The 72,089-nt window shown below is 43.5% G+C and overlaps 1 protein-coding gene across 1 annotated transcript; it reads left to right on the top strand.

The window, feature by feature from the left end:
• Window positions 1-21,164: 21,164 nt before the first annotated feature.
• On the top strand, window positions 21,165-54,784 carry LOC126458538 (uncharacterized). The gene is made up of 4 exons (XM_050095652.1): window positions 21,165-21,320; window positions 42,974-43,123; window positions 52,567-52,731; window positions 54,601-54,784. Exons 1-4 carry the CDS (start codon window positions 21,249-21,251, stop codon window positions 54,748-54,750), a joined length of 537 nt encoding a protein of 178 aa, XP_049951609.1. The 5' UTR covers window positions 21,165-21,248; the 3' UTR covers window positions 54,751-54,784.
• Window positions 54,785-72,089: the final 17,305 nt, after the last annotated feature.

Here is a 72,089-nt window from a genome sequence, read left to right as displayed (position 1 = left end):
TTTCGAAAAATGCTGTTCTGAACAGTAGGTAAGACGTACAGGTAACAGCGATCTTTTGCATCACCTGCGCTACTGTTCCTGACGTGTGCACAAATGAAGTCAAGTTTGTGAGCCACGCTCCAATGGTTTGCAAGCCTACTTGGAACTGATCGATGAATGTGCGTGCATACAAGCTACCGCCTTCTTCCTCAAAATGTTGAAATTTTCTAACTGTTAAGAAATGGTCTGTATCATATCTACTCATAAATCCGGTTTGTGGCTGATTCGTGGACTCAAATAATTTGCAACTGCTTGTGTCATCTTGCTTAATCTCTGGTAATCTGCTGCCTGTCTGCATATGCTCAGTTTCCTGCCCCATAATTGCATCATATCGTAACATTAGCGAACAAAAGTGTTGCTCGTTTGTCTCTCCTCTCGTCATTTGCGGTACTTTACCTGTGCTACTGTTATATTGTGTCATTGGATTTACTGGTTCAGTCGCCTGTCTTTCTGTTGGTATCGGCTGACTGTATGTGTCCTGTTTTTCTAGATACTGTGCCGGGTTCTGTGGTATGTCGTGTATTACTTTAATCGGGGTTTTCTGTTTCGATTTCTGCGCGAGTGTTACGTCTGGCCTTGGTTCTACTTGAACTTTCTTAGACGGCGTGTGTTCGTATACTGAATTAATGCTTGACGTATCAGTTGTTTCGCTACAAGTGTAATCGGTCTCGATCTTTTCTTCGATAGTTTGTACCAACTCTGTTCGAAGCTTTTCGAACTGATCTTTGTTTTGAAGTTCTATCTTATTGATCCACTGATCATATTTTTTCAGTGCGACCTTTGCGACCTTGCTTTGAATTGCTTGTTTTTCCGAAATTTGTATTGCTGTTCGAGTGGCTTTTTTCGTAAAACTTTCCACCTCTTTGTCAACGTTTATGATGTCCAATTGGGCCTTGTCCTCGTCAGTGCGTAATTTGGTACTGACTTTGTGTTACTGCGAGGTGCTGGGGCTAGCAGTGTATTTAACACTAAATTCATATGCTCTAAGCCCCCCCTATTCTAACTCCGACTTTTGCTGTTGCACATGGATTAAGAAGAAACGCGAACTGACTGTAATCGACCCTGCAAGTGGAGTAGAAAAGAGTTTGGCACCTGCAATAATTTAATTTGATAGACATTAATTAAATAAAGGAAAGTTTCAGTAACATAGTGAGAAATGAAAGGGTTGCTCTACCGATTAACAGAATGAAAGTTCTGTCACAAATAATAATTTGATTTATTATGATTAAACTCAAAATCATAAACAAAACACATGAAACATTTACAATACATCAAATTGGATCAAATTGGATACTCAAATAAATGCTGTGAAGGTGAAGTTGCCCATAAACTAGATTGTGACATTTATGACGAAGTGGTATGTGGAGCCAGTTCCTTGCAACTCAGATCTTAAGAGAAACACACAGCCAACCCAACATTAATTGCTGCTACAGTAGTGAGAAGTCAGAAAATGAACACCCAAGACAGAACAAAGTTAGAAAAGACGAACAGGCGCGCTCTGCTGAGCCGTGATTATCACCTAGCAAAAATCCCTAAGTTGCCGGTGCTGCGGACATACATTACCAAACTGTCTTCTTAACTGCAAGATCGTGTTGATCTGGCGTACCGGAGGCGATGGCTGGTTGCTTCGACGTCTCGTCGTGGTGATGATAATGTCGCAACTATAACCCGAAACAAATTGTCCTGGTCTGGTTGTTCCAGACTAAAGACTTCCTAGCAATACAAATGGCCCTCTGAGGGAGACGAAGAACACCCACCACACAATCACTGACAGTACAGTGATAGATTTTAACAAGCGAAGTCACATAGTAACTCCAATACAGTCAACTTTAGCCAAAACTGCTCAACACAGACAACATAGGCCGCTTGTATGCACAATGCTCAATTGCCAACTGTACTCAGAAAGTTACGTTGAAGTCGAAACTTCAGCAACTTCGTCAAACAGTTTCAATTAAATAAATGTATATTAGGCAGCCAACGGAAGGCAGGCTGTCCAGAGCAGCGAGAGCTCAGACTTGTAACCTACTCCGACCGAAAAGCGAGAGCCCACCCTCTCAAGAGCACCCGTACAAGCCGAACACAGAACATTCCCGCCCCCACGACAGTGGCCGTGGTTAAACGTTACAATCAGCAACTCGAAAACCGGCGGAAAACTCCACTCTTTTGCCAAAGCACTACTAGTCCACCAATGGAGATTCTTGGCGCCAATTTCTGCGCCGATTTTGCTACGTCACGAAGCTATGCCCTGAGCAAGCCAATCACAGTTACGATTTTGCAGAAAACACGGGAATTTGCCCGCCAAGACTGCCTGGGAACACAAGTCATTCCCACGCCTCGCTGGTGGCCCGCCAGAAAGTGCTTTCACTAAGTCTCTGTGAAGTAATGGAATCTCTAGCCCAGCCGCTCCTTCTGGCCCCTTTCGGCGTGTCGCTCCCGCTCTTATGACAATGTCGGCGTCTGGAAAGCATCCACTTGACTCCCTCACACCCGTCGGCTTAACCCTTTCAAGCTCAGCAGCCCTCGTCTGTCACCGGACCACCCGGGTGATGAGAGACGCTGCGTGGGAAGTCCGCGTGTGAAGGAATAATTAAGAGAAACACACAGCCAACCCAACATTAATTGCTGCTACAGTAGTGAGAAGTCAGACAATGAACACCCAAGACAGAACAAAGTTAGAAAAAGACGAACAGGCGTGCTCTGCTGAGCTCTGATTATCACCTAGGAAAATCCCTATCTGCCGGTGCTGCGGACATACATTACCAAACTGTCTTCCTAACTGCCAGAACACGATCTGGCGTACCAGAGGCGATGGATGGTTGCTTCGACGTCCCGTCGTGGTGATGATAATGTCATGAGTATAGCCCGAAACAAATTATCTTGGTCTGGTTGTTCCAGACTAAAGACTTCCTAGCAATACAAATGCACCTCTGAGGGAGACGAAGAAGGCTCCCCACACAGTCACTGATGGTACAGTGATTGATTTTAAGAAGCGAAGCCACACAGTAACTCCGATACAGTTACCTTTAGCCAAAACTGCTCAAGACAGACAACATAGGCTGCTTGTACGCAGAATGCTCGATTGCCAACTGTACTCGGAAAGTTACGTTGAAGTCGAAACTTCAGCAACTTCGTCAAACAGTTACAATTAAATAAAAGTATATTAGACAACCAACGGAAGACAGACTGTCCAGAGCAGCGAGAGCTCAGTCTTGTAACCTACTCCGACCGAAAGGCGAGAGCCGACTACCACAAGAGCACCCGTACAAACCGAACACCGAACATTCCCGCCCCACGAGAGTGGCCGTGGTCAAACGTTCCAATCAGCAACTCGAAAACCGGCGGAAAATTCCACTCTATTGCCGAAGCACTACCATTCCACCAATGGAGATTCTTGGCAGAAAACGCGGGAATTTGCCTGCCAAGACTGCCTGGGGACACAAGTCATTCCCACGTCTCGCTGGTAGCCCGCCAGAAAGTGTTTTCGCTACGTTTCTGCGAAGTAACGGAATCTCTAGCCCAGCTGCTCCTTCAGGCTCCTGCGGGCGTGTCTCCACCGCTCTACTGACAATGTCGGCGTCTGGAAAGCATTCACTCGACTCCCTCACACCCGTCAGCTTAACCCTTTCAAGGTCAGCAGAGCCCGCCTGTCACCAGACCACCCGGGTGACGAGAGACGCTGCGTGGGAAGTCCGCGTGTGAAGGAATAGCAACTTTTCACGGCATGCAGTTAGAGAGGAAAATCGAATTACTCAGAGTAAGATAGAAATATGAGAGGGGGCTTCTGCCACCTCTCATTACTACCTGAATTCTTTCTCTAGATTCTTTCGCATCTTTGTTTATTGTGTGATCTGACAATCAACTCTAGCGATCCCTTCTTCCATCTGGATTTTAACCTGTTGAATCTGTGTCTTTATCTCTTGTTTCAAGTTCTGATTATCCTGTTTCAATTGCTGATGCTGTTTCGTCATCTGTGTATTAATATCCTGATTCTGTTTCGTCATACTATCGTTCATTTATTGTAAAATCTCCATGATCGCGTCCTGTCCTGTAACACTGCCTTCTGCTGAATGTGTGTTCTCGTTCTGTTGTTTTCTGCTTGGTCAGTTCCGTCTTTTACTGGGTTATGCTGTGGCGTTTCTGTCTGATGACAGCAACAATACATGCTGTCTTCCTGTCTTCCTGTGTTGTTCTTTGTGTTGAGGACTAGTTGCGTATGTCAATGAACCATTACGTGACGCAAACAACTCCGCACACTGCCCTCTCTGTTGTGTATGTCTTGTGTTTGCAGGTACAGTTGCGTCTGTTACGGAACTCCACAAGATTCTGTGCCTGTTGCTGAGGTATATTGAAAATGTGTTCGAGAGGTTCGACGTATACTGAATGTTCCCCCTCTTCCTCACTGTCTACTTATCTTTGGACGTCAACTAACTGCCTATTCATTGACTGTATTGACGTGTAATCTGTCTCTGAATTTGCGCCAAACAAACGCGTTTCTTTAGCTCGTTTCGCTGCTAATCTTTACCATTTCCTGTGTGGGCTGTCTATTTCTGGCTCAGAATGTGACCTACATGGGATTTCGTATTCTGGAAATTCGATGTTCTCGTCCCTTCGATTCCCACCTGTCTGTCTCAATCTATCCCAATTTAACTGAGCCTACTGATTCTGCAGCTCACGGACTGTCCTATTCTCTGATTCACCGTCTGTCCTATTCTAAGGTTCACTGTCTGTTCTCAACTAGCTAGTTTATTTGCTGTTTATCTGATCGATTTTCCAGCATCTTGTCTTCCTGCTGTTTATCACGCAACCTTCCGGCTTTTGCTCTAGTTAACATGTAAGTTCTTTCAACACACCACAACCCTATACACAAAACTCTATGACCACTTACCTGTTGGTTGAACCAACAACAACAACAGCAATGTCGTGACTTCTCAGCTGTTCTGTCTGCTCTGCTATGGCCTCCAGTCTCCACCTGTGCGCTTGCAAAGGGAAAAAAAATGTTACTTCTTAATTCTAACTTATTTGATACTGTGTCACTCGGCGTCTCTGCATCACTCAGCATCTGTGTCTTTCACCTGAAACTCCTATGCCCTAACAACTACTTAAAAATCGTAAAAATACAAAATATTCCAACACAAGACCTTATCCCTACAATACTACTTTCCTCGCTACTTGTATCTATTCTAATCCATAATCTTTGCAAATACCTCTTTAATATATGAAAGAAAGTTTTTTTCAAAGTGATAATGCTGCGACCTGCCATACCTAACTATCATATATCACCTATTCTGACACTTTTCTATCTTGTTAACGTACCTATTGTACCTATCCTGGCAGTCTTACCTATTCTAGCAGGGTCGCCAATTTCTGTGAGTGTGTGGGTTTTATTCTGTCAAGTTGCGCAATGGATTGATCCAACAAGTACCACTTGGCTCTTGCGAGAAACAATTTCCACCTCACACTACTACAGAAGTCAGACACTTCTAATGTACCAACAAGAACTGCTTGAGAAACATTCAGCAGAAAGACACAAAAATTTTATATATTCTTAAATAACTACTGGAATACTTGGTTATGGGAGTATTGCTAGTAACTGTAAGAAAAATATTAAACGAACGAAAAATATTATTTATTGCAAATGAGAAATCAAGTGAAACTTTTTCTTATAAATTAATAAATTTCTGGGTTCTTTTTGGAACAGTAGATTGTCTCTTATGGATAGGAATGCTATTATTTTACAAAGTATGGAAAGGTTGTTTCCTCCCTTTTCTTTAAGAATGTTATTTACACAGCAGAATGGCTGAGAGCCATTCCTACACAACTTGAATAACGTTTCTAGGTGCGATCAAGGCTGCCGCGTGAGAAATGTAATGGAGTGTACTGTTATGGAGGACAGATGGGGCTCGCATATGCTGTAGTGCACAATACCGTGAGCTGCGACGACTGCTGCTGTTGACAAATAACACAACTATCTCTTTCTATCTGAATTGACCTTCACCAATCAAACTCCCCCTACACCTTGATGAAGTCGAGGACTCCTATCCACCCCTAGTCTAACTATTGGTGTGGTACACTAGTCAGATAACCAGTGCACCGCGATGCCACTCAATAATCGCTCGTAGGTGTTTAACTAGTACCCTGTCCGTGTTCACACCGCACAATAAGTGTGGCGGTCAACACAGTGAACAACGCTTAATTGCGAGCGATGTTGTATAGAGTGTCACTCCGTTTCGCTAACGACAGAGGCGCTCTCCAAGAGCGACAACAGAACGGCCCCTTTTTCTGGAAAAGTTGCAAGGGTATATATTATCATTCGCTGTCTTCCCTCACTCCTCTGACTCTTTGCGTCAGAAATATTCCGCCAATCAGCGTTGCTCTTTTAAACTGGAGAATGATGTTTCGTTTAAGTCGACCAATGTGGAAATCTGTAGCATCTCCATTAAGGGTGCACTATCCTCATGTGAGAACTCCGTAACTACACAGTCAGTCCGTGAAAAAATGCATCTTCTGGGCGCTCCCACCAATGTAGCAGAATTTGCTTTTAAGTCGAACACGGGGGTCGCTATCCCTTCGCTCTGGCAAAAGCTGTCTTCTCTTTTGGAGGTCGCTTCGGCTGAAGTAGGTGTGTTGTTGACCCACCTCTCTGAAGGGTCGGTCTTCCCAGCGGGCTGGTTTCCTCTTTAGAACGAAAATTCCTGTGGCTGTCATGTTGTGTGTGCCAGCCTCGACTTTTTCAACCTCGGTGCATACTTGCAGTTTACTTATTAGATTTGCATATCGCTTGCATGAATTCATACAAAACTGACTCTACCTTATCGAGTTTGGGTTCGAATGAAGCTGCTTGATGTGCAGAATACGATTGTGAGGACGGAATATGTAAGAAATGAAGGTCAGGATACCACGCCACCTTACATACGTCACAAGCGGCTTGTTATAAAATTGCATGCTTGAAGGATATCGTCTTAGTTATGCAATTGGATTCGTGATTTGATGGCGTTGCGTCAGGTCACGTTACCGAGTTAACCAAACGGCCTACACTGTTTGTAACTTGCCAAGTTCAGCAACTCTGTAACCCATTTTGATTGTTTGTAAATTTTTTAACTAAGATGTTGTCAGTAACTTTTGGTGACATCAGTAAATTTGAAGGACGATTAAAGCCCTTTAGGTTACTTGTTAAATAAATTAAAACCAAATATTTGAAGTTAAATTTTCGTGCTTTTGAAGTTTGCTTCCTGTCAGTTTTTTAATTGGTTTTGCTAACCAAATTTAAATTGAATTTGCGGCTTTTGTTACAAGTTTATTTCTTTTACTGCTAATTGGCTGTATCTTAACTTTAACTTTTAATAGGAGTGACGCCAGAACATTTTAAATGCTGAAATCAGAGCGTGTCAATGCCGTTAGTTGTGTCGGATTGTTTCATGTTTATAAATAAATATTAATTCTGTGCATTCTCGAACTGAGCTCAGTGCTTTCACCCCAGCAGTCCTTTGCCCTGCAAACCGTATTTCGACCGTAGCAATATATCTTTCTTAAGTGAAAAGAGGACGCCTAACTATATATACTTCATTTTTTTATGTACATAGACTGAAGTGACGAGTGAAAATTTATACCAAGCCCAGGACTCGAACTCAGGTCTCCTGCTTACTAGGTAGGTGTGTTAGCCACTAAGCCACCTTGTTACAGCTGTTCAGATTGCTTCGTGGATTACCCTGGCACGCCTCCCTCCTCGGTCCAAAGTCCCCCTTACACCTGAACAGAATTGCCGAGGCTCTCCATGTTCTGGAATAGCACCTCAGCATCGAATGTAAATAGGAGATCCATCCTAAAAAGAAGACTAGGTCGGCAGTGAAAATTTGGATCGAAGGGGGAGGTGTGCCAGGATAATCCAGCAGTTGTGTGAACCGCTTGGCAACGTGGCTTAATGGCTAACGCACCTGCCAAGTAAGCAGGAGACCCAGGTTCGATTCCCGGCCTTGGTACAAATTTGCGCTCGCCCCTTCAGTCTATATGCATAAAATCATATCTGCATGAGATCAGTAAAGTCTCTGAAACTGTGTAGTTTCAATTCTCTAAATATCTGCTCCTGGGTTTAAAACTGGATTCCTCATTTACGTCCGATGCTGAGGTGCGATTCCAGAACTTTGGAGAGCATCGGCAATTCTGTTCGTGTGTAAGGGGGAATTTAAAGTAGAATTGGGTGGCAGTGAGAATTCGGATCGAGGAGAGAGGCGTGTGAGGCTAATCCGTGAAGTTTTGTGAACTGCTGTGCCAAGGTGGCTTAGTGTTTGCCGGCACGGTAGCTCAACGTGTTCCGTCAGAGGGTTAGCTGCCCTCGGTCATAAAAAACTGAGTTAATGTATCAACCATGAACTTCAAGAAGTGTCATAGGACGTCCGCCCTGAACAAATACAACGATCAATTTCGAACAAAATGAAATTTAAAAAAAGTGGTTCAACCACCTACATACTCAGCAGGAGACCTGGGTTCGATTCTTGGTCTTGTTACAAATTTTTACTCGCCACTTCAGTCAATATTCATAAAATCATATACACACATCAAAAAATTTTTTTGCATCTTTTCGGTTCCCAGATCCCCTGAGGATAGACGTTGACAGTGGATATTGTATCACAGATACAGTCCCTTTGACTGTTCAGATATGTCACTAAACCCGCCCAAAGATGTAAACAACCATGCATGAGCAGCACCTGTTAGACGGAGGGGGTCCGACAGCCGATCAGTTCCAGTCATTCCACCAGGAAAGACGTACATGGCTGGTGTTGTCTGCAGTTTAACCATGCGTAGACGGTCAATACCGCGTTTCGATCTCGCGTCCGCATTGTTACTTTGTGCCTGGAAGGGCTCTCAAGATGTGAATGTCGAGGCGTCTCGGATTGAACCAAAGCGATGCTGTTCGGACATGGAGGAGATGCAGAGAGACAGGAATTGTCGAAGACATGCCTCGCACAGGCCGCTCAACTGCTACTACTGCAGTGGATGTCCGCTACCTATGGATTACGGCTCGGAGGAACCCTGAAAGCAACGCCACCATGTTGAATAATGCTTTTCGTGCAGCCACAGAACGTCATGTTACGACTCAGACTGTGCGCAATAGGCTGCAAGATGCGCAACTCCACTCCCGACGTCCATGGCGAGGTCCATCTTTGCAACCACGAAACCATGCAGCGCGTTACAGATGGGCCCAACAACATGCTAAATGGACCGGTCAGGACTGGCAGCACGTTCTCTTCACCGATGAATGTCGCATATGCTTTCAATCAGGCAATCGTCGAAGACATGTTTGGAGGCAATCTGGTCAGGCTGAACGCCTTAGAAACACTGTCCAGCGAGTGCAGCAAGGTGGACGTTCCCTGCCGTTTTGGGGTGGCATTATGTGGGGTCGACGTACGCCGCTGGTGGTCATGGAAGACGCCGTAACGACTGTACGATACGTGAATGTCATGCTCTGATCGATAGTGCAACCATATCTGCAGCATATTTGCGAGGCATTCGTATACATGGATGACAACTCGCGCCCCTGTCGTGCACATCTTGTGAATGACCTCCTTCAGGATAACGACATCGCTCGACTAGAGTGGCCAGCACGTTCTCCAGATAAGAACCCTATTAAAAATGCCTGAGATTGATTGAAAAGTGCTATTTATGAACGACGTGACCCACCAACCACTCTGAAGGATCTATGCCGAATCGCCGTTGAGGAGTGGGTCAATCTGGACCAATATTGCCTTGATGAACTTGGGGATAGTATGCCACGACGAATAAAGGCATACATCAATGCAAGAGGACGTGCAACTGGGTATTAGAGTACCGATGTGTACAGCAATTTCGATGACTAGTTCTGAAGGCCTCGCTGTATGGTGGTACAACATGCAATGTGTGGTTTTCATGAGCAATAAAAAGAGCGGAAATGATGTTTATGTTGATCTCTATTCCAGTTTTCTGTACAGTTTCCGGAACTCTCTGAACCGAGGTGATGGAAAACGTTTTTTGGTGTGTGTTTGCAAGAGACCAGTAAAATCTCTGAAATGGTGTCATTTCATACCTTCATTTTCATTTTGTTGATGTTCGTCTTATAACATATTTTCAAGATGGTGTCCTTCCACTGGACTGGTGTTCCAAATCCTTGGCTGCCTCTGACAGAATTACGCAGATGTGGCAAAAGTCATCGTGTTCCTCCCAACATGTGTCGGACTGTCTTTTGCCCGACTAAATGCAGCAACCCGACTTGGAATGGAATCAACAAGTCGATGGAAGTCCCCTGCAGAAACACTGAGCCATGCTGCCTCTACAGCCGTCCATAATTGCGGAAGTGTGGATAGTGGAGGATTTTGTGTACGAACTGACCTCTCGATTACAATCCATAAGTGTTCGATGGGATTAACGTCGGGTGATTTGAGTGGCCAAATCATTCGCTCGAATTGTTCAGAATGTTCTTCAAACCAATCGCGGACAGTTGTGGCCCGTGACATGAAACACTGTCATTCATAAAAATTTTATCTTTGTTTAAGACCATGAAGTCCATGATTGGCTGCAAATCATTTCGAAGGGACTGAAAAAATAACCTTTACAGTCATTGATCGGTTGAGCTGGAACAGAGGACCGAGTCCATTCCATGTAATCACAGCTGACACCGTTATGGAGACACTAACAGCTTGCACGCTGCCTTGTTGACAACTTCGGTCCATGGCTTAATGGGGTCTGCGCCACGCTCGAACCCTACCATCAGCACTTAACAACTGAAATTTGGCCTCATCTGACCAGGTGAGGGTTTTCCAGTTGTCTAGGCTCCGACCGATATTGTCACGAGCCCAGGAGAGGCGCTGCAGGCGACGTCGTGCTGTTAGCAGAGGCAGTCGCGTCGGTCGTCGTAGCCCGTTAGCAACAAATTTTGCCTCATCAAATTTTGCCTCACTGCTCCAACGGATACGTTTGTCGCATGTCCCACATAGATTTCTGCGGCTATTTCACGCAGTGTTGTTTATGCGTTAGCTCCTACAACACTACGCCAATCTTCGCTGCTCTCGGCGGTCAAGTGAAGGCCGTCGGCCACTGCGTTGCCCATTGTGACAGGTAATGCCTGAAATCTGGTATCCTCGGCACACTCTTGACACTGTGGATCTCGGAATATTGAATTCCCTAACGATTTCTGAAATGGAATATTCTATTCGTCTATCTCCAATTACCATTCCGCGTTCAAAGTCTGTCAATTCCTGTAGTGCGTCCGAAGCCTATTCCCATGGATCACTTGAGTACAAATGACAGTTTCGCCAACGTACTGCCCTTTTATATCTCGTGTACGCGATACTACAGCCATCTGTATATGTGCATGTCGCTATTCCACGGCTTTTGTCACCTCGGTGTATCTGCGGAAGAAGTGACAACGTCGCTACTCAACAGTGTCGGCGCAAGTATTTCGCGGATCGACGACGGTGGCTCGGTGAAAACTGAGTGAAAGAACCCCGTAAGAGGAACATAGTAAAGTGATCTACGGGAAGGAGAGCGCTCGAACCCACGAAGGTACGACCACTGCAGTATACTCAGTACTCTGCTGGCACAGACGACTAACGGCTTAGCACAGAGCAGCACTCGGCATGAAGTGCAAGGGGAGGCCGCGGCTGTTTAACTCCACATCAGCAATGTCCAGTTCCGCTTTCTGCTGCTCGTAAATAAAAACTTCCGTAAGCGGGTGTGCTCATACGACGCGGCACGTGCGGCCTCCATGGCAGGTTTCTCAATTACTCCGCTGCTGTACTCATGCCAGCTCATCTGCCTCCACCGTGATTTACGCTGACTAGTACTAAGATGACCAAATAGCGCAAGTCGTCAACTACTTTTAGTGCATCTTTACGCAATCTAATACTGTCAGCATCATCTTATTTAACCTGGCTAACTTCTGTTACCTTCATTTTCGTTTTGTTGATGTTCGTATTATAACCTATTTTCAAGGTGCTATCCATTTTACTGAACTGATCTTCCAAGTCCTTTGATGCCTCTGACAGAATTACACTACTGGCCCATAAAATTGCTACACCACTAAGATGACATGCTACAGACGCGAAATTTAACCGACAGGAAGAAGATGGTGTGATATGCAAATGATTAGCTTTTCAGAGCATTCACACAAGGCTGGCGCCGGTGGCGACACCTACAACGTGCTGACATGAGGAAAGTTTCTAACCGATTTCTCATACACAAACAGCAGTTGACCGGCGTTGCCTGGTGAAATGTTGTTGTCATGCCTCGTGTAAGGAGGAGAAATGCGTACCGTCACGTTTCCGACTTTGATAAAGATCGAATTGTAGCCTATCGCGATTGCGGTTTATCGTATCGCGTCATTGCTGCTCGCGTTGGTCGAGATCCAATGACTGTTAGCAGAATATGGAATCGATAGGTTCAGGAGCGTAATACGGAACGCCGTGCTGGATCCCAACGGCCTCGTTTCACTAGCAGTCGAGATGACAGGCATCTTAACCGCATGGCTGTAACGGATCGTGCAGCCACGTCTCGATGCCTGAGTCAACAGATGGGGACGTTTGCAAGACAACAACCATCTGCACGAACAGTTCGACGACGTTTGCAGCAGCATGGGCCATCAGTTCGGAGACCATGGCTGCGTTTACCCTTGACGTTGCATCACAGACAGGAGCGCATGCGATGGTGTACTCAACAACGAACCTGGGTGCACGAATGGCAAAACGTCATTTTTTCCGATGAATCCAGGTTCTGTTTACAGCATCATAATGGTCGCAACCGTGTTAGGCACATCGCGGTGAACGCACATTGGAAGCGTGTATTCGTCATCGCCATACTGGCGTATCATCCGGTGTGATGGTATAGGGGTGCCATTGGTTACACGTCTCGGTCACCTCTTGTTCGCATTGACGGCACTTTGAACAGTGGACGCTACATTTCAGATGTGTTACGACCCGTGGCTCTACCCTTCATTCGATCCCTGCGAAACCCTACATTTCAGCAGGATAATGCACGACCGCATGTTGCAGGTCCCGTACGGGCCTTTCTGGATACAGAAAATGTTCGACTGCTGCCCTAGCCAGCACATTCTCCAGATCTCTCACCAATTGAAAACGCCTGGTCAATGGTGGGCGAGCAACTGGTTCGTCACAATACGCCAGTCACTACTCTTGATGAACTGTGGTATCGTGTTGAAGGTGGATGGGCAGCTGTACCTGTACACGCCATCCGAGCGCTGTTTGACTTAATGCCCAGGCGTATCAAGGCTGTTATTACGGCCAGAGGTGGTTGTTGTGGGTACTGATTTCTCAGGATCTATGCACCCAAATTGCGTGAAAATGTAATCACATGTCAGTATAATATATTTGTCCAATGAATACCCATTTATCATTTGCATTCCTTCTTGGTTTAGCAATTTTAATGGCCAGTAGTGTATATTACAACGTCATCGTCAAAGCTCATAGCTGCTTATTTCTTCTCCCCGTATTTTAATTTCCTTTCCAATTTCTCCTTTGTTTCCTTTACCGCCTAAGTAGATTAAATAAAACCGGAGAGAGGTAACACCCTGTTTCATTCCCTTCTCCATTACGGTTCGTGAACCTCAGCTCTTACAGCTTCACTCTGGTTTTTGATAAGCTGAGATAACTTTTCGCTCTTTCTGCATTTCGGAGAAAAGTCGCAGCACCAAGAAACAAGTAACGTAGAACAATGAAATTTCAGAAATACATTTGTCTAGTAACATATTTAGGTGATTAATATTGCAAGATCACGCGTAAACATAAGCACGAGAAAAGCTGTTGCAAATGTGAAATGCTAGATCATTAATAACTGCTGTTGCTGCCAAAATGTTGAATTCAAGCATGCAAACGTGCACACATTATGTCGTACAGGCACCGGATGTCAGTTTGTGTGATGGAGGTCTATGCCTGTTGCACTTGGTAGGTCAATACGGGGATGGTTAATGCTGGTTGTGGATGACGCTGGAGTTATTGTCCGATGATGTCAAATACACTCCTGGAAATTGAAATAAGAACACCGTGAATTCATTGTCCCAGGAAGGGGAAACTTTATTGACACATTCCTGGGGTCAGATACATCACATGATCACACTGACAGAACCACAGGCACATAGACACAGGCAACAGAGCATGCACAATGTCGGCACTAGTACAGTGTATATCCACCTTTCGCAGCAATGCAGGCTGCTATTCTCCCATGGAGACGATCGTAGAGATGCTGGATGTAGTCCTGTGGAACGGCTTGCCATGCCATTTCCACCTGGCGCCTCAGTTGGACCAGCGTTCGTGCTGGACGTGCAGACCGCGTGAGATGACGCTTCATCCAGTCCCAAACATGCTCAATGGGGGACAGATCCGGAGATCTTGCTGGCCAGGGTAGTTGACGTACACCTTCTAGAGCACGTTGGGTGGCACGGGATACATGCGGATGTGCATTGACCTGTTGGAACAGCAAGTTCCCTTGCCGGTCTAGGAATGGTAGAACGATGGGTTCGATGACGGTTTGGATGTACCGTGCACTATTCAGTGTCCCCTCGACGATCACCAGTGGTGTACGGCCAGTGTAGGAGATCGCTCCCCACACCATGATGCCGGGTGTTGGCCCTGTGTGCCTCGGTCGTATGCAGTCCTGATTGTGGCGCTCACCTGCACGGCGCCAAACACGCATACGACCATCATTGGCACCAAGGCAGAAGCGACTCTCATCGCTGAAGACGACACGTCTCCATTCGTCCCTCCATTCACGCCTGTCGCGACACCACTGGAGGCGGGCTGCACGATGTTGGGGCGTGAGCGGAAGACGGCCTAACGGTGTGCGGGACCGTAGCCCAGCTTCATGGAGACGGTTGCGAATGGTCCTCGCCGATACCCCAGGAGCAACAGTGTCCCTAATTTGGTGGGAAGTGGCGGTGCGGTCCTCTACGGCACTGCGTAGGATCCTACGGTCTTGGCGTGCATCGGTGCGTCGCTGCGGTCCGGTCCCAGGTCGACGGGCACGTGCACCTTCCGCCGACCACTGGCGACAACATCGATGTACTGTGGAGACCTCACGCCCCACGTGTTGAGCAATTCGGCGGTACGTCCACCCGGCCTCCCGCATGCCCACTATACGCCCTCGCTCAAAGTCCGTCAGCTGCACATACGGTTCACGTCCACGCTGTCGCGGCATGCTACCAGTGTTAAAGACACCAGTGGAGCTCCGTATGCCACGGCAAACTGGCTGACACTGACGGCGGCGGTGCACAAATGTTGCGCAGGTAGCGCCATTCGACGGCCAACACCGCGGTTCCCGATGTGTCCGCTGTGCCGTGCGTGTGATCATTGCTTGTACAGCCCTCTCGCAGTGTCCGGAGCAAGTATGGTGGGTCTGACACACCGGTGTCAATGTGTTCTTTTTTCCATTTCCAGGAGTGTACGTACTCGACTGGAGACATACCTGGTGATCAAGCAGGATAAGGCAATATGAAAACACTCTGTAGAGCAAGTTTGGTTACGCCAGTGGTATGTGGGCGAGCGTTATTCTGTTGGAAAATATCACCTCGAATGCTGTTCATGAATGACAGCAAAACAGGTCGAACCACCACACCCACGTACAAATTTGCATTCATGGTGCGTGGGATAACCTGCTGTCATACGAAGTCGCACCTCAGACCACAACCCCACGTCTAGGTCTATTTTGTCCTGGCCGTACAGAGGGTGATTGCAGGTACTCACCTGGGCACCTTCTAACCAACACAGGGCCATCAATTGCGACAAAGCAGAACCGGTTTTCAACAGAAATCACAACAGACCTCCACTCTAACCTCCAATGAACTCTCGCCTGACATCACTGATGTTGCAAATTACGGTAGTTTGTGTTCAGTAAAATGCATGCTACAGGGCGTATGGCTCGGAGCTGTCTAAGTAACCGATTTGTAATAGTTAGTTGTGTCAGTATGGTGTCAACCGCTGCTCGAATTGCTGCTAGAGACGCAGTACGATGCGCCATAGCCATATGCCGAACACGGTTGTCTGCCGTCTCGGTAGTACCACGTGGCCGTCTGGAGCCCGGCCTTCTTGCCACCGTACCCTCCCGTGACCACAGCTGCCAGTAGTTATGCACAGTGCTACATTCCTGCCAAGTCTTTCACAATGTCGCGGAAGGAACTTCCAGGCTCTCTTAGGCCTACTGCATGATCTCGTTCAAACTAATGAGCTGTTGATAATGCGTCGTCCTTGTCTTAAAGACATTCTTCACTAATATCAATTCACGACGTTCCGTCTCAAAGGTAACTAACACTCACGACCATTACAATGCGTACTGAGTGCCAACCTCATTTGCATCCTCTTAATGGCGCCACTAGCGCCATTCTAACCCGAATGAAGCCAAAGTTCAATAGACGTCATCTTTCGAATGTAGAAACAAGCCTGCCAACTCTGGTTTGTCTCGAACACCATCATGGTGGTGTGATTTTTTTCCGTCAGTGTAATTTATCTGTGATGCCTTCAGAATATCAGTGAATGTCTTCCATCAACATTGCCAACGCTTTCTATAAATCTAGAAATGCGGTAAATGTTCGTTTACTTTTCTACTGTCTATATTCTAAGACAAGTCGTCGGCTATGCATGTGCCTCTGTTTCTCTGGAACCCGGAAAGACCTTCCCAGAGATACATTTCTATCAGTTTTTACATACCTTTGTAAATCATTTGTGTCAGTATTTTGCAACCTTGACTTATGAAGCTGATCGTTCTGTAATATCCACACCGGTCAGCACCTGTCTTCTTTTCAGTAACAATTTCCATTCTTCTTCAAGTCTGAGAGTGTTTTCCTGCCTCGTATGTCGTACCTGCCAGGAGCCGTAGTTCTGCCGTGGCTGGCTCTCCCGAGGATCTCAATAATTCTTAGGGTAGTGGGTTTTTATTGTTCCCATTATCGCCAATAGCGGTTTTCACCATTTCCATCCCGTGTTTTTGTATAATCATCCATAAAAACACAAGGATAATATTTTCTAAATCCTACTAAACGGGGCAGAACCCTAATTAGACTATCAACTTGGAAAATACCTAGCGGGTTTCAGGAAAGGGAGACCCTGCCCAGAGAAAATCCTAAACCTCAAAAATCTCATGTCCTATCAAAAGCAAGAGCAAAATCATATGTTATTACTTTAATTGACTTTCAGAAATCATACGACTCAATAGACCGGGAATCTCTCATCTCTGTACTAAAAGAATTAAACCTAGACCGCAAAATCACAAACCTAACTAGAGAAAACATTACAGGCACATACTCCAAAGTCAGGTTCATGGGCGAACGATCCGACACTTTTGAGATGAGAACTGGTGTACGGCAAGGAGATGGTCTCTCCCCACTGGTATTTAACTGCCCCCCCCCCCTCCCCAAGAAAACAGTAATCAGAGAGCGGAATACGAAGGTCCATAGTGAAATCCGACTGCTAACAAGAAACAAAGGCATCAGAGTCAACCGTCTAAGCCGCGCGGGATTTGCCGAGCGGTCTGGGGCACTGCAGTCATGGACTGTGCGGCTGGTCCCGGCGGAGGTTGGAGTCCTCCCTCGGGCATGGGTGTGTGTGTTTGTCCTTAGGATAATTTAGGTTAAGTAGTGTGTAAGCTTAGGGACTGATGACCTTAGCAGTTAAGTCCCATAAGATTTCACACACATTTGAACATTTTTTTTTTCAACCGTCTAGCTTTTACAGATGATGTGGCCCTACTAGCTGAGACCTGGGAAGAAGCCAAAGGATAGACCGTCGAACTACAAAATCAAGCTGAACAAATAGGTCTCATAACTCCTTTTAGAAGACCAAGATAATCGGAAACATAAAAAACGCACCACAACATACTGAAGTGGGACACCAAAAAATAGAGATTGTCAAAGAAAGTAAAAAAAATGAAAATATCTTGGAGAATAGACCAGGTGGAATGCCCTCGAGAAACGAAATCTAGAAAAAGTAAAGTTTAACTGGCGTTCCAGCTCACTAAAGCGCTTATAACAAAAAATCCCTCTCGTAGAATGCATGCATGGGGGCTTATTTAAATATAGAATGCAAATAACTTTTTTTTTAGTAGCTGTCTGTCCGATTACGAAGTCTCGTAAACGGTTGGCCCTGACTAGTTTTAGTACGCAATCTGACTGCATAGAATAACAACAAAGAATGAAAGAAAATTTCCGTTAACACAATTAATTAATTAAGTCCCCAGCAACTATAAAACCTACGAAACCAAAACACAAGTGTAATTGTTCTGTGTGTGGAAGTGTGATTCAACGTACACATCTGGCACGGTTCTTCTTCAATAAGACAAGAAATTTTGAATACCATTTATACTGAAGTAATTAAAAAAAATAGAAATACTATAATTGCGTAAGGAAACCAGAATTACACTCTAATACAAGAACACAAGCCAGATGCTTTGTTGACTGAACCTGTAATGACGCATTATTTAAGACATTGAAATAATAAAAAGAAAAGGGAATTTTTTTTTACCTTCATATATATTGACGAAAAGCACTCTGATCATTAAAATATCTCCATTCGAACAACATCTGCTGTCTAGCCCATCAAACCTGCATAAAACATGGAACAAGCACTCCCTACTACAACATCTCAACACCGACTCACTACTACTACTCCACAAGCACTGACTACTGCCACATCTCGACAAGCACTGCCAGTGGAGGCGGCGGAATAAAACTCTTTGGCGCAATCTCTGGCGCTGTGGCTCAGTGTAGCCACCTTTCATGCAAAAATAAGAGATTACAGTACAGTAATCGCACCGGAAGCACTGCACACGGCTGAAACATTGTCCATCACCAACAACGGCCAGTTGAAGGCTGGAGGACAAAGGAAGGAAGATATTGGCACCAAGTTCCACACTTACTAATTCACGTCAAAAATGAAACCCTTTAGCAAACTACTGAAATACTCTTAAACATTCTGATAAAAAACGATTGATTTTTATGGACACATCCTCAGAATGAACCAAAATAAATTAACAAAAAAATGACAACTTCCGCAACAAAGAAACAAAATCTTAATAGAACTCCAAATCACAGAAAATATACTCATATATAAAACCGGAAAAAACCAAAGACAAGAAAGAGAAGTTCCAACCCAAAATGAAAATCAAACGAACAATCCAAATTTCTGAAGAAGAAATGAAAGCCAAACCAGTAAGAATAAAACAATACAGGGCTAATAGAAAGCCAAAGAACATTAAAAATTCATTGATTTAACGTACCCCCCTATCGGATGACACGAATGAAGAAAAATGAAAGCACAGTGATCCACATTACCTGAAACAATGCAGAACGGAAAGGAGGAGGATCTGCCTCACCACTGCAGTATATCTCACAAACGCCCATTAAAGTGTGACACTAAGGTAGGTTTAGAAATAATGTGTAGGTATTAATAACAACGAGATGGTAACAAGTAACTATTTTTAGGATTTCTAACGTACCTTCCGTTCTGATCTCGTTGCTTGCCGTATGGTAGCTTTCTTCCTTTTGTCTTGTCCTAATGCGGGACGCGATATTAATCGGAAAAGTTATTTAACTGTACCACACTGTTAATGTTGAATGATGTGTGAGTTCCAGCACTTTTCCGGAAATCAGTAGTGGTGTTCAGTGACTGCGAATGAAACATACACATTAACACATATATCTGTTGTTTCGTCTACCGCTTTCCGTATGTAGTGGTTACTTATGTAACATCGTACACTTTTCACAGTCTCCTATTAACAAAAATCAAAACAGTTTTTCCTAAACGTCAATTCATCAGGAATCTGCTACCCCCTGTGCTTTCGTTGAAACACATGATATTTATACGCTGAAGTTTGCACCATCGAATGTTCGCAGCAACCATAAGCGGAGCACTTCTTAAAAAGAATTAAGTCGAGGACTTCAAAGTATTTTTCATCAGCTTCAATAATATCTGCGTCTTAGCCCATTGTCCTGCTTTGTTCTTTGTGTGTGCATCACTAAATATATGTTGATGATGTCGGATTTCATAAGCACCCGATCTACTTTCTGTACGCTCGACATAGAACAATTTCTCCGTCAGCAGTGAAAGAAGCATCATCAGTAGTAACCAAGAATCCCAATTAACTGAAAATTTTGATGCAGCCGGGGACATCATGAACATGAACAGATGTTAACTGTTAAGAAGTACTATGTGATCAACTTTTCTTTGCGCACACACTACGTAGTTCTGAATCAATAGAAGTAGCTGGTAGTCGAAAAACTTCAGACTGCTAGTCTTACGTTGGTCCCACTGTCAACCTATATCATGGTTTCCCAAACTCCGTGAACAGGTGCTCCGCAAAAACTGTGAATAACACGGCGTCTGTTTTTGTCGACATTTTGACGATACTAGTTACTTTTTAAAATTTTACTACGATTTATTTGTTATTAGTTATGGTTCAAAATGGACATAATCACTGAATAAAACAAGTTTCTCTCAATTTAAAAAAATTATTAAGTTTCAAAATAACCAAGGTGTTCCACCAAAGTACCAGGACTTTCCAACTGTTCCTTCAGAAGAAAAGTTTGGGAACCCCTGATCTACACAGCACATGAATCTCCTTGCTGCAACGTTATTGTTATATTACCTGTTGTTCCTCTTGACACTGAAATTCCGATTTTTAGAAAATAAAGAAAAAGCATTTGCTTCATAATCTAGCTCAAAGTGTAGCTAAGCTCATTTTATTGCACTAGAACGTGATTTTTACAGATAATTCACTTCGTGCGTCCAACTTTTTTGTTACGTCGGATTCCGATATTTATCTAAGGGATCGGCCTACTGAGGGTTTGGGGAAATACGAAGGACAGTAAAAAGCAGCATTAGGTAATATTACGTATCATGAAGTTAAACTATGCAAAAACATGTAACTTCTTTGAAATGAGTAACAATTTGTAATGAAATGAAACACATCGATGTTGCAATGTAATTCGTGAAAATCTACACTTCTCACGTACGTAGGAGCGACGGGGAAAAACGTATGATTACATAATAACCCGGGTTCTAATCATTAACAGCAGAAGGCACACGGAAATACGTGACTGCTATCTAGGTGTGTTTCCTGTCAGCACTGCGTTGCTGTAGAAACGGTTTCCGGCAAGCAGGTCATCACGCAAACTGCTCTGGCGAGGACGATATAATGCTGTAGCGACTGGCGGCATAGCTGTTCGACAGGTGGCGACCGATGAGATGGGAGCACAGTATGGGAGCTTGACGGTTCTTGGTGCAGTCGCGCTGTGCGCGGCCCTTGGAGTAGTGACTGTGAGTACCTCACCAGCCGCGTATGTGGGTAGATTGTAAAGGCGTACGAATTTCTGCGACGAAACTAGACTTTTGGTTAAACCGCACCATTAGTCTTATCACGATTCTCGTACAGCTTTCATTGAAAGACTGAAATTGACTGCGTGTTATTCTTAATTATTAGATCCAAGATAGAGGGAAACGGGTTTTTTGAGGTTATTTAAAATTTATGTGAGTGGCTCGAAAACTGCGCAGAGGAGAATAGAGTTCATGTGGGTTGTTGTTGTTGTGGTCTTCAGTCCTGAGACTGGTTTGATGCAGCTCTCCATGCTACTCTGTCCTGTGCAAGCTGCTTCATCTCCCAGTACGTACTGCAACCTACATCCTTCTGAATCTGTTTAGTGTATTCATCACTTGGTCTCCCTCTACGATTTTTACCCTCCACGCTGCCCTCCAATACTAAATTGGTGATTCTTTGATGCCTCAGAACATGCTCTACAAACCCGATCCCTTCTTCTAGTCAAGTTGTGCCACAAACTCCTATTCTCCCGAATTCTGTTCAATACCTCCTCATTAGTTATGTGATCTACCCATCTAATCTTCGGCATTCTTCTGTAGCACCACGTTTCCAAACCTTCTATACTCTTCTTGTCCAGACTATTTATCGTCCATGTTTCACATCCCTACATGGCTACAATACTTTCAGAAACAACTTCCTGACATTTAAATCTATACTCGATGTTAACAAATTTCTCTCCTTCAGAAACGCTTTCCTTGCCATTGCCAGTCTACATTTTATATCCGCTCTACTTCGACCATCAACAGTTATTTTGCTCCCCAAATAGCAAAACTCCTTTTACTACTTTGAAGTGTCTCATTTCCTAATCTGATTCCCTCAGCATCACCCGAGTTAACTCGACTACATTGCGTTATCCTCGTTTTGCTTTTGTTGATGTTCATCTTATATCCTCTTTTCAAGACACTGTCCATTGCGTTCAACTGCTCTTCCAAGTCCTTTGCTGTCTCTGACAGAATTACAATGTCATCGGCGAACCTTAAAATTTTTATTTCTTCTCCATGGATTTTAATACCTATTCCGAATTTTTCTTTTGTTTCCTTTACTGCTTGCTCAATATACAGATTGAATAACCCTGTCTCACTCCCTTCCCAACCACTGCTTCCCTTTCATGTCCGTCGACTCTTTTAACTGCCATCTGGTTTCTGTACAAGTTGTAAATAGCCTTTCGCTCCCTGTATTTTCCCCCTGCCACCTTCAGAATTTGTTCATGTGAGTTATGCACTGTAATACACAATACTGTTTATTTTTGGATTAGTGAATTTAAATGTGATCGTCTTTGTATAGTACTGGCAAAGCGCCGGCGCTAGCGCTTGGGACGAACACAAGAAGCTTTTGAAAATTTGTTTGATGCTTATGTAAAATCGCCGCACGAATGTGTTCAAGATGCTAGGCTTCTCAAGTAAACGAGTGCGCGTACATTCGTGGTTAAAAGTTAAACAAGAAAAAGCCCTTTTGAAGCGTGGTTTCGTGACTGCTAGTTTTGACCAACAAATAATGTGGAAGGGTATCCCAACGAAGAATGTGCCATTGTTACGCACCATACGAAGGATTTTGCATCGACTTGTAACTGTGAATGCACCTTGGATTCATAACCGTAGTCTTGAGTTCAAGCAACAATCAAAACTGCAACCACATACTTAAAAGAGTTTACCGCGGCAAAGTAGATTTTTATCAAACTGCAAGTGAAAGTTCCGTCAGGGTGTTGTAATATTATGTGAGCCTCACTGCCCTTGTTTTAAAAAATAATTTATGCCTCATTTTACTATGAGAAGCTCTGCAATGTGTGTAAATACAGTAAATGTAAATTTGATTCAAAGAGTTCTTGAAGTGAAGTGAAGCACAGCTGGACAGCAAGAAACACTTTAGCGCGCCATCCCCGCAACGATAGTAGTTGTGAATATTTCAGTATGGACTCTTAAAAAAAAGGCAATTGATTTATTTTAAAAAAAGGACTGTTAATCTGTATCTTGTGGAAAGAGAACGTGTTGCTAAGCCGTCGCTCAGAACGTGTTGTTACATTTAATGAAAATTGCTATTTCAGTGATAAAACCGAGTGAAGTATGTGAAATAGTCGCCAAACATTCATGTATACAAATTTTCTGGAAGTGAAGAATAGAAATATCTTATTTTTGGAAAAGGAGGTGAACTTCATTGTCGTTGCCGGCTATCAATTGACAGAATTGTAAGTGTACAAAGTTCACTAAAATACAGGAAAGGAAATGTATTCTCTATAGTTGTCATTCAATACGTAACAGTCTCTCATAATTTCTTAATTGCAGTAATTGGATTATGTTCTTGTACAATAGTATGGTGCTGAACTACACTGATCAATTTTGATGCAGCAGGACGTGTAGTCTGAAGGAAGTTTGTGTGCCAAGCAACCTTCTTTTCTCACGAAAAGCAGATTGCTGTTTGATCTTATTTACTTACAACAGTGGTCCCTTAGATATGAAAAGCTACGAAAACTTGGGCTCAAAGCTATCCGCAATACGGCCAAGTAACCAACAGAGCCGTATTTTAAACCTTTCTCCAAATTATAATACATCACCAACTGGTGCAGAAGCTGATCATTTAAGGAGGCAGCAACCAAAATTCAGGTACCAGTTACGACTTAAAGTAGTCGCAATCAAAAATCAATCTCTCTCTCTCCAAACACATGTATAAATATTCACATTATTAAGATAGAAGTCACTTTATATTGGCGCCCGGATTTCTAATGTTTACAGTGTGGAAAGATTACTTTCTCATTTGGCTTATAATCCACTGAGTTTCCAATATTTTCATTCCGTCCGCAAAATAAAGTTTTTTTCAATATGCAAGTAAAATTTTTGTCAAACTCTGCAAACATCATTTGCTCGGTTGACTCTAATTTCTTCTCACCGAGCGAAATTTTAAATTTGAAAAACAGAAGGAATTCATTTGGAGATAAATATGGACAAAATGGCTCTGAGCACTATGGGACTCAACTGCTGAGGTCATTAGTCCCCTAGAACTTAGAACTAGTTAAACCTAACTAACCTAAGGACATCACAAACATCCATGCCCGAGGCAGGATTCGAACCTGCGACCGTAGCGGTCTTGCGGTTCCAGACTGCAGCGCCTTTAACCGCACGGCCACTTCGGCCGGCTAAATATGGACAATGTGATGAACTACGAACGAATTCATTCCCGTTGTGTGGGACATTGTCACAATGGTATAGCATCTTTTTGAAAGCTGTTTTGATGATTTTTCATTGAAATCGAGTTTCAGGCGATGCAGAATGAAACGTAATAGGCCTCTTTTGCGATGCTGCACTTTTACAAATACTCTGCGAGTATTATTCCCCTGGAATCATCTACTGACAAAACGGATTTATTCCCTTCGACACAGTCTTAGGGTACTTCGTCCGTTGTTTTGACTGTTCTTTGATTTAGTGTGCAACGATACATTAACATTACATCCAAAGTTAGAAGTAGACGCAGATTGCAATGAAACATCGCTGAATACTGGGTTAACATTTCTTCTGTTTTTTTTTTTTTTTAAGTGTCAGCATTTGCTGCATATACTGAGTACATAACTTTCATTTCCAGTTGTTCGTGAATGGTACTGTGTACTCGTACTCAACTACCTCGCGCACGACCGGTTATTTCGCACCGCGATATCATGAACTTATTCAGTGATTTTTCATAATGCTGTCGTCAACTGTCGTGTCCCAGCACTTTTCAGCTTTGCGTGCCTCAGTCGGTAGAAACCAGACCTTTACGGGATCACTTTGTTATACGTCTGTCTGTCTGTCCGACAGTGTTAAGACCACTGTTTCTGAGGAACGCGCAGATGTATCAAGTCCAAATGTATGTCACATACTAGGGTCTGCAGTCCCTTGGCGGCTAAAACATTTAAGCTTCTAAGTCAGTGTAGTCAACAGACACGGCTATTCATGTCACATATTTGGATACTCTTAAATGCATTCATCAAAACCTATTGGGCACTTCCCATTGATCCAGAATCATGAAATTTTCCAAGAAGCAAGGTTTTAGGGTACACATAAAGGTAAAAATTCGAAAACTCATAATTTATAATTATATCACTCGAAAAAAACGTTCTTGAAAGTCTTGTAATTCCTGGGATCGATATCTTGCCAGTATCGATATCCGTAACAGAGAAAAACCGTCGAGATTCTCAGTTCCCGAGATGGATAAACTACATATGCACACAATTAAGTTTGTACCCTTAGAGTGTGAGCCTGCTCGCACTTTGACAATTTTTATATTCATTGTTCCTATGACCAGGGTGAACCTCAGTAGCCGAAAATTGCGGGTAAGTGGTCTCCAGTGCTAGTGCAGAGTCTCCATGAACGTCAGATTAGTCAGTTTTTTTTATCTGTCCAGTAGACCACCCCTCAAATTAAAAATTTTAACAACACGATCAAAGTTATCTGGCAGGCTCACCTATGTGAAAGGTATCTTGGCAGTGTCAGCGATATAAAAGTTATCACCTGCATTGTTGGCAGCGGGGGTTTATTTTATTATGCTTGTTTTACCTTCGGTGACTACCTTCCTAACCAGATAAAAGAAATCAACACTAAAATTAGACAATGGATACAACATCTCAAAACCCATGAATTTAAATAAGGATTTGGCAGAGGTTTTAACATATAAGATATTGGTTTCTCAAATTTTTCATTAAACAGATTTATTAGCAAGGAAAAGAAGATCTTTGTGAACACAAAACAATACATGCATACAAACATGGTCCTTACCCATGATAAAATACAGCAACTGCACACCAGTACAGTGAAGCTACAGCCTTAAAGGTATGCATGAATGTTCATTGTATTAGAAAGGTTTGGAAAATGCATATGGTAACACATGTGGACATACAGAAAGGAAAAACAGTCGCAAATTCGTTCGTTCATTAAACAAAAGTAGCAAATGATATTCTGAACTATAAAAAGACATCTATAAAAACTACACTGCATACTCCAATTGTCGGCATGTACCAAACCACGACAAATTCATTAAATTGATTAGTACACGCCAACTGGTGAGAATATGACCTCATGTACAACCTAAGAAGCATGTGGATTTACATAGCATTACCATGGACAAAGAAAAACCCGTCTACTTCATCAGAAAAAACTTTAATTCGGAAATCCACACCTACAGCGAACATACACTGAAGCTTCAAACATTTATTAACGACGGATTAACGACGACGGCCGGTGTGCCGGCCAGCCTGGATGTGGTTTTTAGGCGGCTTTCCACATCCCCATAGATGAATACCGGGCTGGTCCCCACGTCCCACCTCAGTTACACGACTCGCAGACGTCTGAACAGTTTCGCACTATTCCATGGATTACACTAGTTGCAGACAGTTTGGGTACACTAATTCCGTCCCAGAGGGGTACAGGGTGACAGCAGGAAGGGCATCCGGCCATCCCTTCCACTAAAATTGCCACATCCGATTAACCATGCCGACCCTGCGTATCCGCGGGAACAAAGGCACAAGTAAAAGAAAGAAAGAAAGAAAGAAAAGAATGTTTTTGCTGAGGGTCAACCAACGGCGGAGGGGACTCAACTCAGCCGGCACGACACGACGCGTAGCTCACAGCTTCGCGCGGACTCCAAACACAAACTCGGCTGACACTTCACTCTCTAGCTCTAGCGGCGCTTGACAGTCAGTATTGCCTGCCATCGACCTGTGTGGGGCAAACAAGTGTTAATCGCTCGGTAAGGGATCGCGGACCCCTTACACGTTGACCACTGAGTTGCTGTCTGGTAATGTACCAGGTCATCTTACAGCAATATTTAATTGATGGCATATGAATTCTGCATACCAAGATGAGGATACTCTCGTGCTAAGTTACGCCAGAACGTTAGTAAACTACATGTCTTGAGCTAAATTGTTAGTATGTTATTATATTACATCCAAGTTATAATCCAGATATAAGCTAAACCTGTGTTGTTAATGTAATCAACTTAACTAGGCTCCTTTATGTACGTGTACGACGTTGTAATAATTCTGTATCATATTCTATCTAGTATTATTACATTCTGTTAGGGACACGAAAAAGTGTGCAGATACTTCTACATCTAGGGCTCATTTCAGCCCCCAGTTGGGTGGCATGGTCCCAGTCTCTGATCCTTGGAGTCTGTACATGCTGATGTACAGTAGCACTGAACTGCGAGGGAATCAGATGAGGGATCTCCACTTACACCTTCTCTTTTCACAGCACTCCACTTCTCTGCCCAAGTTACCACTCTATGTGGCCGTGGTTCTATCCCCTTACGCTACAGGAACAGAATCCTTGAAATTATCCTTGAGCAAAAATCGCACTTACAATGTCGAGCACTGAAAACCTTTGCCCTCATTTTATTGAAATTTGCTTGCCTTAGGTAATAACCCTAGTATGTGGCTGGCGATTCCATAGGATTTCATTCAGATCATCCAAACCGTTATTTAAGAGAATCGAGTAGTTCTTATTTGCTGACTCATGTTGACTTTCAAATGTGCGTAAATTTCTGGGGGGGGGGGGGGTCTCTATCATTCGACTGAAATAACTTCAGAGGGAGTTTAGGTACCTTATGAAACATCTCTGCGTCTTGCCTTGACTTGTTCCACTGATACATTAAAATTGCGGTATTCTGTCTTGCCAAAGAGCCACGCATGTAGTCATGAAGGTTTAGATGGTGTGGCTTTCTCGTCTAGACGGAAGTGTGACACGTCCTACGGAAGGCTCTTTGGCTTGTGGCCGCCAATCGATGCTTTCCACGAGAATTCGCTTTGAACTCGGCGTGCTGTGAGGCGCAGTAAGTTGCTCTCGTTCTTATCTTAGTTCTGCTCAGCCACGTGGTAGTCAGAACTATTTTATATATCGCGCGAAGTGATCTGCTTCTTTTGTCCTAAGCTCGAATTTTGATGTTGATCAAAGAGCATCCATGTACATGTGGTTATTCTATAAAAGAATTAGTTTCTACTATTACCCATTTCATAATGATTGTCCCTGACTTTGAGCTCATATTCCGGTGACATCGCATGACGAACATCAACGTGTTACACCTTGTCGGAGTTGTGGAAATACCTGCATTTACTTGGTGTATGAGTACTACATTTTAATTGAATATGGGACAGCATACGCGGTAATATTAAAGAGAAAGCGTGTTTTTTCGACCATTTTTTGGCGAGTTTCAAGTTTGAGGAGTCATAGAAGTCATACCGCAATTAGTAGAAAAATTTCCTTTGCACAGTTTAATGATGCAACCATGCTCAACTTTCAGGCGAAATGTCATTGGTTTCCAATCAGTCGTTTTGTCCTAACAATGGTGGGCATAGACTGCCGCAATTCGCTTAATGGAGATACATATTAACAATACGAAAAGTGTAAATGCAAGCTCTGTTGTTGCAGTGTTTACATCGAGGCTTCCTGCCAGATAGGAAACAATTGTGCTCCCACGCGTCGTTGTGTATTGATGTGAGACAGTGCTCGTAACATAAAAAGTTGCCTTGTACTTGTGTGAAATCATGTAACACTTACGAAGTTGTGAAAAGTCTATGGTGATCAGTGCGCGTGCTTACTTTGAGGCCGAAATAGAACAGGGCGCGAGCAGTTCCGTATCACAGCCAGTAAAGAGAACTTCTGAGTGTCTCGGTATTTGTGAAAGAGCAGTGAAGCGAATTTAGAGGGAATATCGAGAAACTTTACGTCTTGTATCACCAAAAAAAGAATTTCGACAGGAGAAAGAAGTTTGAGCTGAACGAGTTTACGTAGGGAGTCATAAGAAGAAAATCCATTTCTGTGTTGAAAAGCAGTTTCCAACAGTGGCAGCCTTGTTCGAAAAGTTGAAGACAGAAGTGGATGATTTTCCTGATATGAGTGAAACACCCCTTTCGCGTGCTATTCGAAACTTGGGCTTCAGATACAAAAAGTTCAACAGAAAACCTGTGCCGATGGAAAATAACCAAATAGCAGGAAAAAGAGCCGCATTCTTGCGGGGAATAATACACTTGCGCAAGACTGGGTGGACTATTTATTACGCTGAGAGTTGGTGCGGTGCAAATCATCCCAGAAAGTTTGGTTAGCAGGAACAAAAGATGCCTTATCCATCAGAAAATGTATACGATTATGACAGATAAAGTGTTCAAGAGTGGAATGGCTGGAAACGAGGAATTCAAACACCGTCCGGTTCTGAAAAAAGGATTATACTATGCCACATTGGGAACGAAGATGGGTTCGTGCAAAATGCTGGCTTATGTTTTATGGTATTGGGCAGAAAGGAGGTGCAGAGTATCATTCTGAAGTGAATGCCAGACACTATGAAAACTGATTTGGGAGCGTTCTCGAAAAATTACTAAACAGATCTGCGATTGGTTTGGATCAGGCTCCACATCACACGATGATAAATCCAGTATCATGAAATCCATTTACGGAATAGAGAAAGGATTCTATTATTAAATGGATGGAAAGCAATAATGTAGAAGTTCCATCTAATGACACATCGTATGAGCCTACTTGAACACGCGCGACAGCACTTCAGGGCGCGGGAGTACCTTTTGGAAACTATATTGCGATCAGTGGACAAGGAAATTAAAGTTCACTAGCTGTTTGTAGCGTACTGCGAACTGAATGCCGTTGAACTTATTTGGGCATCTGTCAAGAACAAGGTAGCAAAGGAGGACGAGAATTTTAAAATAAGTGATGGTTTACAGTTGTGCTGCTCGGCTCTGGAAAGTGCCCCGAAAGTGTCTGGAGGAATTCAGTGGGTCATGTACACAAACTTGAAAACAGTTAAGCACAAAGAGCCCACTGTCTTGACACAGCAATAGAACTGTCCCAGTGCACGAGTGCATTAGCGGCAGCGAGACCTCAGCTAGCAGCGAAAACGATTAAGGTAGATTTTATTTTAGTTATCACCCTTTACTGTAAAATTTATTCGAGCTAATCGGCTTTCCCATTTACTGTTGAAATGTGTTGCATAAATGTTCATTTACTGTCAGCTGCTAGCATATCGAGCATTTATTTGCGGTTTCCCATATTATGTCCCTCTACTTGCAATAAAAACTGAACGCGGCAATGCTGTACTGGAAGCTGCCGTTCTTCGCCGATGAATAGGCGCTTATGGCGCATTACAACAGTGGCGGCGCCCTGGTGTGACAACAATGCCCACCACAGCCTCGCATGAATTGCAACTACTAACATGATTGCTTTACGAACTCTTAACTAACAAACACGAGGAGTATTCATTAGTACAGACGTATGATGTACTCTACAAAAGTTCAAGCTTAACACCAGTGCCTTCACCTCCCCGTAGCTACAACGGTAACTCAATCGTAGCGTCTTGTATTTGACATTATAGCGGTGAAACCAGTTATCAGAAAATAACAAAAATCCTTCTGTACGTAGAAGGTTGTACCTTTAAACCGTGCAAAGGAAATTTATCTCCTAATGACGGTCTCATTTTTATGCGTCCTTAAAGTTGACACACGCCGAAAAAAACTAGAAAAAGCACGGTTTCTCTTAAATATTAGCGCGTATGTCGGCCCCATGTCAAATAAGATGTAATATTCATAAACTAAATAAAAGTAGACGTTTCTACAAATCTGGCAAGGCATAACATATCGATATTCGTAATCCAATTTGACCAGAATATGAGCTCAAAATCAAGAGCCAAGCATTATGAAATGGGTAATAGAGCAAGGTATTAACCAAAAAAAAAATGGTTCAAATGGCTCTGAGCACTATGGGACTTAACTGCTGTGGTCATCAGTGCCCTAGATCTTTGAACTACTTAAACCTGACTAACCTAAGGACATCACACACATCTGTGCCCGAGGCAGGATTCCATGCCCGAGGCAGACTGTAGTGCCTAGAACCGCTCGACCACTCCGGCCGGCAGTTATTAACAAATCTGATGCTTATGTGCCTGTTTTTCCGAATTTTCCTTCGTTCCCGCACTCACGTTATTATGTAAGGGCACGGTATGTGAACAGGCCACACATGGTTCCATGCCCTGTTTAATTGTACCGTCACTCAAAAATACCTTGCACATTTCCCGGAGGCACAAGTAGTATTACATATTACACGATTTTCCAGTATTTTTAGATAAGTACTCGTACAGTGGACTGATGGTGAATGTGGTAACACAAGCCAAGACACGTTACGGTTCACCTCTCTCCGAATGCGCAGAGAAAAGCTGTTTTTGTGTACAGAGAGTAGTGTTTTGTATCTAAAACTTTAAACTAAGAGTTCATAACCTTGGCATCCTATTAGTTCCACTTATCCCTCTTGTTGTACTAACTAATCATTTCTTTCTGAGACTCATGAGTTTGATTTCCGTCACGCCTGCCACATAAATTATAGTCAGTTGTGTCTTCACTCCAGCTTGCCGCATAACACTGTTACAAGAAATTGTTTATATCAATTTAACGACACTTGCTGATTAAAACTGACATCCAGAACATGAAAATGGCAATATCTTTGGTAAAATAAGAATTCTTTTTTAAATATTTAGGAGAGTTTGGTTTTTAAAATAGTTAGAATGGAAAATTGTCTAGCGATTTACCTCGATAAATAGTCAGTACATATCGCCTGCTGTCACGTCGGTTATTAGTTTTATCTCCATTTCCTTTGACGTATAATGCCACAAGTTACCACTAGGTAAAACTCAAGTGGAAAATTATTCCACTGTCTTGTAGATTATTATGCGAAGACTTTAGGATGATTGGATTCCTTTTAGGACTTTAACGGGTACTCGTGTTTTCCCTGTCTTCGGGACAACAGAGCAACAGACCAACACCATATTAGGAAAGCATGGCCTGTGAGAGAGAAGATAATTCCAGGCACAAATATCTTACTTAGAAATCCTCTTGTACCCAGGGAAGATATTTCGTTACCCTCTCTGTTAGTTAGTTACATGTTCCGTAGATCATTTGAACAATTCTATTATCGAAATGATATGTGTACATGATTACTGTTAACATTAGTGAACACTTTAATTTGTCAGTGGATTATAAGAAGTTACCCAGGAGAACTGATATTAAACCGGGTTTAAAACATGTTTCGCTACCTGTCAGATATTTTATGTTATCGGGCAAAAGACCAAAACTTTTGTTGCTGTATATTGAATTCTTTTCTGAGTTGCTGTTCTTCTCCATTTGTGACGGATTGTTGTTGTTGTTGTTGTTGTTGTTGTTGTTGTGGTCTTCAGTCCTGAGACTGGTTTGATGCAGCTCTCCATGCTACTCTATCCTGTGCAAGTTGCTTCATTCCCAGTCCGTACTGCAGCCTACATCCTTCTGAATCTGCTTAGTGTATTCATCTCTTGGTCTCTCTCTACGATTCTTACCCTCCACGCTGCCTTCCAATACTAAATTGGTGATCCCTTGACGCCTCAGAATATGTCCTACCAACCGATCCCTTCTTCTAGTCAAGTTGTGCCACAAACTCCTATTCTCCCCAATTCTATTCAATAGCTCCTCATTAGTTATGTGATCTAGCTTCTAAGATAAGCCGTAGGGTCAGTATTGTCTCACGTGTTCCAACATTTCTAGGGAATACAAACTGATCTTCCCCAAGGTCGGCTTCTAGCAGTTTTTCCATTCGTCTGTAAAGAATTCGCGTTAGTATTTTGCAGCCGTGACTTACTAAACTGATCGTTTGGTAATTTTCATATCTGCCAACACGTGCTTTCTTTGGGACTGGAATTATTATATTGTTGTTGAAGTCTGAGGGTATTTCGCCTGTCTCATACATTTTGCTCACCAGGTGGTAGAGTTTTGTCAGGACTGGCTCTCCCAAGGCTGTCAGTAGTTCTAATGAAATGTTGTCTACTCACGGGGTCTTGTTTCGACTTAGGTCTTTCAGTTCTCTGTCAAACTCTTCACGCAGTATCATATTTCCCATTTCATCTTCATCTATATCCTCTTCCATTTCCATAATATTGTCCTCAAGTACATCGCCCTTGTATAAACCCTCTTTATACTCCTTCCACCTTTCTGCTTTCCCTTCTTTGCTTAGAACTGGGTTTATATTCATACAAGTGGTTCTCTTTTCTCTAAAGGTCTCTTTAATTTTCCTGTAGGCAGTATCTATCTTACCCCTAGTAAGATAAGCCTTTACTTCCTTACATTTGTCCTCTAGCCATCCTTGCTTAGCCATTTTGCACTTCCTGTCGATCTCATTTTTTAGACGTTCGTATTCCTTTTTGCCTGCTTCGTTTACTGCATTTTTATGTTTTCTCCTTTCAGCAATTAAATTCAATATTTCTTCTGTTACGCAAGGATTTCTACTAGCCCTCGTCTTTTTACCTACTTGATCCCCTTCTGCCTTCACTACTTCATCCCTCAAAGCTACCCATTCTTCTTCTACTGTATTTCTTTCTCCCATTTCTGTCAATTGTTCCCTTACGCTCTCCCTGAAACTCTGTACAACCTCTGGTTTGGTCAGTTTATCCATGTCCCATTTCCTTAAATTCCCAAGTTTTTGCAGTTTCTTCAGTTTTAATCTACAGTTCATAGCCAATAGATTGTGGTCAGAGTCCACATCTGCCCCTGGAAATGTCTTACAATTTAAAACCTAGTTCCTAAATCTCTGTCTTACCATTATATAATCTATCTGAAACCTTTTAGTATCTCTGGGTCACTGTCAGCCTGCAATCAGATCTGTGAATAATGACCATACTTCGGCTGTGCAACACATCGTTGTATATGTGCCCGCCAGTTGAGGGCTCCAAGTAACCGCAGAAAAAATCATATGCAAACTGAGGGATGCGGAGAATCACAGAGGGGTTATGGTTCCGACTTCTTTCGCAGCAGCTTTCGTCCGATAACTAGTGCAGGCTCGGTTGCAGTGTGGCAGTTCAGAAGCTCTAGCCCAGGATCGCCCACCCGCCGCCGATAACCTTCAGACGCCAGCTTGATAAGGCCACCAGCGTATCGCCTGTCGAAAGCGAAGCAGACAGCAGAGACTGTAAGAGTAAAATAGTCCGAAATTAATTTATATTACACGTCTGTGAGCTGCTGCATATATATCTTATTAACAAAACAAGCAGTACTTAGTAGCAAAAACACTCCATTGTTGTAATCGTTACTATAAGATCAAGACATGTTGGACATTAAGAGTCTATCACGATTCCACCTCTCACATATCGCTGTCTTTGACAAATCACGACTCAAGTAATACATTAATACTTATGAGGAGAATGGTTGCATAGTCTATCTGGACACCGATATTTTTAGCGACTTCGGTCAAGAATACCATCATTACGACCCGGAGAGCGGTGCGCTGACCCCACGCCCCTCCCATTCGCATCCTCCACTGAGGATGACACGGCGGTCGGATGGTCCCGGTAGGCCACTCTTGGCCTGAAGACGGAGTGCTTCGATTGTACCGGGAGAAAAACGTCCTGAGACAAAAATGCAATAACTTGGGTCATGTATTCCAACGTGATGGGACTCATTAACAAAAAAGCGTTCTGACAAGGCATGTAGTGTTACATTATGATCATCGTATCAAAAGACCGACGCATACACTGTTTCCTACGAAGATGAAAAAGGAGCTATGGTCAACCAGGAAGTTTTATAAGTTGCTGACCAACTTTGTAGCAGCGACTCGTTTGTCGCTCTAACACAATCCTTATGAAGCTGATGACTTTTCTAAAAATTCAGTAGCCACATGCTGGCTTTATTACTGATGGAATCAATCATCACGCTCGAAAACACAACTGAGAACCAAGATTCACAGCCAACGTAGATTAAGGGAAAATAGACGTTGCACAGGTAGACACGTTCCTCTCTTTCTTTAGCACGAGTTTTTCTGCGTGGCACATGTTACCATAAGGAATATGTATCTGCTTGCGTTTTAAAAAAAGATTAGGAGGATACGTAATGATCGAATGATCTTTTTATAATTGACCTAGAACCTCGAATTGACCTCTCCAACGTCGGGGGCGGGGGAGGCGTGCGTGTGTGTGTGGAAAGCTGAAGACTACCCGCGAAATAGTGTAACTGTGTGTTTGCAGCAGAATAATATCAACACACTACCTAAAGCGTCAATCCATGTGCTTCAGCGTTAGAGTTACCATTTGAAGGATTAAGAGTAGACACTGACTGAGTTGGGACTATGTATCCAAGTTGGATGGCATGAGAAAATAGCAAACTACATCAGGTCGTGTAAGTAATAAGAATATTTTTATACTTGTACATTTACTTATGGATAAAATGGACAAATATTGAAAAATGTTGTAAATGTCAAAAACCTCGATAGGAAATCTGTATACTGTATGGTCACATAGGATATCTGCACTTACAGAGTACAGTCGAGATGTGACACAAGCACTGGATCAAAGTGTCTGGGGGAGAACTCTTGGACGCTTCCGTAGAAAGCTACGAGTATGAGTGATCTATTAGAATCACTGGGCAATATGCATCTTAATTGACTGCCATCATCTTATAGTAGACACCATGGAAAAAAATATACGTATTTTTTTGCTACTTCTGTACAGGAAGTCATAGACATGGCGTCATTGATGAGCTTAGAAAAAACTTGATCATTACACAGATGGGGTAATCGGTGGAGTGGAGCTGTAACGAGTAGATTTGGGGTAGTGATGACGCTGCATATACCGTTTACGTAAAATCAGACCACGGCTTCTGCATGGAAGGAGACTGGCAGGAATTTCGACAATGATAAGGCAGTTTGAATAGAATGTTTAAAGTGAATGTAGATACATAATAAATTTGTATGTCAAATCACAAGCCCAGGCGTGAACAAACCACCTTGTAAATTTTATGAAGTGTACAGACGTGTGACTATAAGGAGCTTTTACGTACTCCTTGGCTAAAGGTGACTGTATAATCATCCTGGAGGCTACAATATGTAACTACAGAATGAATCAAGTGTTTGATCCTGTGCAAGACGTTTTAATTATTTTTAAACTAAAACAAACTGTATTTACAGTGTGCGCACTGCACTTTGTGCCAATTACACCCATATGGTGTCAACTAACAGACGACTTGCAGAACAGCCTAAGTTTGTCTACTGGAGATGGTAAGAATACCCGAAAATTGCCTTAAACCGTCTTGAGACGCAAGACCCATGGAGGCTTGTTAATTATATTCTGTCTGCATACTGGTAGGGTTGTTTGGAGGAAGAGAGCAAAATGCGAGCTCGTCGGTCTCATCGGATTAGGGAAGGAGGGTGAAGGAAGTCGGCCGTGCCCTTTTCAAAGGAACCATCCCGGCATTTGCCTGGAGCGATTAAGGGAAATCACAGAAAACCCAAATCAAGATGGCCGGACGCGGGATTGAACTGTCTGCATACTGTTTTAGTTATCTACTACATGGAGGTTAACATGACTCCAACAAAGACGACGTAAGTATTACTCAGTTGTGCAATATTAAAGCATGAGAACGTATTTCTCTCAATCCCGGACATTGATCTCTACAGTACGTTCAAATAAAGATAACGCCAAATTAGGACTGATATCCACAAACTGTAATGGCCACAACAGTATATCTGTGCGGCAGGTCATCCCACCGTCGTAACCGAATCAACAGGGACGTCAAAATCGTGCTCCACCCACTGGGTGTGGTACGTCATGTCCATCAATACTGAGCCGTCTAGGATCGATGACAGCTCTGCCTGCTATCCAGGAAGCTTCTCCCGTCTCAAGCCCCCAGTTATAGAAATATTTGAAAAATTATTCTTTATAAACAACATTGCTTTTTCCAGACAGTGTTCGACACTCCTCGTAAGTAGATTAAAATGCTGTAGAAACACATTTTCTTCTCTCTCTCTCAGTGTGAAAGGGATAGGATGATCGTCCGTTCGTCATTGTTACGTCTGGCGGTCTGGCAAACCCTGTTGAATCAAGACTGGGAGGCATGGTTGTTATTTATGATTTCCAAAAGCGTCAACTTTCTCAGTGATTTTTACTGGTTTGTTAAGAATAATGGAGAAAAAAGCAACTAGTAAGAGTAATTCTGATAATGCAAAGGAGGTACCTAAATGGTAGTTGTACAGATGTCTAAAGGGTGCAATGTCTCGAGTTCGCGTATAATAGGTGTTTGAAAGGGTAGTGACGCTATATGGCTGGAAGTGCTTCCCTCTTTACCCGGATCTTGTTTCCTATCATCGGTACGAATAATCGTCATCCCAAGTTTACCATATGCATACAAAAGATGACACATGTGAGAGAGAGGTCGTAAACATTAAAGTCGATGTGAGATCTAAAACAGAATATTCCTGGTAGTCAAGGTAAATATGGATGACGTGTAAAGGGTAACATGTATTCCCGACAATCAGTTGAATGATCTTTTATAGAACTGTATCCCCATAGTTTTAATTATTTACCATTGAAATATGCATTCCAGGATTTGACCTACACAATAATAGCGAAGTGACAGACATACAGACAGGGTGATTTCAAATGGTTCAAATGGCTCTAAGCACTATGAGACTTAACATCTGAGGTCATCAGTCCCCTAGACATAGAACTAGTTAAACTTAATTGACCTAAGGACATCACTCACATCCATGCCCGAGGCAGGATTCGAACCTGAGACCCTAGCAGCTGCGCGGTTCCTGACTGAAGCGCCTAGAACCGCTCGTTCACAGCGGCCGGCTCAGGGTGATTTCTTCCACCGTGTACAAACTCTAGGGATTGATCGACGAGAAGATACGGAACAGAAAAGGTCTAATGAACTTATGTCCGGAAACGGATGGTTTCCATGCTAGAGACCATTTATTCAATTATACTTTGTCACAGAGTTTGCGGTCTAATACGCCTTATACCAAGCAGCCACATTTACAATATTTGTTGAAAATGGTTTCCATGTGCCTCAACACATGAGTGTACGTGCCGTAGCATGTTCTGTCTCACACGTTCACATCGGGCAGGCTGCATCCGAACAGTGTCAAAGGCAGCATCAATACGCTGCTCCAGTGTTCCACATCTGGAATGGGACCTGCATACACGATACTTTGAGATAACCCCTTACCCAGAAATCGCACGAATTGAGATCCAGTGAACGAGCAGGCTATGCAACTGGACCCCGGTCCATCGACAAGAGAAGACACTATTGAGTTGCGTCAGGATGTTAACGGCGGACTGGTCTGGAGCGCCATCATGTAGCAGCCACATAACGATTCGAATCATCAATGTCACTTCTTCCAACAGTCACACGCAAGAAACGCCGTAAGTTCCGGCCTGTTAAGCGACGTGGAAGGAAGACTGATCCCAAAATAGGTCGACAATTATCCCGGACCACACGTTCCGGCTGCAACGACGCTGGTGATTCGCTGTCACCACATCGTGGGGGTTCTGCATATTATCTCACAGATGACTGTCACGAAGTTAAAGGTACCACTTCGCATAAAAGTGGCCTCATCTGTGAAAAGGATGGAGGACACAAATCCCTGAATCGTGGGTTGGTTGGTTGTTTGGGGGAAGAGACCAAACAGCAAGGTCATCGGTCTCATTGGATTAGGGAAGGATGGGGAAGGGAGGCGGCCGTGCCCTTTCAAAGGAACCATCCCAGCATTTGCCTGGAGCGATTTAGGGAAATCACGGAAAACCTAAATCAGGATGGCCGGACGCGGGATTGAACCGTCGTCCTCCCGAATGCGAGTCCAGTGTGCTACCACTGCGCCACCTCGCTCGGTGAATCGTGGTTGCGTGGTGAAGTAACCAGTGACAAAACTGTTCCCAATGCGGAAAGTCTGTCGCTAGTAAGCCCTGCACACGCTGGGAAAGATAAGGGTTGTAAAATTGTCATGAATAATGCTCCTCATGGTCATCTAGCTTGCCCCGTACTGGAGGGACGACTGCTTTGTACTGACACGGGGGTCTCCTTCCACAGTGTTAGTCAAATTTTCCTCCAAACGGCGAAACACTGTTGCAAACACTGAATGCTGTAGTAGTTGTCGGCGGGGATAGATCTCCTGATACAACCTTGCTGCCCGCCATCCGTTGCCATTTGCTTTTCCATAAGTAAACATTATGTCGGCAAGCTCTCGATTCGAATACGAAACCATTGTGTACAACGCTATGTTACATCCACTACAAGCTTAGTCAACAAGAGAAGTGAATCGGACACAACATTACTAATTACTATGGCAGGAAAGGGCGCTAGGGCATGACGTATAATGAACAGTACCACCCTCTAGGAGGAAACCATGCTAACTTTAACTGTGACTGCACGGTACAGAGCGTATTAGACCGCAGTCTCTGCAACAAAATGTGATTGAATAAATGGTCACTAGCATGGAAACCAGGCACTTCCGAATATAAGTTCATTAGACCTTCTTTGTTATGTATCTTCTCATCTATAAATCTCTGCAGTTTGTACACAGTGTAAAAAATCATCCTGTATAAAGTTACTAAGATAGAGTGAAATGAGATCAGCTCACCACCATCCGGAGAATTAATGTAAATATGACTGGGCTGATGCGCTTCCACCCCCCCCCCCCCCTCCCACTCACCCAAAATGGACTGATAAAGGGTTACACAAAATACCAAACGGGCCACTGATAGTACTGATGTTGCACATCGAGATGATTCTGTTTGTCATAAGCAAATCAGTATGGAAAATTCTAGTGAGAGTAATCTGAGAATGCAAAGAACAACTATGCATCTGCTCCGGAGAATCTGGTTGGTTGTAAAGGAGAATAAATTAGGCCTTCCTGATATCGAGGAGACCTAGACCATTACCTATTGAGGTTTTCGTATATGTATCCCTAAGATCATTTTGGATCATGCTAGATCATATGGTATTGATCGTGATGTCTTTTCTGGTTATGACTCCTAAAATTACAATACATTCGTGTTACGTTTTTAGCTGGATGTATACTTGATATGGAAGACTGAAGTTTCAATCGATTATTCGGTAATGGTAGAATACAATATTCAGCTACTCTACTTTAAAAAAAAAACGATCAGGAGTTATATTCATTCATATGCCTATAGTTTTAACGTAGAAATCGATTACACAAACCTGCTGTACTGGCAGCAATTTTGGAATTCAAAGTTAATCTGCCGTACGATTGAAAATCATATCGTCTGATCCGTTAATTTAGACCCATCACTGAGAAACATGCTTCATTATGCCCTGGCAACGATAGATAGCGGAACAATGATCCTTCCAAATGTTTTGCGATTGGGTTTTCTCTAACGGTTGTCCGAACTCTAGGTCCCTTAGAAGAAAATCATTCGATCATGACGTATCCTCCGAATCCCCTTAGAACACAAGCGCATATTCGTTATGGTACCATGTGCCACTCACAGAAACCAGAGCTGAAGTGAAAGAGGAACACGTCTATCTGTGCAAGGTCTATTTTCCGTTATATTACATTGGCTGTGAATGTTATTTCTCAATACTGTTTTTGAGCATTTGTGCCTACCAGCAATGAGTGCATTTTTACGCTAATGATTTTTTGAAGGAGTGTGTTACAGCGACAAACGAGTTACAGCTACGAAGTTGGTCAGCAACCTTGTAAAACATATTGGTGATCATGCAGAACATAGGCGCTGCTGACCACAGCGTCGTATTCTGCCTGTTTACGTATCTCTGTATTTGCATACGCATGCCCATACCAGTTTCTTTGGCGTTTCAGTGTAGGACTATTAGAAAGGAGAATAATTCTTACGGAAAAATTAGATCCTCAGAAAAATGCAACGTTTTGGCAGTTAACAAATAACAACGAAATTTTTCAGAACATACAAAACAGATAAGAAACAACAAGGATGAAGAAAGTACTATTTTTGGACATATCTACAGAATGGCTGACAACTGACTTACCAAGCAGCTCTTCGGATATCTTAGGGAAAAGAAATTAACAACCACCGTGATTCAAGAGACTAGGAACGACTTAGAAGGGAGCATCAAAAGAGAAGAAGAGATACTGGAAAGAGAGATTTTTAGGGAAAATGTTTTAAAAGAGGGAAACTCCTGTTGGAAAAGAAAATTGGCACAAATTGATCTGAAGACAGGAAAAAGAAATGTAGTGAAACAATGAAGGAAGTAAGAAACAAACTGCAGTAAACTAAGTGTGAATATAGGGGACTGTAGCACTTTTTTAATGAAGTGTCTTCATCTAAAGTACTAGATATTTTCCTCATAAGGAATGAGTTACAGCTTTTTTTCGAATAAATCTTATCTATGTGATTTTCTCAAGTCATACAACTGGCCTCTACCGCAGCCAGGAATCTATAACTGTTTGTCTCCTGTAGGGCTAGGTTTCCAAGTCCAAGCATGGACCTACTCAACTGACATTGGCCTGTATGTACATTGTTTTATTTCATATATATATTGTTTCTGTTGAAAAATATATTAATTAAACTAGCCGTAGTTGATCCTCAGCACTAACCACTTTCCCCACAATGAGCGCAAGAGCCCCGTCTTCACGCCTTATCTGCACAGTCAGCTCTAGGAAGAAACTAACTGTTTATTTTAGCGACTGACGTCACAATAATTCCTTTCGCTATTTTGACAATTCCCTGTTTATTGGAGTAAACAGGAAGACGAGGAGGGGAAATTGCTCAATGCTGTCTTTCTAGGGGAACGCTGGGGGATGCGTACCCCTAAACTTTTTCGTCGACAAAGTAATTTTTTTGCAATGTTGAGAACTTGGAAGAATGCCAAAGATTTATTTCACAGACGTAAATTTTTTACTTCATTTTTTAGTGTTGGTAATTGCAATACGAAGGATATCAGTGCAGTTTCTGGTGGGAAAAGCGATATAATTGACTGTTTTAAGCATTTCTAAGCTGCGGCACCCGTTCTCGACAACTGAATCGCTGGCAGCCAGATCGACAAGATGTGGGCGATGGTAGTGCTAAACGGATATGCGTACGCTCAAACGCCGAGCTACCGATAGATGTCTCTACGGTCCCGCTACCATGATCCTCCGCGATTCATTGCCATCTTTGTTTTGTTGCTCTGTATTCGTTTGCGTTTGCTGTTCCCCCTTGTCGGTTGTGCGAAGTTTTCGGTGTCCCTGTCTTTCGTTGCAACTTGTAAGTTAAGTTGGAGGTGAGAGATTAAGAGAAAACTAACGAACTGTTTTACTTGTTCGCCTGCATTAAACCTGAGCACTGAACTTACATGTGAAAATGCAGTGAAAGAAAGTGTGCATGATAGAAAATTAAATGATCGTCCAGAATGTTGGACTCTGGAAGAAGAAAACGCATTTTGTGGAAAAAATGATTGATTGATCGTTTCAAACAAAAAACTTGGCTGCAGAATTTGCAAAGAAGTAGGAAGTTTAGGCATAGAAAGAAATAAACAAAGCATGTACATTGCACAGCCTTGGGGTGCAGTATCTGTGTCATTTTCAGGTGGTTCCAGTAAAGAGGAAATGGTTTCTTTGCGTAAAGTCAACTGAAGAGTCCAATACCATTTTCTTTTTTTTTTTTTGTAGTTCGACATGTTGATGACGTCATGACTAAAAGCATACGGGTGGTATCCCAAGCTTCAATTATAAGTAATTTTCGCTGCATTATATCCAATGTTGGAGTACCCTCAAACTTTTTTTTTAGAAAAAAGCACTGGAATTACTTATTGCTGAGAATTAGTTAGTTGCCACCAAAACCTATAATGGCGTTTACAATGATTTTGCAGGGCAGGAAGATGGCAATCCCAGAGAAGCTGACGTGGTGCGGGGGGGACACCATAATGGAGGCGTCCGTGGAGCAGCACGAGGGAGCGGACGGCCAGCATCTCTTCTCGGGCTACGTGTACACGCCTGTAGATGTCGACGAAAAGTTTCTGGTGAGTGCGCGTTGTTGAACTGCGGAGGTGCGCACAACGCACCACGAGGTTATCCTCACAAGAGACTGTATTATTTATTTACTCTTCACAATTACAACCTATTCTCTTATAAGCTAAAACAGGCCATACAAATTACATTTCCTTGGATAGCAATACATTTTATTTGTCTCTGATACTTAATTCTTTTTTGAAATACTACAACTACTTCCGCTGCTGCAGCACTACAATAAGACCCTTAAGCAGTAACCCAACTACTAGTACTAATATAAGCCCTACAGAATCTGTTCTCATTTTGTTCATTTATTTTGGTTCACTTAACTTGTAGATGGTTGTTTGCACTGCTGGATCCGCCCCCATACTACACCGGTCAACAGCCATTTTGTGCTGGATTCCATCGTCGGACAGCTCGTCAACTGTGTTTCCACTGTAGCAGGCAGTTCCACCCATCACTGTTACGTCTTAAACTCCACACTTCCATAATCACTTGCACTAACACAACGTAGATTTTTGGGCAATTGTTTCATTTGGTGGTGGCCAGCCTCAGTTATCTTCTCTCCATCTGCAGAACGTATTGTGCAGCCTGATTGGTAGCATGATGACTTAAGGTTCAACGTCTCGTCTTCCTTGGCCTTCCTGGATACTGCGGCTGCAGTATCGCCAGGTCGACTCGCTCCTTAGTGTTGCTTTGGGATCCAATATCCTTAATACCTGACGTCCATTAGCCGCCGCATCTTCATAGTACGCGCCGTCCCACAATGTGTGTTCTGGTGCGCCCGCACTGCCGCAGGTGCAACTCTCATTCATCTATCTTTTGATTTTGTATAGAAACGTAACATATCTACATCTTCGTCTACACAGGTACTCCGCGAGCCACCGTACGGTGCGTGGCGAAGCGTACCCTGGACCACCACTTGTCAAATCCTGTGCGCTTCCACTCGCAAACAGAGCGAGGGAAAAACGACTGTCTGTATACCTCGTAATTTTTCGTATCTTATCTTCGTGGTCCTTACGCGCAATATATGTTGGTGGTAGTAGACTCGTTAGGCAGTCAACTTCAAATGCCGGTTCACTAAATTTTCTCAATAGCGTTTCTCGAAAAGAACATCGCCTTCCCTCCAGTGATTCCCATTTTATTTCCTAAAGCATCTCCGTAACAGCTACGTGTTCTTCTAACCTACCGGGAATAAATGTAGCAGCCCGCCTCCGAATTTCTTCAATGTCTTTCTTCAACCCGACAGTATACGTGTGCCAAGCAGTAGAGCAGGACCCAAGAATAGGTCGCACCAGCGTCCTATATGCGGTCTCCTTTACAGGTGAACAACTCTTTCCTAAACTTCTCCCAACAAACCGAAGTTTACCATTCGCCTTCCCTACCACAGTCCTCAAGCTCGGCCATGGCTAGTCAGTCCACTCGATGGGTTAAGAAACCTCGTTTTTAATCTCTCCCTGATATTAGGGAGAAATTCATACATTCTCCTGCCTGTGATTGAAATGTCCCATTCATTTTGCAACAGTTGCAACACGCAATCTTTTATTACCTTTCTCGAATTGGCCTCAGTTCCAAGCACCCTTCGTACTTCCATGTGACTTTCTTTAACCAGTAAAAGTTTCTCCTTTTCCTAGTTTTCAAGTCCAGTGTGCATATTCCTTAAATTACTAACAAAGCAAAGTGCAGTTATGAGCTCTCATGGGTGTATAAAAAAAATGGCTCTGAGCACTATGGGACTCAACTGCTGAGGTCATTAGTCCCCTAGAACTTAGAACTAGTGAAACCTAACTAACCTAAGGACATCACAAACATCCATGCCCGAGGCAGGATTCGAACCTGCGACCGTAGCGGTCTTGCGGTTCCAGACTGCAGCGCCTTTAACCGCACGGCCACTTCGGCCGGCATGGGTGTATAAATACCACCTCCAAATTAAATGTCATTTCTACGTAGTTAAGATGATCGAAACCTTCAAACGCCGCCAATAGATGGAAGTATCGGTGCCAGTGTGCTAACAAATTCAGTTTGAAGATGTAGATAGCGGATGAAGTGCGAAGTTCAACGGGGTACCGAGTTTAGAGGAAAGTCCCTGGTTGGAACACATTGCTAACCGGGGGATTCTTACGAAGCGAGTGTAGTGTCACGAAAATAAGTATGGGTTTGGTGATGGTAAACTGATAAAGACAGGAAAGATATGCGATAGGAAGAAAGATCAGGGAGGCTAAGCACCTGCACGTCAGACGACCATCAGTGCCTTGTAGACGGGTCCATTCAAGACGATCGTTGCATTTATGTGTGACAGGCTGCACACGCACTCAACATCTACCGTTGCAGCAATGTATCGCGCACAACACGGTGGGCTAGTAGAAGACGTGTTACCGAGCGAGGCGGCGCTGTGCTCAGTACACTGGACTCCCATTCGGGAGGACGAGTGGTTTCAACCCGCGTCCGGACATCTTGATCTAGGTTTCCCGGGTTTTTCCCAAATCGCTCCAGGCAAATGCCGGGATGGTTCCCATGAAAGGGCACAGCCGAATTCCTTCTCCATCCTTGAATCAAACCGCCGCACTCTGTCTATAATGATCTCGATGTCGACCGGATGTTAAATTCTACTCTTCCTTCCTTCTGTCTTTAGGAAAACGTGTTCTCTTTTGGTATGCCGCAACTCTCAGATGGGAACAAAACCAAGCGAATGAGATTTCCTTTCGAGTAGTGACTGCGGTATCGGATGGAGGGTGTTCCTTCACTACATCTTATCACCACTGGTGACGTAACATAGGTGCAACAAGTGACAACAGACATGAAGAAGGCACCAGTGTCAAGGGAACACCTCTCATCTCCCCCTTCCCCATAAGAAATGCAAAACAATATTATCTGCGATGAAGGGTAACGTCACTGACTGTTAGATGGGCAGCGTGTGCTGCTGGTTGATTTCCTCGTCCGTGGGTAGACGGTCGCTGATGGCAGTTACGATGGGATGCTTGGACAAAGATATTTTGCAGAAAAGGTGGGATTGCATTCTGAAGGTGTCGCATTGTTGCACGACAACAATCGATCGCTTATGTTTACGCATGTTAGGATCCGGCTCTTCTGACTGTGGGTTGGAACACCATCGGGAACTCGCACCAAGCGATTTTCATCTCTTCTGACCTCAAAGACAGGCCTGTTCAGTCGCCTCTTCGGAACCTATGCCGACGTTCTGTGTGCGCTTGTGGATCCTAGACCGGGACCCATGTTTCTTTTATGCCTATTTCAAGAGAGTGGATTACCGATGGAACAAGTACGTACTTAGACAACCGTGGTGACTATGTGGAAAAACAATATGCGCTAGCGCCGTGGTAACTTCGTATAACTCTTTGGTTTCTTGGATAAACCTGTCTTCGCAGAGCGATTTTTACCTTTTTGAACCACCCTCGTACATTACATAATTATATACCGTGGTATCAAATACTTACGTTTCATTGGGAAAATGGACTCTTTTGATTCGCTGTATACTATAACTCCTTTGATTCCATATATATGATTTTTACCAGGAAAGTACCCCTATCTCCAACGGCTATAATCGAATACAAATAGTTTTCAAATACGAGGATGTGCCTGTTCTACCGTTCATCAAGGGCAGTTACCTGTCTTTGTGGACGGTTGATAGCTGGCGGTCACTGAAGCAGCAGTATCGTGTACTGTTATGACCAGCAGATTCACAAGAGTCACAAATGAAGTAATATTCGGCAAAAAGATAAAAATTTCCTTGAAACAAAATGTGTTAACTCATGCAGTACTTTCTGAGTGGTGTTTCCTAAATAATAAGTTCCCATACTCGACATCCAAATGCAAATATAGACTTTTAGTTAAGTGATTAAAACACAACTGAATGGAACGAATCGTGCAAAACATATGGGTAATGCACTATTGTGGCTTTTGATGTTGGACTGCTGCAATGCAGAGACACCGAAAATGTTTTAGTGCGTCCACAGGAAGCCCGAGTTAAGTGTGCATAGTTTATATTTTATCCATCTACCTACCAGTTGTTTAAAAGGAGACAAATTGACACTATTTTGACTACTTATGATTTGAACGAGTTTTTAGATATAAATACTTTTAAAATAATTTTATGTATTTAAAGTTTACATTTTAAAAAACACAATTTTTATACTTTGCCTAGTTGCTTATATTCTCATTGCAAATTTGCACAGGGTCTACAGACAATAGCAGAACGTTCCGAGCATACAGATTTGGTGTTCTTATAACATGTAATTTGACTTTTTCTATCTTTCTTCTCTACACAGTATGCACATGTTCTCCTTTTCTCGGCTAGTGGTTTCATTGCCCTTCCTGGATCCGGTGCTACTAATGAATTCATTGACTTCTTTCTCCCTGCTGGTTGCTTTCTCAAATTGACGATGGAAGACTGACATCTCATTTTTTTATTGGTAGCCAGCATATTCCAAATTATGTATGCATTCATTACACTTACATCGATCATGTTGAAGAAAAACCACCAATGGCCAGCGCCTTGTTCTTCTCTTCACACTGTAGCATCCCATCTTCTGGTTCGTGGTGTCAAGGCCACGCTTTGTGGCATTGTATGTCATTATAACTTCAGGCTTGTGATGATGACTCCGTTGTGTGGTCATGAAGAGAACTAAGGACGGTAACAACTTTGTTTTTCTTAGGAAAATAAGAGGCTATCATTACATCTGGTTGAAAACCAAGTAATGTAGAGCATACTTAACGTCCATTAGGTATAATAAAATCGGCAGGCAGTTCACCTTTGCTTCCTCTGACAGTACCGACTAGTGTCAGATATTTTGATAACAAACCATCAGTTAAATCGTGAGATGTTAGAAACTTATCACAGGTGATATTACGTCCAGATTTTTCAAGTTCAATCACCAGGGTTTTCACAACATTCTCTCTAAGGCGTATAGCACTGGTTTTTTCCTTCTTCCCCATGTCCATTTTCATCTTCCAGCAGCAGGTTGTTGTACTGTCACAATCTGCCCAGAACTAGATGATCTACCAGGCTTTGATGGGATGTATTGTCGAAATGGACAGCGACCTCGAAATGTGAGCAACTGTTCATCCGCAGTCACGCACCATCCAGAAATGTAGTCATCCCTAAAGGTAATTTCCAACATCTCAAAAACTGCTCTCACTGGTTCCAATTTGTCACTTGACCTTCACTCACGCCGGGCTGCCTCACTGTCAAAGCGCAACACCCTCGGAATAGCATGCAAGCAGTTGCGAGACTGTGAACAGTGAACAGTGAACAGTGAACAGTGGTCGGCCATTCTCTACACTCCATACCTGACTGCTATCTTAATTTCTTGATTTGTAAACTCCAGTCAGGATCAATGCACCTATAAACTTTTATCATTTCATTCATGTCCATATCCACCCAGTTCTCATAAAAGATTCTACCTTCCTAGTTGGTCCACGTTCACACTTTGTCAGTGAGGGATACACGAAAGAAGAACGTAAAACAAGATTCTTCATTATCACAGTTCCTAATCGGACAACTTTTAGGGTCACTGGTCTTCTTTGAATACATCTTTTACTCTGCCTACCAGAAATTCCAGTTGAGGAGCTGTAGCCCATATTTCATTCCCATTACGAGAAAAATAATAAGCCATACTCAACAGAAATTGCACTAAATTGTTCTTCTCCACCTTCGCAAAGGGACTCTTCATGATGGTCATCTCTGTGTACTTCTGAGTATTCTGCGATATATACCTCTTCATCGTCATCACTAGAGATTTCACATTCACTAGGTGACATCAAGTTAGTCCCTGAATATATGTAACCCACAAAAACAAAATGCACATCATAATTTATTTTGATTAAGTAATGCCCCCAAAAATGAATGGTTCAGGGACAGGGTTTAAACGTAGTACCTTAACTTCTAAAATGATAATATCACACTGGGTATCACTATAGGATTTATTATCCTAGGACACAAAGATAATTCAATATACAATGTAATGATGCTGTAATATAATCGGCAAAAAAAAGGTATTTGAAAATGAGCTGTTGGCAAAGTCAAATGGGGTCCTACTACGTAACTATAGTTCCCTGCATTGTATTGTGAGCAGGATGGAATTTCAAATGGATTAAAAACTCGACTACGCTGTGAACAGTGATTGAGTAAGATTACATATCTATAGGTTCAAATATGCAAAAATTCCGGGTGTGGCCACCACAGTGCGATGGTGCATGTAGCTGAGAGAATGAGCACGAATAAACAAGTTTCTCCCTCGCTGGTGCTGTGAATACTTTATCAAACTATGAAGTCGGGTCGTGGGTAGACAGCTATCAGCACTGGGTTGCTCTACAGACTGCAAACAGGATTGCCGACCTCCATCACGAGCTGCAACAGCGGATAATTTCCCGACATGTCATGGATTCGGACGATAACTTGTTCCAACCGAAGATTATGAATGTAATCTGCTGATCTTTGAACGGGATACACTGACAGTAATCACTCCTATGTCGACCACAGATTTGGTCTGCTACCCCACGATTAAACACTATCTCTGACGGACAAGAGGAGACGCCACGACCTCTGTCTTTGGCCACCCAGATGAGACTCCTCGAAAACTCTCCTCAGCGCATCTACTCTGTATAAGTAGTGTGCCTCAGTCCCTCCACGCCCCAACACTTCCAATCGTGGCTGCCCGGGAGAACATACAAAACCCTTCCAAAACCACCATGCAAAATTCTCCTTTAATAGTGAGACTTGCCACAAAATTTCAGTGGCGCTCTATGACATCAGAACGAACTATTTCCAGCCCTCCAATCATCTTTCTCCTGTTTTGCCGCGCAGGAGGAGAAACTGCACCTGAGCACCGCAAAACACAGTCTGTGTGCGGCGCCTACCTGTCAGGCACCCCACAGTGTGAAGACATCAAGTTCTGAGAACGACATCCTCACAGTCCACATGCCTGGCGATGAGACGGCGGCCAGTAAGCCGTACTCAGCGGTGCAACTACACTACTGGCCATTAAATTTCTACAACAAGAAGAAATTCATATGATAAACGGGTATTCATTGGACAAATATATTATACTAGAACTGACATGTTATTTTATTTTCACGCAGTTTGGGTGCATAGATCTTGAGAAATCAGTACCCAGAACAACCACCTCTGGCCGTAATAACGGCCTTGATACGCCTGGGTATTCAGTCAAACAGAGCTTGGATAGCGTGTACAGGTACAGATGCCCATGCAGCTTCAACACGATACAATAGTTTATCAAGAGTAGTGACTGGCGTATTGTGTCGAGCCAGTTGCTCGGCCACCATTGACCAGACGTTTTCAGTTGGTGAGAGATCTGGAGAATGTGCTGGCCAGGGCAGCAGTCGAACATTTTCTGTATCCAGAAAGGCCCCTACAGGACCTGCAACATGCGGTCGTGCATTATCCTGCTGAAATGTAGGGTTTCACAGGGATCGAATGAAGGATATAGCCACGGGTTCTAACACATCTTAAATCTAACGTCCACTGTTCAAAGTGCCAAGGTCACCGAGACGTGTAACCAATGGCACCCCATACCATCACGCTGGGTGATACGCCAGTATGGCGATGACGAATACACGCTTCCAATGTGCGTTCACCGCTATATCGCCAAACACGGATGCGACCATCATGATGCTGTAAACAGAACCTGGATTCATTCGAAAAAATTACGTTTTGCCATTCGTGCACCCAGGTTCGTCGTTGAGTACACCATCGCAGGCGCTCCTGTCTGTAATGCAGGGTCAAGGGTAACCGCAGCCATGGTCTCCGAGCTGATAGTTCATGCTGCTGCAAACGTCGTCGAACTGTTCGTGCAGTCGGTCGCGGTGGCCCAGCGGTTCTAGGCGCTTCATCCCGGAACCGCGCGGCTGCTACGGTCGCAGGTTCGAATCCTGCCTCGGACATGGATGAGTGTGGTGTTGGATGGTTCAAATGGCTCTGAGCACTATGCGACTTAACTTCTGAGGTCATCAGCCGCCTAGAACTTAGAACTAATTAAACCTAACTAATCTAAGGGCATCACACACATCCATGCCCGAGGCAGGATTCGAACCTGCGACCGTAGCGGTCACGCGGTTCCAGACTGTAGCGCCTAGAACCGCACGGCCACTCCGGCCGGCGAGTGTGGTGCCCTTAGGTTAGTCAGGTTTAAGTAGTTCTAAGTTCTAGGGGACTGATGACCTCAGATAGTGCTCAGAGCCATTTGAACTATTTGAACTGTTCGTGCAGATGGTTGTTGTCTTGCAAACGTCCCCATCTGTTGACTTAGGGATCAAGACGTGGCTGCACGATCCGTTACAGCCATGTGGATAAGATGCCTGTCATCTCGACTGCTAGTGATACGAGGCCTTTGGGATCCAGTACGGCGTTCGGTATTACCGTCCTGAACCCATCGATTCCATATTCTGCTAACAGTCATTAGATCTCGACCAACGCGAGCAGCAATGTCACGATACGATAAACCGCAATCGCGAGAGGCTACAATCCGACCTTTATCAAAGTCGGAAACGAGATGGTACGCATTTCTCCTCCTTACACGAGGCATCACAACAACATTACACCAGGCAACGCCGGTCAACTGCTGTTTGTGTATGAGAAATCGGTTGGAAACTTTCCTCATGTCAGCACGTTGTAGGTGCCGCCACCGGCACCAACCTTGTGTGAATGCTCTGAAAAGCTAATCATTTGCATATCACAGTATCTTCTTCCTGTCGGCTAAATTTCGCGTCTGTAGCACGTCATCTTCGTGGTGTAGCAATTTTAATGGCCACTAGTGTATTTTGCGAGACGCCAGCCAGTCGTTTCCTCTGCCAGGCTACTGTCCTCTACACCCCGGCTGATACAAATACGTACCGCCGACCATTACCCAGGGATCGTCTTTGTCATCATCGGTCCCTAGACTTACACACTACTTAAACTAACTGACGCTAAGGACAACAAACACACCCATGGCAGGGGGAGGACTCGAACCTTCGACGAGAGGGGCCGATCGCCTTTGTCGATACCCCACTATTGTCACCGACCGACCGCCTGCTGGTAACTCTCTGGTCTTAGTAGCGAGTAGATAATAAAATATAGTTCCCAGGTGTTTTCCCTAACAGTACTACACTACTACGCGTGATTTTTTCAAGCGCACCATTCCTCGCAGAATGGCCACACTCGCTGATTCGGTAGAAAAATATAGAAATGAGACCAGAGAGAATACCCAATTTATGCAGGGCAAACGAAGTTAGACCTCACTGTACCCGACCACAAGTTATTTCATGAACTTAATCGGCCCCTCTCCCACTGATAACATTTCGAGTGAGTGATAGAAGTTGAATAAAGGAAAAAAAAAAGTAACGCGGCAAGCCAAAAAGAGCTAGGAGCAAATGTAGACGTGTGCTTTGTCGGAGATTTTGTTTGGTTTAAGAAGGTAATGAACTCTCTGTACTGTCGCAGCTGGTGTTGGAAATGTACCTGCCGATGCCAGACGGCGGGACAGAAGACAAGCCTACGGTGCTCAAGTTGCCGGACCCCTGTCGCACCCTGAAGTCATCCATGCCCGACATGCTGGATGCCATAGCCTCCATGGTCAACCGGGAGGCGGAGTGTCCTACTCCAAAGGTACGAATCATCACATACTTTCACAAACTAAACGTTGCCAGCTTTACAATAAGATATATATTTGGCTCCCTGTCGCTATACGGCGAAAGAAGATCCATACAGTTAACGCGCACTTGGTGCGGCTGCGTTGTGCGTCTGTCGCGGCCAGTAACGTAAAGCGTTTTTGTTTACGTTTCCGTGGCAACAGCACAGTGCTATCGTTATTGTTAGCGACTGTAGGTGTTAGACGCTTCTGTCGGCAGGACTCTGCTCCTCGCGTTCGGGAGTTGCCAACTATGATGCCAGTAGCCAGGGATCTTCCCTCGCCATATGCAATTTGGATAGAAAGAACTGTACTTGTTGTTTCTGTCCTGTCCTGTTGTTCTTCCAATGGTAAAGTGTGCAATATGCTTTAATCCTGTTCACGTGCTTAATGTAGACATAAAGCGGTCCTTGCGCACGCAGTAGCTGCGGCAGTAGCCAGTGCAGAATGATTTTCAAGAACTTGCTTAGATCACAGGGATTTTCTGTCCACGTAACAGCCTCACTGTTGACCCTCTGTTAGGGTCAGTTACTGACTTTAATCACTTTAAAATTTTTTATCTAAAAAAACTTGTATTTCAGAACTGTGTAACTTTTAAATTTCGATTACAGAGTCGTCCTGTATTCTGATCTAGAATAGCTTTTGCTACCCTTCTTCTGAACACGAACATTAATTGTACACATCACTTTCATTTGCCAGTTGCTCTATACTGAATCTATTTGTTAATGAAATTGAGTATAAAGATTGGCTATCAGCAATGCACAGAATGTATTCTTCATCAATCACAACACATTGCTTAACTGTCGCGTATTTAAACTATGCCCTCTTAGAAAATGGTTCTACAGAATTATATGAAAATTTTACAAATGAATATACTCCCCTAATTTCATCTCAGAAATTCGATTGATTCTTATCTGCAATGGATAACTCAGCTCTTCTCTGTCTTGTTTACAAGGATATCAAGTATGCAGCATGGGAAGTCAGACCGTGTTGAGAGTAAGGGCACTTCGACTGTCAAAATTTTATCAGTAAACCGTCGACGTATTAGTAACAAATTTCTAGAATTTATTGCCCTCCAGGAAAGCTCTCGTTCACAAATTATTCTTGGAGCCGAAAGCTGGCTGAAACCCGAAGTGGAGAGCTTTGAGATATTTAGCGAGTCGAGGAATGTATAAAGGAAAGACAAACGGCTCTGAGCACTATGGGACTTAACTTCTGAGGTCATCAGTCCCCTAGAACTTAGAACTACTTAAACCTAACTAACCTAAGGACATCACACACAACCATGTCCGGGGCAGGATTCGAACCTGCGACCGTAGCGATCGCGCGGCTCCAGACTGTAGAGCCTAGAAAGGCTCGGCCACACCGGCCGCCAAAGGAAAGACAGATATTAGCGGCCATAGTAGGGGAGGGGGGGCGAGGGGGGGGGGGGGGGGAAGCGGGAGTGTTGATTGCAAATTGGCAAAAATATTGTCGCTATTGAGGTCGAAGTGGAGTGCGACAGTGAAGTTATCTGGTAGCGTGTAACCAGGTGTAGGTGAAACCAAGTTAAGCTTCTAGTTATAAGCTCGTAAAATAATACACAAACGAACACTCTACCTTCCTGTGCTGCTGCTCGAACGGAGCTGTCTTACAACCGTCACTGACTGTTCATACTGTTCATACGGAACAAACGACTGTGGCCATGTAGTTTTACCGATAGTAGGTGATGACTTTTTGTATATATGTATGTATATATGTCTTTCTCGACATTCGTGTTTCTGCAGAAGACTGTGTTGCTTGCGCATATGATTTTCCCTGCTGTGCTATGACATTTAAAAATCCGTATGCTTCTTTTACGTCCACAGGGAAATTACAGCTTCACAGATCAGACTATGAAGATACCAGTGGACTCTATGCTTCTGCCTCTAGGGGACTACAAGGTGCACGTGGAGTCATTTCTAGAAGACAACAAAGCTTCCTGCGCCGACATGGCCTTCAAATTGGTCAATGAGTGAAAGTAAACGTTGACAATAAATACTTATGAACAAATGTAAACTTTATTTATTTCAGACGAGTCCGATATTTTTTACATTTGTACAAATTCCTATATTCTCGTAACTTTGTTTCCGTTAGCAAATGTAGTAAGAGAATGAATAAGTGATATTTTGAAGATAAAACTGCTTTAGCTGTAAGTGCTTTATGTACAAGTACGATCGGTTTCACAGCATTTTAGCTGCAGCATCGGATGCAGCCTCTACAGGTTGATAGACAAAAACTCAGGTAAGGCAAGAAAACGTAACTAAAATAAAAAGATGTACGGAACAAACATACTCTCAAAATCAAGTCATGCTCTGATCGAGAAAAGAGAATGGGATGAGCCAGCGTTCATGGTCACCAATTTTTCGCTAAGTAACGGACGTTAATTATAAAATAGCATAAAAGAACATAGAACGCTCTCGTGATACGCTCCCTTGATACCTAGAAATGAGAAAGCTAAAATAAGAACTTCCTGATAACACACTGCCTGGAAGGTAAAATACTGCTACATTCCACTCACCAGGATACCACAACGTGGTGAGCTAACGTATCCCCAATCACGCAAAAAGTGATCAAAAAGTGACAGTATGAGATCATCTGGGGATTACGTAAATTAATCAGCACCGATCCCTCATTTGCCTAAATATGATTGAACAACATTCTGGTAAAAACCCCAGTCATTCAATTTTAAATTGTGGTTCACGTTCCAAAAAAATCCAATATAAAACTATTTAAGTCTTAGGACGAAGTTAACATGAAGTGAAACAAGGCTGAATATCGTGACGTGTCTAAATAGCTCAACTGGCAGAAAGCAACCCATCGCAAAGCCAGATGCCAAGAGGCTGCACTTACCACCGCAACCGCGCGCCCCGGATGTATACCGGCATGTCAAGACGAAACTGTGGAAGCGCCATATAGCGACGCGAAGAGAAGGTTCATGTGGAGCGCCCTTGAGGATCCGTGGGTAACTAGACATGTAGAACTATGCCAGGCCTGATGGGAAACTGAGTGATCACTTATAATGGGCTAAAACTGACGTAAATTCTTAGAGACTATTATTAGTGCCAATGTTGTCCATAGGAACGCAGATCATTAAAAATTGTTCAGAATTGTAGATACTAAAATTATTGAACTGTGACATGCTTCGAGGTTTCAATTCATGTCAGTTTCATGCTAAGCCTTAAAACGGTTTTACATTGGATATTTTGGGGAATGAACCACAATTTAATATTGAATGACTGGAGTTTTTCCACCGTGTTTTTCAATCATTTTAGGCAAATGAGGGACCGGTCCTATTTAATTTATGTAATCCCATAGATGATCATATACTTTCAGTTTTTGATCACTATTTAGGTATATTGGGGCACGTTAGCTCACCAGATAGTGGTAATCATGGTGAGTGGAATGTAGCAGTATTTCACCTTCCAGAATGTTTGTTATTAGGGAGCTCTTATTCTAGCTTTCGTTCTTTATAAGGTATCAAGGGAGCGTATCATGGGAGCTTCCTATGTTGTGTTATGCTATTTTATTACTGACGTCTGTACTCAGTGAAAAACTGTTGACTGTGAACGCTGTGTCATCTCATTCTCTTGTCTTGATCAGAACATGACCTGATTTTGTGAGTCTATTAATCCCGTCTATCTTTTCAGTTTAGTTACGTTTTCTTGCCTTACATGAGTATTTGTCCCTTAATTTGTACAGCTTGCACCTGATGACACAGCTAAAATGCTGCGAAACGGGTCGTGCCTCTAAATACTTACAGCTGACGCACTCTTATCTTCAGAATGGTATATGCAGGCTATGTCTGCCCGGACTGCAAGGTCTTCTGAGTAAGTCAAAAGTGAATTAAATTCTGCAAACAATTTCGTCACTCAACTGCAAAAGCAAACGTCTGTAAATAAGTCATGCAACATTACCACACATGGGCGATGGTGGTACACAGAGGAAAAACTCAGCACTAAATATGTGATGTGCGATATGTCGAACATGAACTACGTTCTCTTATCGCATTGAGACCCGAAACTGATGGTACACCAACAGTCTGCTGTCAGCAAATACAATAATTCAGTCATATTTTTACCATTGTTAATATATGTATACACAAATAGGGAGTTTGCCGAACATGTTGACCTGCCTGCTCCTTTGTATCTAAGTGATAATTGTTGCAACACATGCTTCACGATCAGTCACCCTATTTTCTACGTGAAAGTTCTATCATGGGTAGGTTTTCCAACTACAGATTTTATGTAGCTTTCAGGCAGAACGTTTATAACGAATTATCGGGAAGCTTCGTTTCGTCGTCCACCTAATGAAAAATAATTTCCTGAGTCTATTGAGAAACGACTGGGGAGCAAGTGAACTAGCGAAATGTAGTCTCCTTTGGAGGTTTTAGTTACTTCTACGATTGAATGGTGTTTCCAGGATCAGATTTTAGTCTAGCCTTGCCCAGATATTCCGCAATCTGTTCTGTGGATTTGGATTTTTTTTATTCAGTTTCAGCATCCTGCCCTTTTAGCAAATATTAACATTCATCATAATAATGTTACCGTACCAAGTCTTATAAGATCCTCGTTGTTTTCCGAAAATACGTCGAAATCAGGCACATTTTTCTGGAAATTGTCTTACTGGGGTTTCACTAATAGCTGCACTAGGCATTTGATGAGAAATGTGTAAGCCTACAGATTGCATGGACAGTAAGCTGGTAATAAAGAAAATAGCGTTGCGTCGGATTTATGGACATAAACAGTATTACCGGAGTACAACGCTTAAGATTTTACCACATACATAAAAACATAAAACATCCAGGACTAATGTTACGAAGAGATATGAAGAACGAACACGTAAAATCTGTACTTTGGGGGCCAACATCGATTTGAAAGAAGAAACTATGAAACTGTCGAACACATTAAATCCTGAGTTACTTTTCAGACTTTCCCACAACGTATAAGCATTATTTATTGGTTTCCTCTCTAACGTGACATCTCCGTAAGAATTTCGAGCGATTAGTATGTGCGTGGTCGTTGTGGCGGTATGTTGGCTAACTGTCAGTGCGCCTGCCTTATCAGATTACCTGTGACAACAGTTGCAAATCTTTTAAATTTATTTTGAGTTGTTGTACAATAGAGCTCAGAGTTTATGCGAGAAGTTCTTGTGTTGAACACAATAATGGAAGAAAGAATGCAGTGATTATCGTTATCTACTTCAGTTAATTTCGTAGAAACGTCAATTGTACATGATATAATGAAACTATATATATTTTTGGATTTAAATTTGTTAAATACCTGCCATTGACTCTTCATCTGATACTGAAAGAAAGCCATCCATTTATTTTAAATCGCGAGGCTTTCGACTAGTCTGATACTATCTTTCATTTTCTCCTGTTTTCTGCTAATATTTCTATGTACAGACCCAAAATCATTTTTGTTCTGAATGTTCTAGTCCTTGCCCGTAACATTTCCGTCTAAACTTCTCCTTCCAACGCCCAGTTAACAAATCCTGTATTCAGTGACAGGGGTCCGACTAACCCGTCCCTATGCGTAATGTTCTTTGGTAGCGTTGTTTCCTCACCTGTTCTTTTAGGACTACTTCGTTTTTTACTGTATCCCTCCACTTGATTTTTAACATACGTCAATAGCACCAAACTGCAAATTCTCCCAGTTCCCTCTTCTCCGTATTAATCTAAACTTGTCAGAAGTTGCCTGAATAGTCGTTGACAGTTTCCGTTATCACGTATTTGCGGCAGTACCGTGTGTTGGGACGCGTGTGCCCGACGGGCTTTTTTGCCGTCATTCTTTTTGGAATTTGATGCTTTATCCATCTGTGCTCGAGTTTTACGATTTCTGTTGTACTTTTCTTGATATAGCACGACATTTTACGAAGATAGGTAATTCTTCAAACTTTTTCAAGTTCATAGTCTTTTATTTGAGCATCTTAGATACACATTTCCAGTGGAAAATCGTGGGCTTATTTTGAGAGTGCATAGATTGTGATTTTCTGCTGCAGTAATTGGCGGAAAAGTTCTATCTCTAACTTTCAATCGAAACCAAATGATCGTGCTAAGCCAGTTTTCAGGCGAGTTAATGAAGTTTGAAACTCCTTCTACGAGAACAGTCGCTCATTTAGGAGCCATTCTATGGAGTCTAAACATCAGAATCAATGTCATGGTAGAGACAGAGGGATATTACAAGCAATTTTTGCCACAAATAAGAATAAAATTGCCACCAAAGGTAATTTATAGCTCACATTTCATGTGGATATCACAATCGACGCGAAAACAGAATGATGGGTATATGAAAAAAAATTCATAAAGAGGTAGGTATTTTGCGATAATGTGATATTCATGTCTGAGCAGAGTAAGGGTTTGCCGGAATTAATTACTATGAATAATGGAGAGCCATTACACGCTGTTTCTGAAATCGACAGCAGACAGTCAAAAGATACAGATGTTCTATCCTGTTCCTAAAAGACGTGTATTTAGTCTGTTCTTGTTTACCAAGAAGAGTATCGCACATGTACCTTGAAATTAAAGAACTTGTGCTGCAAAGTGAGGCAGAGAAACACAGGTTCATTTTCAAGCCAAATGTCGCCCGCTAAATTTGCTGCAAAGCTTCCAGGACGATACAATGATGTGATAAAAGTAATGGGATACCTCCTAATACCATGTCGGATCTCCTTTTCCCCTGTGTAGTGCGGCATCACGACGTCGCGTCGACTCAAAAAATGTACAAATGTGTGTGAAATCTTATGGGACGTAACTGCTAAGGTCATCAGTCCCTGAGCTTACACACTACTTAACTTAAATTATCCTAAGGACAAACACACACACACATGCCCGAGGGAGGACTCGAACCTCCGCCGGGATCAGCCGCACAGTCCGTGACTTCAGCGCCTTGGACCTCTCGGCTAAACACGCGCGGCGCGCATCGACTCAGCAAGTGATGGAAGTCCGCTGCAGAAAGCCTGAACCATGCTGCCTCTATAGCTGTCCATAACTGCGAAAGTGTTGCGGTGCAGGGTTTTGTGCATGAACTGAGCTCTCGAATACGTCCCGTAAATATTCGGTGGGATTCATGTCGGGTGATCTGGGTGGCCAAATCATTCCCCCGAACTGTTCAAGATGATCTTCAAACATCCGCGAACACTTTTGGCCTGGTCACATGGCGCATTGTGATCCATATATTCCGTCATTCTTTGGGAACATGAAGTCCATGAAAGGCTGATAATGGTCTCCAAGTAGCCGAACACAACCATTTGCAGTCAATGACTGGTGCGGCAGCACCAGCGGACCCAGTCCATTCCACGTAGACACAGCCCATACTATTACGGATCCTCCGCCAGCCTGCCCAGTGCCCTGTTGACAACTTCACTCCATGGCTTCATGGGGTGTGCGTCACACTCGAACCCTAACATCAGCTCTTACCAACTGCAGTCGGGACTCATTTCACCAGGCTACGGTTCCCCTGTCGTCTAGGATCCAACCGACATGATCACGAGCCCAGGAAAGGCGCTGCAGGTGATGTACTGTTAGCAAAGGCGCTCACGTCGATCGTCTGCTTCCATAGCCCGTTAACGCCAAATTTCGCCGCACTGTTCAAATGGTTCAGATGGCTCTGAGCACTAAGGGACTTAGCTTCTGAGGTCATCAGTCCCATAGAACTTAGAACTATTTAAACCTAACTAACCTAAGGACATCACACACACCCGTGCCCGAGGCAGGATTCGAACCTGCGACCGTAGCCGTCGCGTGGTTCTAGACTGCCGGCCGGGGTGGCCGAGCGGTTCTAGGCGCTACAGTCTGGAACCGCGCGACCGCTACAGTCGCAGGTTCGAATCCTGCCTCGGGCATGGATGTGTGTGATGTCCTTAGGTTAGTTAGGTTTAAGCAGTTCTAAGTTTTAGGGGACTGATGACCTCCGAAGTTAAGTCCCATAGCGCTCAGAGCCATTTGAACCATTTTTTGGTTCCAGACTGTAGCGCCTAGAACCGCTCGGCCACCTCGGCCGGCTCAATGGACTGTCCTAAGGGATACGTTCGTCGTACGTCCCACGTTGATTTCTGCGATTAGCTCACGCAGTGTTGCCTGTTTGTTAGCGCTGACAATTCTAATCAAACGCCATTATTCTCGGTTGTCAAGAGAAGACCGTCGGCCACCGCGTTGTCCGTGGTGGGAGGTAATGCCTCACATGTGGCATTCTTTGCACGTTCTTGACACTTTGAATCTTGGAACATCGAATTTCCTAACGATTTGTTTCAACTACTGTTCCGCTTTCAAAGTCTGTTCATTGCTGTCTTGCGGTCATAATCACGTCGGAAACCTTTTACATGACCCACCTAAGTGCAAATGACAGCTCCGCCCATACATTGGCCTTTCATTCCTCGTGTGTCCGCCCCCGGTAGCTGAATGGTCAGCGTGACGGATTATCAGTCCTCTGGGCCCGGGTTCGTTTCCCGGCTGGGTCGGGGAATTTTCTCCGCCCAGGGACTGGGTGTTGTGCTGTCCTCATCATCATCATATCATCCTCTTAGACTGCAGGTCGCCGAAGAGGGGTCAAATTGAAAGACCGGCACGCGGCGACGGGGGGCCCTAGCCATACGATTAAATAAATTCCTTGTGTACGCGGTACTATCGCCATCTGTATACGTGGTTATCACTGTCCCATGGCTTTTTCTCACCTGAGTATATGTCAGTGTGTTTCCTTTCTGTGGGATTTCGCAACTTCTATCATTTTACTTCCAGCGTCAAAGAGAGTTTTAATATTATCCTCACAAAGCTCCTTCCATGAATTTCTATAAGTGACTACACAAATCATCAAGGATAATTGCTGAAAGACCGTGACCAATTTATTGCGAAGGAGCCAGATCCCAGACATGTTGGATGAGCGACAGGTCAGCGAGTTCTCATACCGCGAAAACAGTGAAAACTGATGTTATTATTCGAAGACTTACACACGCCTCACCACATCTGCTGCATATTACCCTGCTAAAGCAGGTCACGAGGGTATGTTTACGCAAGGGGCAGTACTTCGCTGTATCCAGGGTCTCTCCAAGCCATCAGAGTTGTAGTAGGTAGGACAGGGAAACGGGGTATTCGTACAAAAACGCTACAGTTTTGCAACATTCTTTCGTCTTCCTTCGCCAGGTTAAAATCCAACCACTCTTCGGTGTGTGCGGCGCACTACACAAATCGCGGTAAGTATTGCTGCGTCGATTCGCAAGGACTTGTTGCGAGGTATGTATATTAATTTGGTCGCTCTGCAAATTCTGTTTCTCACGCAAATATCTATATGCATAGCTCACACAAAGCGAAACCATGTTACTTACTAATCTTTGTCTATGCTAAACCGCCTCTGCCTGAGAGGGCTAGCCAAGTTACACGCATTCTAAATTGAGCAGTGTTAAGTAGCAGACGTATTTTCAAAAATGATAAGGAAATTTTCTTTATAAGTGTGATACGAGATTGACGGATTTGTTTACGAATCTTTTTGATGCAATTATGGAGAGGGAAGCTAAGGCGATTATTTGTAAGTTTTTCTGGAATATTGAGAAACTTAGGTAAGTACTGAAACGCTTAGTATTGTTTGGTGTTATTGGGATTGTAATAACGAAGCTGAGATAGTAGGTTTGTTATATGGATTGCTCTGATAGGAAAATGAGATTCTTTGTGCTTACAATTATTTCTTAAAGTCATGTTATGTGAATACTATGGTGAACATTTAGTTGTTTTTTAAAGCAGTACTTTTGAACATAAAGATTTATTTAAATTTTGTCACAAGTTATTTCTTACCACCTAAGATTGCCACCCTTCATTCAGTTTATTATCTATGTAGGCACATTGCACTTTATGGTACGGAATTTTCAGTCGTAGTTTTTAGTGTTGCTTTGCTATTTTATGCTGTGCGCTGTTTTCGAGAAATCTGCAGAAATATTTGTCAAGACGCTAGGTAAGTGAAAATACAGATTACGCCCAGGAATTGCTTTGTACGTTCAGCTGCGCACGTTTTTCAGACGTCGCGTACATTCAGGGCAGCGTTGTATTTTTATAGAAACAGTTAACTTCAGTTTGTAGCATATCGTTAAGTCTTTGTATAATTCAGTGTAGTCAGAGTTTGCACAGTACACGAATTTTAGTTAGGAACTAGCTGGTTTAGTGATCAATTTTTAGAAGTTTTCGTAGCCAGTTCTAGGAAGATTTACTCAGATAGAGAGAAGCATCAAGGGGTTAAGTTACAATGTTTATCTCTATATCTACGTATACATGATTACTCTGCAATCAATAATTAAGTGCCTGGCAGAGGGTTCATCAAAGCACCAATAAGCTATTTCTTGACTGTTCCATTCTGGAACCGCACGCAGGAAAAGGAACATTTTTCCATTCGGGCTCTGATTTCTTTTATTTTATTATCATGATTATTTCTTCCTATGCAGGTGGACGCCAAAAAAATATTTTCACATTCTCAGGAGAAAGTTGGTGATTAAAATTTCATGAGAAGATGCTGCTGCAATGAAAAATCTCAGGTTAGAACGACTGCCACCCCAATTCGGGAAGCATATCCAAGGCACTCTGTCCCCTATTTCGTGATAATATAAAACGATCTGCCCTTCTTTGAACATTTTCGATGTCCTTCATCAATCCTATCTGATGCCGATCCCACACAGCACATCAGTACTGCAGAAGATGGTGGACAAGCGTAGTAAAAGCAGTCTCTTTAGTAGACCTATTGCATTTTCTAAGTATTCTGCCAGTAAATCGCACTCTTTGGTTCACCTTCTCCACATCATTATCTGGGTGATTGCTCCAGGTTATGTTATTCGTAACTGTAATCCCTAAGCTTCTAGCTAAATTTACAACTTTTAGATTTGTGTGGTTTGAAGTGGAACCGATATTTAGCGGTATCCTTTTAGTACTCGTGTTCATGAATTCACACTTTTAATTATTTAGAGTTAATTGCCACTTTTCGCACCAAACAGACATCCTGTTTAAATCACTGTGGAATTGGTTTGATCGTCTGACGACTTTTGAAGTCTGTAGATGACAGCATCACCTACAAACAAACTAAGAGGGCTGCTCAGATTGCCTCCTAAATCGTTTATGTAGATAGGAAGAGTAGAGGGCCTATAACGCTTCCTTGGGGCCAGATATTATTTCTGTTTTACTCAATACCTTTCCGTCAGTTACTATGGCTCTAAGCACTATGGGACTTAACATCTGAGGCCATCAGTCCCCTAGATGTAGAACTACTTAAACCTAACTGACCTAAGGACATCACACACATCCAAGCCCGAGGCAGGATTGGAACCTGCGACCGTAGCAGTAGCACGCTACCGGACTGAAGCGCCTAGAACCGCTCGGCCGCAGCGGCCAGCCAGTTATTATGAATTATGACATTTCTGACAGGAAATCAGGACTCCACTCTCACAACTGAGATGGTATTCCATAGGCACGCAATCTGATTAGAAGTCGCTTGCGAGGAACGGTATCAAAAGCCTTTTGGAAATCTGAAAATATGGAATCAATTTGACATCCCCTGTCTATAGCCCCCTTTACTTCGTTCACAAGAACGATATTTTCTTAATTCGTGTTTGCTATTTGTCAGTAAATTGTTTCCTCGAGGTAGTCCTTAATACTCAAATACAGTATATGTTCCTAAATCCTACTGAAAATCGACGTTGGTGTTATGGTTCTGTAATTCACCACATCACTCCTATTTCCTTTACTGGGTATTGGTGTGGCTTGTGCTACTCTCCTGCCTTTTGGTAAGGATCTTCCGATGACTGAGTGGTTGTATCTGATTGCTGAGTCTGGAGCTATTGTATGAGCTTGTCCGCAGCTCGTGGTCGTGTGGTAGCGTTCGCGCTTCCCGCGCCCGGGTTCCCGGGTTCGATTCCCGGCGGGTCAGGGATTTTCTCTGCCTCGTGATGACTGGGTGTTGTGTGATGTCCTTAGGTTAGTTAGGTTTAAGTAGTTCTAAGTTCTAGGGGACGACTGATGACCATAGCTGTTAAGTCCCATAGTGCTCAGAGCCATTTGAACCATTTTTTAATTGTATGAGCTTACTCTGAACGGAGCCCGACTGGTAAACGATCTGGACCAGAGGCCTTGGATTTATTAATTGATTTAAGCTGCTTCACTACACCGAGAATATCTGCGTCTAACGTACTCATTTTGGCAGTCGTTCAAGTAGGCGAACTGGACCTGGAGCAGTGACCGTTACTGCTAAGCCTATAAAACAGTCCTAATAAGGCTCACCAGCATCAACCTGACTAGCGAGGCAACGTTACAAGTGTTACTACACCAACACCGAAAATAATATTCCCTATAGTCAGAAAGATTCCGATGTCTGACCGCTTCCAACTGGTTCCTGGCAACTTCTGTAGATAACCTTCCCAGAGACAAAGGAGGATAATAGTTCAGAATCAACCGGCGAAGAATGACACCAAAATAAAACATTTGAAAACTTCACGGAAAAAATTGATGTTCGTTTGTTTCGACTGCACGTCCATCACTTCCATTAAACACTGCCTACAACCACCTGACGGCTCCAAGATATGATACGAGGCCTCTGCCAACCGATCAGATGCGCACGTAATAAAAGCCGAAACACTAGCCTACGAAATAGGGAACGACCAATCAGAATTTCACGTCTCACGCACATTCGAATTCTTGTCGGCTTTCCGTATTGGAAAGATGATTTTCTTGGTCCCTGAGAGCTGACTTAAGAAATTTTACTTTTAAACATCACCCGCCTCTCCGGAGGCACAAGATTTACTTGCCAGGACGGGTATATACCGACTACTCGATTTCGTAAGCTCCAAAAAACTACCGAAACTGTATTAAACATCCAGACATTTTCTTGGCCCATCTCCTTTTCCCGTTAGTAGTTCTCCTCTGGCAAGCGCTGCTTCTGAACAAGACTTTTCCAGGTTCGTTCCAGCCTTCGTACAGACTCCCGAATAGAGAACATAGTAATAGGCATCCCTGTCGTAGGGACGCAACTGAAAGAGTTGAAAACAAATGAAGCGCCAGGTCCGAATGGAATCCCAATTCGATTACATTTATCGCTAATGTCTCGGCCAGCACTAAGTTCCAAGCGGCTGGAGAAAATTCTTGTTTTGCTAAAATACTGCCTTTTCTTGGTGCAACTTAATCTGCTTTTCCCAGACGCGTTTCGCCTTTTTCTTACTATAAGGTATCTTCAAAAAAGTCTGTGTGAATTCCTAACGGACCAAACTGCTGAGGTCATCGGTCCCTACACTTACACACTTCTTAAACGAACTTACACTAAGGACAACACACACATCCATGCCCGAGTGAGGACTCGAACCTCCGGCGGGAGGGGCCACGCAATCCGTGACATGGCGCCTCAAACCGCGCGGCCATTCCACCCCGCTAAGGCATCTTCAGTGGGATCTATAACGATACAGTTTTGTTATTTTTAGATTGTCAAACAGTTCACGTCACGTTTTTTATGTAAATAAGGGATTACTTACAGTGTGCTGGGATCTGCGTTTCCTCTCATCTGGTCTGGAGGTCAAATGACCAGATTATTTCGGAAACATAATCACAATTTTGTATTTCGAACTTTTTCACACTGTTAATTATGTTTCTCCACAAGGTGGAATACGGACTAGAAGTGCGTGTGTCCATAGTCCCACTGCTTATAGCCGGCCGAAGTGGCCGTGCGGTTAAAGGCGCTGCAGTCTGGAACCGCAAGACCGCTACGGTCGCAGGTTCGAATCCTGCCTCGGGCATGGATGTTTGTGATGTCCTTAGGTTAGTTAGGTTTAACTAGTTCTAAGTTCTAGGGGACTAATGACCTCAGCAGTTGAGTCCCCTAGTGCTCAGAGCCATTTGAACCACTGCTTATAACCGATTCGCAACATTTCATGTTCATACACCTGGGCTCACAAGCCCTCTTATCTGTGCTGTGGTAGCTGCAACTGTTGCAATTAAAAAAATCAAATGTGTGTGACATCTTATGGGCCTTACTGCTAAGATCTTCAGGCCCTAAGCTTACACACTACGTAACCTAAATCATCCTAAGGACAAACACACACACCCATGCCCGAGGGAGGACTCGAACCTCCGCCGGGACCATCCGCACAGTCGATGGTTGCAGCGCCTTAGACAGCTTTTTTTTTTCCTCTTGTCATTGACTCCGGTGTTGTTCGTTGCGTTTGGTCTGGGCGGACGTCACAAGACATCCGGTCAAGTTGATCGTTGATTCCTTGACTCAGTTTTTTTTATTACAGAGGGCGAGCAGCCCTCTGACTGAACACACTAAGCTACCGTGCCGGCGTTAACCTACTGGTTAACCGAACTTCCCCAAAAATTACCTAAAAAGGTGTTCTTTCAGTGACCGCTCGGCTAATCCCGCGCGGCTGTTGCAGTTACAATACGGCGATCCTGGCGGGCGTCTGTGCTTCGTAGACGTCCAGAGCCTCGTCTACAGTTGTGAGAATGTTCTCGTGGCCATTGATACCAGCATCGTTGCACAACTGACGCAGTACGTCCGACTTGTGTGGCGGTTCTCAGAAAGGAGCGTCCCGCCACTCGAGAGGCAACAATTTGATCCCTTTCAAACTCGCTCAGTTGGTTGTAGGAAGCACAACTGCACCTCTGTGGGGTGGTTGCCTGCTTGCTTCACTCATCTGCACCACTCTGAGCCTTCTGGGTGCGCCCAGATGGCGCTCTGTAGTTATGCTACAACACAGCAGTCAGCAGCAGCCGTCAGCCGCTAAACAGCAGCAACAGCAGCAAGGAAGTAACCAATTTTGTGATATTTTACGAGTTCCTAACCAAGAGCGAAAAATGTAATTTCACATTTGTGCTGTGGCAATTTACTTTTTGGATTTTTGGATTTCTGCATGTTAATTTAATAATTGATAGACACAGTTCTCGTGTTTCCGTTTCTGTCGCAAAGTAAACAGATTTTATGACATATTACGAGCTCCTAATAAGGAGCGAATTATTTAGTCTCACCTGTGTGCTTTTTTAGTTTAGCTGTGGAAACTCTGCGTGTTACTCTAACGTTTTAGACACATTTCTTGTGTTTTCGACGGGGGGAGTTTCGATAGCATGTGTCGACAGTCGTTTGTTCTGTAGTGCAGTTTTCCACGGTCTTTAGTATGGATAGGGACTGTAACTGCTGTGTGCGGATGCGAACCGAGTTGGCAACACTTTGCTCTCATCTCCAGACTGTGTTGGCTACAGTGAATGGGCATCACTGTTGTGGGTCGGCCATGGAGATCTAATGGACGGCCAGCACAACCCACGAGTCCGCCGACCGAGCCGCACAGGTGGCCAGCTCAGTTACTGCTCCCATAGAGATTGACCCCTCACTAGTGGTCTAGTTGGAGGTCGCCTAGGGGCGTGGCAGGCTGCGAGTGGCTTTCCCTAGGGGGAGGGGGGGGGGGTCGAACGTAAGGTCTCCCAGTTCAAAAATGGTTCAAATGGCTCTGAGCACAATGGGACTTAACGTTTATGGTCATCAGTCCCCTAGAACTTAGAACAACTTAAACCTAACTAACCTATCACACAACACCCAGTCATCACGAGGCAGCGAAAATCCCTGACCCCGCCGGGAATCGAACCCGGGAACCCGGGCGCGGGAAGCGAGAACGCTACCGCACGACCACGACTGCGGACTCTCCCCAGTTAGCCTGACAAAAGGGTTCTAGATGCTGTCTGTGGTTGAGACTCAGTCTCAGCCAGATAATGTCGTTTGTCCTGTTTCAGAGGAAACCTCTCAGCCTGTAAGATACTGGCAGTCACAGAGGGTGGGAATATAGGTAGTTGGGAGCTCCAATATTAGGCGCATTATGGGGCTCCTAAGAGAAATGGCTGCCAAGGAGGAGAACAAAACCAATGTGCATTCCATGTGCATACCCGGTGGAGTCATTCCATACGTGCAACGGGTCCTTCCGGATGCTAAGAAGAGAACAGGTTGGCACCAACTGCTGGTGGTGGCTTACGTCAGTTCACTGATGTGTGTCGCTTTGGATCGGAAGAAATTCTCTCTGGTTTCGAGCAGCTATCAGAGGTCGTAAAGGCTACTAGTCTTGCCTGCGAGATGAAAGCAGAGCTCACCATTTGAAGCATAGTCTACAGGACCAAGTGCGGACCTCTGGTACAGAGCCGAGTGAGGGGCTTTAATCAGAAGCTCACACGGTTCTGCGACAGTGTAGGCTGCAGATTCCTCGACTTGTGCCATAGGGTGGTGGGGTTTCAGGTTCCGCTAAATAGGTCAGGAGACCATTACACGCAGGAAGCGTTAACCGCTGTGTGGCGTAGATTGGGCGGTATTTTTAGGTTAGAGGGTATCGGGGAAACACAAAAAGGGCTTCAGTCCCAAAGGGTGCTGGTCAAACAAAGGAAGAACGTAGATCTAGGATCTATCGGTATAATAGTTGTAAATTATTGTAGCTGTGTTGGAAAAGTCCCAGGACTCCAAGCGCTAACAGAAAGCACTGATGGTCAAATCGTTACAGGCACTGAAACCTGGCTAAAGCTGGAGATAAGTGCAGCCGAATTTTTTGCGAAGGGCAGAACGGTGTTGAGAAAGGATAGGCTAAATACAATTGGTGGTGGCGTGTTTGTTGCTGTTAGAATTAGTTTGTCCTGTAGTGAAGTTGAAGCAGATGGTTCCCGTGAGTTGGTATCGGAACAGGTCATTCTTGGTAACCGGAAAAATATAATAACTGGAGCTTTGAACGATCCCCCAGCTTAGATGATACAAGTGCTGATGATGATGATGAGCGTTTGGCGTCATTGGCCGGGAGGCCCCTCGCGGGGCAGGTCCGGCCGCCATATCGCAGGTCTTATTACATTCGGCGCCACATTGGGCGACCTGCACGCCGGATGGGGATGAAATGATGATGAACACAACACAACACCCAGTCCCTGAGCGGAGAAAATCTCCGACCCAGCCGGGAATCGAACCCGGGCCCAGAGGACGGCAATCCGTCACGCTGACCACTCAGCTACTGGGGCGGACATACAAGTGCTGAAAGGTTAAAAAAAAAGAGTCTAATTTCAAACACGTACCCGGCTCATACAGTTATAGTTGGTGGTGACTTCAATTTACCCTCGATATGTTGGCGAAAACAGATGTTTCATTCTAGAAGTACGCATAAAACGTCATCCGAAATTTTGCTGAATGCATTCTCTGAAAATTATTTCAAACAATTAGTTCGGGTGCCCACTCGAATAGTAAACATTCGTGAAAACACACTTCACTTCTTAGCAGCAAATAATCCTGAGCTAATAACGAGCAACAAAAGGGATACAAGGATTAGTGAAAACATGGTTGTCGTATAGAGACTGAATACCGTAACTCCCAAATCAACCAAAAATAAACGAAAAATGTATCTATTCAGAAGATGAAAATTCGCTTGATGCTTTCCTGAGAGACAATCTCCTCTCCCACCAAATTAACAATGTAAGTGTAGACCAGATGAGGCTTAAAAACAAAAAAATTATATTGATAGCAATTGAGAGATTTGTACTAAATAAATTAACAAAAGGCGGACCTGATCCTCCTCGGTACACAAAACAGATCAGAACACTGCTGCAGAAACAATAAAAAGGCATGCAAAATTTAAACGAACGCAAAGTGGCCAAGATTGCCGATCTTTTGCATAAGCTCGGAGTTCAGCGCGGACTTCATTGCGAAATGCCTATAATCGTTTCCACAACGAAACTTAGTCTCGAAACCGGCAGAAAATACAAAAAGATTCTGGTCGTTTCTGTAAGTATGCTAGCGGCAAGACACAATCAATGGAAATGTTATCGATCACAGTGCTGCTAAAGCAGAGGTACTAAACACTGCCTTCCGCAGTTCCTTCACTAAAGACTACAAGTAAATATTCCAGAATTTCAATCAAGAACAGCTGCCAACAAGAGTAACTTAGAAGTAGATATCCACGGTGCAGTGAAGCAACTTAAATCACTTAATAAAATCAAGTCTTCCGGTCCAGATTCCATACCAATTTGGTTCCTTTGAGATTATGCTGATGCAATGGCTCCATATTTAACAATCATATACAACCGCTCATCCGTACCCAAAGACTTCAAAGTTGTACAGGTTACACCAGTATTCGAGAGGGCAATGGAAGTAATCCACTAAATCACAGGCACATATCATTAACGTCGATATGCAGCAGGATTTTGGAACATACATTGTGTTTGGTCATTATGAATCACCTCGAAGAGAACGATCTATTGACACGCAGTGAACGAGGCTTTGGAAAACATCGTTCTTGTGGAACACAACTAGCTCTTTGCTCACGCGACACGTTGAGTGCTGTCGACAACGTATTTCAAGTTGATTCCGTCTTTCTAAACTTCCAGAAGGTTTTTGACACCGTACCTCATAAGCGACTTGTAATGAAATTGCATGCTTATGGACTATCGTCTCAGTTATGCCACTGGATTCACTGTTTCACGTCAGAGACGTCACTGTGCGCAGCAATTGACGGAAAGTCATCTAGTAAAACAAAAGTCATTTCTACCGTTCCACAAAGTAGTGTTATGGACCCTCTGCTATTTCTTATCTATATCAATGATTTAGGAGACAATCTGAGCGGCCGTCGGGTTGTCTGCGGATTATGCTGTCTTTGTCGTTTAGTAAAGTCATCTGAAGATCAAAACAAATTGCAAAACGATTTAGAAAAGATGTCTGTATGGTGCAAAAATTGGCAGTTGACCCTAAATAATGGAGAGTGTTAGGTCATCCAAATGAGTGCTAAAAGGAATCCGTTAAACTTCGGTTACACGATAAATCAGTCAAACCTAAAGGCCGTAAATTCAACTAGATACCTAGGAATTACAGTTAAAAGCAACTTAAATTGGAAAGAACACATAGAAAATGTTGTGGGGGAGGCGAACCAAAGACTGCTTTTTATTGGCAGAACAGTTAGAAGATTCAATAGATCTACTAAAGAGACTGTCTACACTACGATTGTCCGTCATCTTTCGGAGTCTGTTGAGCGGTGTGGGATCTTTACCATATAGGATTAACGGAGTACATCGAGTAAGTTCAAAGAAGAGCAGCACCTTTTGTATTATCGAGAAATAGGGGAGAGAGGATCACGGACATGACAGAGGATTTGGGGTGGACATCATTAAAACAAGGGAGTTTATCGTTGTGGTGGGATCTTCTCAAGAAATCACCAACTTTCTGCTCCGAATGTGAAAATATTTCGTTGACGTCGACCTACGCAGGGATAAACGATCATCATAATAAATCAAGGGAAATCAGATATCGCACGGAAAGATTTAGGTCTTCTTTCTCCCCGCGCGCTGTTCGAGAGTGGAATA

This window comes from Schistocerca serialis, chromosome 1 (assembly GCF_023864345.2).
Source record: "Schistocerca serialis cubense isolate TAMUIC-IGC-003099 chromosome 1, iqSchSeri2.2, whole genome shotgun sequence".
Lineage (NCBI taxonomy): Eukaryota > Metazoa > Arthropoda > Insecta > Orthoptera > Acrididae > Schistocerca > Schistocerca serialis.
The sequence above is the reverse complement of the archived record's forward strand: the minus strand, read 5'-3'. Positions and strand labels throughout refer to the sequence as shown.

Excerpts from the sequence above, each read along its gene's own strand:
- LOC126458538 (XM_050095652.1), top strand. The coding sequence starts at position 21,249 with ATGGGAGCACAGTATGGGAGCTTGACGGTTCTTGGTGCAGTCGCGCTG. Across the intron at positions 21,321-42,973 it reads CGGCCCTTGGAGTAGTGACT|GGCAGGAAGATGGCAATCCC; the intron begins GTGAGTACCTCA and ends ATGATTTTGCAG. Across the intron at positions 52,732-54,600 it reads CGGAGTGTCCTACTCCAAAG|GGAAATTACAGCTTCACAGA; the intron begins GTACGAATCATC and ends TTACGTCCACAG.